The 72,089-nt window shown below is 33.8% G+C and overlaps 1 protein-coding gene across 1 annotated transcript; it reads right to left on the reverse strand.

Annotated features, from left to right (window-relative positions):
• Nucleotides 1-2,422: 2,422 nt before the first annotated feature.
• LOC134848375 (uncharacterized) lies at nt 2,423-59,211 on the reverse strand. The gene is made up of 2 exons (XM_063865786.1): nt 59,030-59,211; nt 2,423-3,460 (listed from the first exon to the last, which is right to left on the reverse strand). The coding sequence occupies exons 1-2, from the start codon at nt 59,079-59,081 to the stop codon at nt 2,601-2,603; spliced, it is 912 nt and encodes a 303-aa protein (XP_063721856.1). The 5' UTR covers nt 59,082-59,211; the 3' UTR covers nt 2,423-2,600.
• Nucleotides 59,212-72,089: the final 12,878 nt, after the last annotated feature.

Genomic DNA, 72,089 nt, shown 5'->3' on the forward strand with positions numbered 1-72,089 from the left:
TATCGAAACATGTCGATTGAATTATCATATTGAAGTCCTTTCAGTCGGGATTCAAACAACATTAAATCATTTCCCGAAGTTTTTCCCAATGTTGAGAAAAATTGATTCAAAGTTTTTTTCAGCTTTAGTCCAATTTCGAACAAGTAAAGCGATCGATTAACATTCGCTTTAGATAAGTCTTAGACATTTAGGCTAAAAAGTTCTTGATTTTACTAAGAAAACACCAACTTTGAAACTTTGGTATGCGCTTTTTTGGCTATAACAATAACAATTTTCAGACAAATTTAAAATTTTCAGTGCAAAATTAGGAAAAACTTTAGTAAATATAGTTTTTTATGCCTGCTTTTATGCCTATAAGAAACTTCTCTAGTTTGAAGAATATTAAAAAATTGTCGTTTTTCACGAATGTGATCCAAAAGTTCTGTGCTACTTCCACAGCATCCAGATATCCTTGTTGTTCCGGCTTTCGATACGAAAGTAACAGAATATTTTTGATCGGGGTGGGGTTTTTTTTTTCTTCAGACAAACTTCGACCTTTTAACTAGCCATTTTTTACAAATTTTTTTAATATCATTCGAAAGCTATTGTTGTCTTGAGTTTAAATTTGAAAAAATATTTTACCTGTGATTATCTTTCGTAAAGTTATGAAGGTTTAAAGATTGCCATTTTGGCCATTTTGACCAATTTGGGACAATTAACGCGCGATATAATTCGCGCTATTAACGCGTAAGCGGAAAGTTTATCCGTCTTAGAAATCGTTCCAAATTGGTTGAAAGAAGCTTATTTGCCATAATTGATCTGTTACCAGGAGCGAAATTTATTGTTTTGTACTTTATATGGCGTGTGGGGGTTGATTTTCATAGAAAAGTTTTCAAATTTCGGAAAAGTTTTTCGTTCTATTTTTATTTCATTCAATTTTTTATGTTGTTTATGTTATTATTGCTCCATAAACGTTAAAAGGCAGTCGGAACTTTCAGTGCTTTGCCCTGATACGAGCAGTCTTGTTTTGATTAATCACGTGGAGATATGTTATTCTAACAACCGCCAAAAATGCCGCAATGGAAAATTGTCCGGCGAATATAGCTCCTGCTTCAATTAGGGCATTCTGTTAGTGGATTCATAGTGTTGCAGGAGCGGGCATTATCTTTTTCTTTTTCCCAACCAACGTTTGTCATTAGAAAATCAGCAACAGTAATAACTATATAACTCATGGAGAACACTTCTTTATTAGTTAAGTGCCATTTTGAATTAACCTCCCAATAAATGAGCGACATCCTTTCTTGTACATTGTGCTGCAAACTACAAATCGGCTTTACAGAGATTACATGCTTTCCGAGATTTTACGAGATTTGTAGATTGTTTTTATTGTTTTGCGTACAACTTTATTGTTTTTATTGTTTTGCGTACGTACGAGATTTGTAGATTTTTGACGGAATTTTCTTATATCATTCGAATTGTGTTGTTGTCCTGAGCTCAAAATTGAAAAGATATTTCACCTGTGATCATTTTTTGTAAAGTTACGGGGGTTTACAGATTGGCATTTTGGCCAATTTGGGACAAATAACGCGCGATATATTTCGCGCTATTAACTGTATTAGAGATCGCGCGAGTTAATCCGTGTTAGAAATTGTTCCAAATTCATTGAAAATAGCTTATTTGCCATAATTGATTTGCTACAAGGAGCGAGATCTATCCTTTTGTACTTTATATGGCGTGTGGGGGGATGATTTTAATTTAAAAAATTCAAATTTTAGGAAAATATATTTTTTTTCTTTTTGTTTTATTTCTAATAATTTTTCCATGTTATTACTGCTCCATAGACCTTAAGAGGCAGTCGGAACATTCAGGGCCTCGCCCTGATACGAGCAGTCTTGTTTTACTTTATGCTTTGGAGAGCGCTGACAAATTACGGTGTGTATCTTGAAGAGCATGGTTTGACAATTTTTATATTACCCGCTTACAATAAACGGTCTGTTTTATGGACGTATCTGTAAGCTTGTCTGTCGCTTTTGGCTATATCAACTTTTGAAAAGAAGCTGATCAAAATTTTGCAGATAGTTGCATGCTCCAAACAAATTCCCATTTAAAAAGAAACCAATTTGACCAAATTTTTCAATGCGTTCCAGATTTTAGCTTTCCGCTCGTTCAGCAAGACTTATCGGACGGGAAAAATCGCAAAAGTCTAACACGATTTTGCAAGTTTTGATTTTTAAAATTAGTCAAACGCTTTTGTCAAGAAAATTTTCGAAAAGTTTTGTTAAAGTTTAAGGTAGGTATCTAGATGTATCAGCACTTTAACTTAGATTGAGATCTCAAAAAAAAAATGTTGGTTATTCTGTTCGCAATTGATTCTATCCAAAATTTTTGCAGAGTTAACGTTGAATTTTCTATATTTTTTGAATGGTGATTAAATTTACCACAAATTAGTCAGTAATGCTCTTTATATATTAAAATTTCAGTAGGTGCTTGTTGTGTTAAATATTATTAAAATAATCAATCACAGAAATGTAATGATGCTTCGGTTCTGCCCTCTTGGCAGTCTGGAAGGGTGTTTCAGCTGTCTCAAGAAAGCTGAAACATCGGTTGCTTTTTTATCGGTTTCAGCAGCTCTCCAGATCCTGCCCGGGAGGAATGTCTAGCAGTTTCTCACGCAACAAAGCCTCGTTCAGCTCGTAAAATTCGCCCTGGAATCTTCGCATGTCTAGATTTAATTTCTGGTTGTCCATAAGAATCATTATTTCGGCCATCATTTGCAAGGTTTGATTCTCGAGTGCGCAACTTTCTCCGGACAATCCAAAGCAATCGAAGAGGCTCTTTTCTTTAGCACTTTTCAAATTTATGTCTGCATAAGCTTTGAACTGTTCGTCGCACATAATCTGCACACGAAGCTTAGGATTGGTTTCGATCATTAGTTCTCCTCGAGTCAGTTTTGCTATTTTATCGATTTCTAGCATCTGGAAAATATGTTTCTCGTAATTCTGCATACGTAAACTCCTTTCTTCAATTGTTTCATGTGTTGGTGCTGTTTTTTTCTGTAGGAAATCCTCGACGGCCAATTTGAAGTCCAAAATCATCAATTCTTTTAGATATTCCGGACGCACAACAATTTTCTTGGTCATGAACTCAAACCAATGACATCCTATATTTTGAAGGAAATCCACCAATTTCTCTTTTTTAAGAAATGGTTCCGTCGGAATGTCATAAAGACCTTCTCTAGAGAGAAGTTTAAAATGGGATTTCTCCTTGAACTTTGGAAACAATATAGACTTGACTTTGAAGTATTCGAAATGGATATCAGTTCCTGCTGTATAAGCATCGTCTTTGAATTTATAATTTAGTGTTTGGGGCTCCTCGTAAAGATCCGGTTGTGAAGCTAGTTGCACTGCCGATGCCTGTTCGTTGTGTTTTATTAAAAATGAGAACTCATAGCTCCGATGCTTCATTATCAGGTGTCCAGGCTCTGAAAAATTGTTCGAGAATTTATTGTTTTGAACTGATGAAATGGGTGGATTTGAACTAAGATAAGAGCTTCTCCCGTGAAACTTTTTAAGATGGGCGAGGGGAGGAAACTCGGTTCATAGTGGTGCCATTTTTCAGCTAATCAAAATCTGGTATATAACACGCAATGCAAAGGAAATCGAATATTAAAAATAAAAGGTGTGCAAAATTTTCTGAAGTTTGAAATAAGTTTTGTTGTTCTGTTAAGTGATCTTTAACTTTTTTCTCCTCCCCCTCCTCCACATGATATTAATTATATGATGTAACGAACAATTTTCCAACGTTAACTAAGAAAATTAAACACTTTCATAGCTTATTAAAAATGTTTGCAATTTTTTAACGGTTGTTTAACTGTAAGTAAACATCCTCAAAGTCAAAGTAAGAAATGAGCAAAAAGGAAATCCACCTGATCCTGGTGTGCGATACGTAACTAAACCATTATATTTACAGAAACCAAAGCAAAATTACTGAAGCCAGTCTTGGAATAAGGGCGGATTTGAATTATAAGCAAGTAGCAGGCTAATTTGTCGGCGCTCCAACAGAGGGGGGGGGGGGGGGGGGGTACCTACACAGGGCTGCTCCAGAGCCTAATCCCAAAACCACATAGCCGCTCCAGACACAATTTATCGGTGCTCCAGGCCCTAATTACAAAACCACATAGGGGCTCCAAACAAATTTTCAAACCACAGGGGCACTCCAAATAGGAAAATACAACCACATGTATCATATCCTAAGTGTTAAGAAAAGATTATTCTATAAAAAAAACAATGCTGTTGTGATATAAAGTAAAAAGGTAGTAGTAGAAATTTCAATTGGCATATAAATGTTAGAGTGAATATCCTCTGATTGTTTTTAAATCACGTTAGTATAAACATTTCAGCGTAGCTGTTAAAGAAAGAAGTTAACCACATAAGCGATTTTTGCAGTAAAAACAATTTTATAAAATGCAAACAGCTTAATTTAAAAGTAGCCAAACAGTTTAGCATTGGTAATCAGGCTTTTTATTTGAAAGTTTTCTTCGTTTGCACACTATTTCCGGGGACGAATTCATATCACTAGAGTCACTTTCTTCAACTGTTATACTTTCAGTAGCTTCAGATATTATAAAAGGGTTCTTTGCGCGCTGTCCTCGAAAATCATTTGACGTACATGCCTCAATTCTTCGGAACTGTACTGAGGCTGGTTAAAGCCTTGATCCGGTATTACAAAATCGAGCATGCTTTTTTCAATTGACGAAAAGGAAGATTGAGTGCTTATTTCACTTTCAGTTTACTTTAAAAAGTTATCTATAACCTCAAAGAATCATTTATCTTCGGAAATCTTGAATTGACCAAAAGGAAGAGTTGAGACTGCATCGAAGAGCAGAAAGCGATTCCCATCGAAAGGTGAGAGTGCAATTGTGTTAGTTATAACAGTCTGTGTCTCATGTTTTTTCGCTTTTATCGTATAATTGTTCAAACGCAGCGTCTTTTTATCAAACAGGCCTTCATTGATTCGGGCATGATATAGTTTTCTTTGCGAGAACTTTGTAATTCCTTTTGCTGAAACTTTTTGATTCAGATCTAAACAAGACAGCTATTATTAATAGTGGTTACTCAAATCATTCTGGTGTTTTTTTGCGGGAGCTTTATAAACAAATCTTTCAAAGCGGGAACTAGACAAGAAACAAAAACAAAAAACAATCAACTCAACCTTGTCCAGTATTGAGTATTGAAATATTATATTGGCTAACCAAAGTATTCGGGTGTTTTTTGGAGAGCTTAAAAAAATAAATCTTTTTTATTAAAAAAAAACGAGAACTAGACAAGAAAACTCTATACTTAACAAGCAATCCACTCACTCTTGTCCAGTATGGCGTAGAATTTTAGCTTCAGGGCGACAATTTCCTGCACAATTTTCCCTACCATCTCGTCTTTCATTTTCAAAAAGAATTTTTTGTTTTCCTCACAAAAGAGCGGGTAGTAGTTCCTGCTGTATAAGCATCGTCTTTGAATTTATAATTTAGTGTTTGGGGCTCCTCGTAAAGATCCGGTTGTGAAGCTAGTTGCACTGCCGATGCCTGTTTGTTGTGTTTTATTAAAAATGAGAACTCAAAGCTCCGATGCTTCATTATCAGGTGTCCAGGCTCTGAAAAATTGTTCGAGAATTTATTGTTTTGAACTGATGAAATGGGTGGATTTGAACTAAGATAAGAGCTTCTCCCGTGAAACTTTTTAAGATGGGCGAGGGGAGGAAACTCGGTTCATAGTGGTGCCATTTTTCAGCTAATCAAAATCTGGTATATAACACGCAATGCAAAGGAAATCGAATATTAAAAATAAAAGGTGTGCAAAATTTTCTGAAGTTTGAAATAAGTTTTGTTGTTCTGTTAAGTGATCTTTAACTTTTTTCTCCTCCCCCTCCTCCACATGATATTAATTATATGATGTAACGAACAATTTTACAACGTTAACTAAGAAATTTAAACACTTTCATAGCTTATTAAAACTGTTTGCAATTTTTTAACGGTTGTTTAACTGTAAGTAAACATCCTCAAAGTCAAAGTAAGAAATGAGCAAAAAGGAAATCCACCTGATCCTGGTGTGCGATACGTAACTAAACCATGATATTTACAGAAACCAAAGCAAAATTACTGAAGCCAGTCTTGGAATAAGGGCGGATTTGAATTATAAGCAAGTAGCAGGCTAATTTGTCGGCGCTCCAACAGAGAGGGGGGGGGGGGTACCTACACAGGGCTGCTCCAGAGCCTAATCCCAAAACCACATAGCCGCTCCAGACACAATTTATCGGTGCTCCAGGCCCTAATTACAAAACCACATAGGGGCTCCAAACAAATTTTCAAACCACAGGGGCACTCCAAATAGGAAAATACAACCACATGTATCATATCCTAAGTGTTAAGAAAAGATTATTCTATAAAAAAAACAATGCTGTTGTGATATAAAGTAAAAAGGTAGTAGTAGAAATTTCAATTGGCATATAAATGTTAGAGTGAATATCCTCTGATTGTTTTTAAATCACGTTAGTATAAACATTTCAGCGTAGCTGTTAAAGAAAGAAGTTAACCACATAAGCGATTTTTGCAGTAAAAACAATTTTATAAAATGCAAAACAGCTTAATTTAAAAGTAGCCAAACAGTTTAGCATTGGTAATCAGGCTTTTTATTTGAAAGTTTTCTTCGTTTGCACACTATTTCCGGGGACGAATTCATATCACTAGAGTCACTTTCTTCAACTGTTATACTTTCAGTAGCTTCAGATATTATAAAAGGGTTCTTTGCGCGCTGTCCTCGAAAATCATTTGACGTACATGCCTCAATTCTTCGGAATTGTACTGAGGCTGGTTAAAGCCTTGATCCGGTATTACAAAATCGAGCATGCTTTTTTCAATTGACGAAAAGGAAGATTGAGTGCTTATTTCACTTTCAGTTTACTTTAAAAAGTTATCTATAACCTCAAAGAATCATTTATCTTCGGAAATCTTGAATTGACCAAAAGGAAGAGTTGAGACTGCATCGAAGAGCAGAAAGCGATTCCCATCGAAAGGTGAGAGTGCAATTGTGTTAGTTATAACAGTCTGTGTCTCATGTTTTTTCGCTTTTATCGTATAATTGTTCAAACGCAGCGTCTTTTTATCAAACAGGCCTTCATTGATTCGGGCATGATATAGTTTTCTTTGCGAGAACTTTGTAATTCCTTTTGCTGAAACTTTTTGATTCAGATCTAAACAAGACAGCTATTATTAATAGTGGTTACTCAAATCATTCTGGTGTTTTTTTGCGGGAGCTTTATAAACAAATCTTTCAAAGCGGGAACTAGACAAGAAACAAAAACAAAAAACAATCAACTCAACCTTGTCCAGTATTGAGTATTGAAATATTATATTGGCTAACCAAAGTATTCGGGTGTTTTTTGGAGAGCTTAAAAAAATAAATCTTTTTTATTAAAAAAAAACGAGAACTAGACAAGAAAATTTTATACTTAACAAGCAATCGACTCACTCTTGTCCAGTATGGCGTAGAATTTTAGCTCCAGGGCGACAATTTCCTCCACAATTTTCCCTACCATCTCGTCTTTCATTTTCAAAACGACTTTTTTGTTTTTCTCACAAAAGAGCGGGTAGTAGAGGGGTAGTAGGAAAAATCGAAGTCTGGTTGAGAAAATTTGAAATCTTCATATATGTCGTCGGTTTTCACGGCATATAAAAAATATCGGTGTCGCTGTATAGTAATTCTACTTCGAGGTTTGGTTTCGTTTTTGTGAATGAAACTCGAGCATATACTTCTTTGTGAGGTCCAAAATTACTGCGCCCACCATGCTTGGCTTAGTCCATTTCACGCTTGAAACTGATATCGTTTGTGGCAATTATATCATAGATTATTTGGATCAAATTAGCACGAATTCATATTGCAACGATTTCAATTTGCGCTTAGATGTTTTTTCTGGAAGCTCCTTTGAGGTTGTTACACTTTTAATTTTCTTACTTTTTAGCATGGATACCATATTTTTCCGAATGAGTTCACTTGGTTTTTGTGAAAGTCCTGCTGGAACTTGTTTACTGGATTTTTCTGAGTTCGGTATTGAGCTGAAGAAAAGAAGCCGACCATTTTGCTTGCTTAAATTGTGGCACTAGATGAATTTGTTTGACTTCTATGCCAAGCTGAACATATAGAATGAGGGTCAAGTAGTGGAGAACAAAGTTGTGCTTCGGGTTAAGGGTCTGCATCAGCTTTGATATTTTGGGAAGTGTTTTAACGTTCAGTCGGGCAAGCATTTCGATTTGATTCGTGCTGAGCATATCCATTGTAACTACTTCCTTCGTAGGAGCGATGGAAAAATCTCCGGCTAGTCATCAGTAATTATAGCAAAAGGTTTTCAACTATCACAAAACTTTTAGTGGAACGGGATAATTCTCCATAATTCCCCCGTAAAGGTTATTCGCATCAATGTTAATTATGAAGCTTGATGTTCGCTTTCCAATTTTTCTTGTTATATGCAGATGACATGCTACCACGAATCAACTTTTCTGTTATATCCAAGTGCTCGCGCTCTGTTATTAGTCTCAAACCCGACCTACACACTTTTAAGAACGCGTCGCCAGCAAGATTACTCGCGGTTAGTGAAAGGAGCAGTCCAGTCCATACGTTTCCTGATAAACGGTTCTGAACTGTTCAAACACACATGCTAAAAAGAGAACATCTGAGGCTAAATATATGTCATGGTATTCTCCTACGTTTTTCCATCTTATCTGATGAAAAACTTTCATCGCATGGTTGTATTCCATTTTGCCAACGCTGACTTCTTGCCCTTGTAAACTGTTTATCCGCAATCTTCTTGCTGGCAATTTTGTTTCTTTAAATTTCTCAAAGCTGCTCACGTATGAATACGGGTCTTAGCACTTTTTTTTAAGGAGATCTGTTTGCTTTTGTGGGTAACCCCTTGATGCAAATTGTGTTGTCATCAGCTGAAATCCGTCTGTTGGTAGATTTTAAATTAGCTGACTCAATGAAAAAAGCATAATTTTTTATGAATCAATGAACCAAAAAATCTCATAGAGTTATCTTTTTTCCTGTGTTTCTCCTCAATGTCTTCTATTCAAACCGACATAGTCATCGAAATATATTTTTTATTAGTGTGAACTACTGAAAGCTGGTTTTTCATGTTCGTATTGTGAAGGGCTTTTAAAACAACATGCATTTCGTAGCTAGACAAACTGTGAGCTACTACCGGAGTGAAGTTAGGCGTTCTGCCTGCTAGATTACGGTCCTGATGCGCCCAACCTAGAAAGTTGTCAGTAACGTGGCAGTGGTCGACTACCATCATGGATTCTTCAGCGAACTGTGCCTCAGAAATCCAACAAGTGTGTGCCGCTTCTCTCGGAGGTTAGGGTTGTCCTACAAAGGTGAATGATTTACGTTTGTCATTGTAGATCTCCCTCGCTAATGATTCCAATGGTTTTATCAACTTCTTCATAGAGTCTGGTCCTCTACACATTTTGTACTTGATTGGAGTTTAGGTGCCATGCTCAACTACAACTAGTCCATAGCTGCCTGGTTTATGGAACTCCACTGTTGTGGTATGTGAAAGAGCTGAATTACAAGCAGGTTCCGGAACAGGGCAAATATTGATTCCAGATCGAAGTAGATTAAACTCGGGGCAAACCATCTTGCCATCAAACTCTTAAAAGTTTCTTGGATTTTTGGATTTTGGCATCTTTTTAGTTAGTGTTTCCGTAATATAACACATTTCTTGATGATTTTTGATGATTTCGTTTGACGTGCAAATATGAATATCTTTTCTTCATATTTCTTTTCGTTCGCTGAATGACTGTTTTTGCACAAATATCACCATCTTACAGAGGTCTTCGATGAGGACATAATGGTAGTTGTCGTCACTGTTTACCAGCAACAGAAGTTCTACCGCAAAGTTACAGTCGAAATTTTTAGACACGTGAACGGGTGCTAGCTTGTTGTCCTCGTATCTAAACCAAAAAAAATGACGTTCTCCGAAAGCTAATTATTTCACCGGATTCTACTTGGCCTCGTATAAAGCATTGTGGACAACGTATATGAGTTTTTCTATTTGAAGATTTTTTTGAATTATCTTAATGGAAAACGTTGATTTGTTTATTGTTGACCCGCTTAAACCGCTCATTATCAAACAAGCTTATAGGCATCTCTTAGACATCGTTGATCTGCACCAGATTTGGTTGTAGTTTTTGATCGTATTGCTGATCTGTGCCTTTTCCGTCATCTTTGTTCCGTCTCGTAAAATGGCGTCTTTTTGGGTTGCGCGCCTTATGCTTCGTAGTAACAATACAGGAATCAGTTATGATCTGATGTGTTGTGGACATTTACCACATTTCTCTGTTGCTTCATCAAATTCGGCGGCAGTGGTATATACGAGCCTGCTCTGATTGGGAAAGTTTTCATCTATCACCCTTCCACTTCCCTGAGAAACAAACATTGTAATTGTGTTAACCACTTGGTCAACCATTTCGCTAACAGTATTGTCGGCTACCCCTCCGAAGTACAAATTCTACATGGCCGTGTTGACAAATATTGTAGTCTTATGAGACTGGTTGTCTTCCTCCACAAACATCACAAGCCCAATTTCGCCTTGTATCTGAAATTGGTGAGGTCCGTTCTGAACATGATCAGAAATCAGCTGGTTAATTACTTCTTTCTTATTCATAATTAGGCTAAGCATGTCTAATTCTTCTTTTTCAATTACAAGTTCAAACTTTTTCAGCTTTCAGTCAAAAGCACTCTGTTGAAGTGTAGCAGAGATTTCGCCTTCGATATTATTTCTACGCTTAGGCTCGCACGCTTTGTAGACCATGCTCCTGTTGCATATTTGTTTGGTAAACATGGTAGGAAAAGAAAAGAGTGTTATAGATCTCGATTATATGTTCCCTGCCAATGTGTTATCGCGTATGCACCTGTGTTTCGAATGAACCTCGACATTCGCTGCAATTAGTGCGACGCATTTCTTTTGTTGCCCCAATTCCATGCACTCTAAGCATATATTTTCTCTAGTTTTTTTTACTCGTCATCTGCACACCATATTCATCGCATATTACTGTTTTCTCCCGTTTTGTCGCTTTCTCTGATATCATGTTCGGGTATAACCACTCCAGAACGTCCGTGAATGTATCAACTTCACTGGCTTTGCAATCGTTCTCCAGCCACGCGATCACCATTGGGTGTACTTTTGCTGTTTTTTTAATAATCAGATAAGTTTCTGTTCGGTTTTCAAAAAATTCAAATATGCTACAGAGATCCTGAAAGTCTTCAATGTAAAAACATTTTAATCGAGCGAATCGCTTGTTTATACGTATTGTCATATCTCCTCTGAACAACAAATACAACCGTTTGCGGAGCAAAATGAGTTCAAAAGTGATTTGCGAAAATTTATGTTTCTGAATTATTATTTTCCGAAGTTTATATTTAAACAAACTCAATAAATTTGTAACGATGGTTTCTGGGCTTGTTTATCTGAAATGTGATAAAACCCATCAACCAATTTAACTACCTCTTTGAACATGTTGTATTTATCAGCTATCTCGATTATATGTTCTGTGGCAATGTGTTCTCGCGCATGTACTTGTGTTTTGAATGACCCTCGACATTCGCTGCAATTAGTGCGAGGCATTTCTTTTGTTGCCCGAATTCCATGCACTCTGAGCATATATTTTCTCTAGTTTTTTTTACTCGTTAAATGCACACCACATTCATCGCAGATTACTTTTTTTCCCGTTTTGTTGCTTTCTCTGACATCAAGTTTGGTTATCACCAGTCCAGAACGTCCGTGAATGTATCAACTTCACTGATTTTGCAATCGTTATTCAGCCACGCGATAACCATTGGGTGTACTTTTGCTGTTTTCTTAAAAACCAGGGAAGTTTCTGTTCGGTTGTCAAAAAATTCAAATTTGCTACAGAGATCCTGAAAGTCTTCAGTGTAAAAATATTTTATTCGAGCGAATTGCTTGTTTATACGTATTGTCATATCTCCTGTGAACAACAAATACGAGCAGTTTGAGGAGCAAAATGAGGTCAAAAGTGATTTCCGAAGTTTGATGTCTCTGATTTCTTTGTCCGAAATTAATATTTAAGAAAACTCAATAAATTTGTAACGATGGTTTATGGGCTTGTTTATCTGAAAGGTGATAAAATCCATCAACCAGTTTAACTACCTCTTGAAACGTGTTGTATTTATCAGCTATCTCGACTATGTGTTCTGTGGCATGGTGTTCTCGCGCATATACCAGTGTTTCGAATGACTCTCGACATTCGCTGCAAAAAGTGCGAGGCATTCCATTTGTTTATCTGAAATGTGATCAAATCCATCAACCAGTTTAACTACCTCTTTGAACGATACACAAAGATTTATATACAAAGATAAAGTAGACTTAGAGCCCAATTCATGAGTGTTATTTACATTCTCCTATTGCTGGGCAAGCCATTAGCCTAGCTTATTTTTTATTTTTCATTTATTTTTTAAACTGAGGTGTAAAAAATCTTCAAAAATTGATATGAAAACCTGAAAAAACCAAAAAAAAGTGGAAAAAACTCTATTTCTTTTTCCTCAAACGGTTTAATAAAGTTTCCAATCGATCAGACGAGAGTAATAACCCATTGAGATATACCTTTGAGAAGCTCCAAAGATGTTTTTTTTGAAAAAAATTTTCCCTTTGGTGTCTAAATCGTGAATCGACATGAAAATTGAAATTTTGTATTATCCAGCAACCTACCGGAACCAGAATGAAGGGATTTTTATGGCTTAACAACCTTACGGATCATTTCGTAGCATAGTACCAGTGCATTTTGTGCTTAGGAACAACTCCTTCAACTTAAACTTTTGATTTTTCGATTTTTGGTTTATATATATATATATATATATGTATAATATAATAAAAATAATATGTATAATATAAATGAATCAAAATTTTTTTATAACTTAACTGAAGCAAAACGAATGATTTGGATAGAACAATAGGATTGCAGCGTCAAGGTTTTTAGTTTCGAAAAAACATTTTGCTCTCTTTTTTTGAAGAAAAAAAATGTTTTTTTTGAAACTTTCATATTTTCCAAAAATAAGATTTTGACTAATTCAAGGTTCTGAACCAGAAAGTTTTTGATCTGATAAAGGTAGACGCTTGCTTAGTAATGTGGACTACTTCTGTTCTCTTATGATAGGGCAAGCCATTAGATTATTATTTTTTCACCTGGATTATTGGTAGAATGAGAAATGACTTGTGAATTTGGGTTAAAAAGAAAAATCACAAAACTTACAAAATTGAAATTACCCTAAATTTTTGTTTCCAATGCTTAGCTATGAATTGGTGTTTTGTCATTCTAGTAAGCAAAGGGGTCCTTGGAACTAATCTAGACAATTCATTCTAACTAGATTAGAGAAGAGGAGATTATATACAAACAGAAACCAAACTGATTTGATAAGAAAAAGAAAGGAACACATCAAATTAAAATAAGCTCCGTATCTTCAATAAATCAAAACATGAGTTTTTAAAAATTTTCTTGAAATTTATTGAACAAAACTTTACGCTCCTTGGGCGCATAGCAAACTGCTATTAGCGGCGTATCTGGAATGCTTTCGCGAGCAGCTGTTTCAGCATCAACGTAGGAGGGCTGTGACGCAGATCTGATCGGTGTTGTTATTGTTGTCACGTCCGCAGTTGACTCTGGAGGAAATGAGTTTGACATAGTTGACTCGGTGTCCCAGTAGCATGCACGCTCTGCCAAGCCACTGAAGTACTCTTCCTGGTTTTTATGAAAGAGAATCGTCTCGCAATCATAGCGAAAAAGAATTTTTCGAGGTGATTGCTTGAGATATCCGGGGTCGTTGATGTCAGTCTTGTCCAAAGCAGGATTGGATTCGGTCTCTGTGGTGCTTTAAAAATTTTTTTTTCCTGCTCTGACGCAGAGTGATGATCTGGTCGAGTAAATAATTGGGAAGCATCATGTGGCTTTTAGTAGTCCAATCGCGATACTCCTGGTCTGAGGGTCGACAAGCCAAATCGTTGAATGGAGAGGGCATTATCTCCCGTTCTTGCTGCACAATGACGATCGTTTCTCTCATGTAGGTTTGGTAGGTTATTGTTTGCTCAGTTTCCGATGTCTAAATTACTTGCAGAGGATTCATCATGATTACAATTTGAATTTTGTCATTCTTTTGGAGCGGAGTATCAACTGAGTTGTTTGAAAGAGATTGAGAAAAGGAAAATTAGTAGCATATAAATTTGAAAAAGGTATAGGGGTATTTGAGTGGTAGTTGTGGTTGTGGGTGGTCTAAAGGTGAGCCCTAAAGCTTTTAATCTGTTTTGTAGTGGTGGTAGGAAGATGTTGACAAGGTGGATATACTTAAGATCGATATATTTTTAAATATATCCCCAGGATAAAATGACAATAAAATCTGGACTTCAAACACAAAGTTGGTGTACCTACAAGCAAACCAAAATCATGAGTTATGTGTTAATTAGGTTTTGTCAAACAAAAAAGAATCAATGTAATAAAACTTTTATCGTCTCATAAACTTCTAACCGCAGAACTAGTGAATTGTTCCTTATTAGACCCGGAGGTTTTTGTTATCGATAAACGTAACTTAAGCTAGATCAAAGCAAGCTATTTCTATCTCTACTTCAAATAGAGTGCATGACGCCTTTTGTTTAATATGTCCCCGGACAAGGTGCTATAAAGGCATCTAATTCAAGTGAGTACAAGTATGCCGACATGTATTAATAACTGAGATTAATGGCCCATCCAGGGCTTGTCAGACAGAAATGAGAAATGCAGAAAACATTTTGCTATCCCATAAAACTCCAGCCGCAAGAATTAATTAAATTCTCTCGCTCTAGGCTGAAGTGGTGCCATAAAAAAAATCCACAGAGATTTTTTAATCTTCTATCCATTTCATTTTTCAATTTACTCTCTCATAAAACAGTTTAACCAATATGTCACTACCGTGACCAACACCACTATGTACTCGTCGCTCGAAAATATTACAGACTTCTACGATGATGTTCAAGATCTATATTCGGGGAAAAACGCATTGTACGAGTTGGAACGAAAATTTTTGACAAAACGGGTACATATATCAGAATGAAATTGTAAAAAAAGAATATGATGTGTTTAAGTGTTATCAAGCAGTGACCTTGTCGACAAAAAAATTGATTGTTTGGCAGGCAATTAATCGAAAAGAGAAAACAGGTTAAGAAACAAACAGGTGAAAAGACTTCATCTTCTTCCTACTCCTCCTAATTCTCAACTGCAAATGGTAAACATTATAATATACGACACAGGTCAAAACGATCAGTCCTCCCGAAAAAAATTTGCTGAAAATGGTGATGAAAACAATGCGGATGATAAATACTCGATCAAAAAAAAGTATAGAGTTGCCTGAAACAGAAAAGAAACTTTTGAATAATTTGTTTTAACCACCAGAATGGTTGAAGCAATGTATGAGCAGTCGCCTGAATTTAAAAAATCAAAAAAAATTTAGGTTTTTTATTCTGATCAATTAACCCGACGTCTCACATCTCCCACTAAACACAAATTTTGCAATTACAACCCACTCAACCCAAAACGAGTCATGCACACAATTGCTCGACGATGACCATCCCCACATCCATGTTCTCATCGAATAAACAACAGGTTGTGTCGACGTGGTGAACATGATGACCTCAACCACTATCGTTGTACCTTGTCTGCACTCATCTTTCAAACTTCCAATTTTGTGTTGCAGTAACATTCCGCTATCGGGATTAAAAGTTACTGAAAACTACAAACATTCTATTAACAACTCAACTGACATTGGCGGTGCTCCATTTGGGAGAAAAATGCCAGAAGTTTCTGTGCTTCACAAACTTGATCCATTCAAATTTAAACTGATTTGATCACCAATGTAATAATTAAACGCTTCATAAATAGTTTGAATGGTGATAATGCCGCCGAGTTTTCTAAAATAAATGATATTGTTTTGAGTGAGTATGATCGTTTAGATATTGATTCAAATACTTTGAACCAATTTTGAACTGATACTGAAAAAAAAATTTAAATTTTGAAAACGATTTTTAGAGCCTGCTATAACACCAAAGGCAAGTGTTCTGGCAAAAAAATAGATTGGAAAAAAATCCAATCATTTTAGAAAATCATCAGTATCTCCAATTTATAACATCATATGTTTAGCAAAGCGCATCATGTCATGGTCGTTTAGTTTGAAACCTATAGAGAATTTGAATGAATTATATCATGAGCAACATGAAAACAATTAAGTCCACCCAAGACCGAGTTATCTTATTTGACTGGCCTGTTCATCAGTATTTGGTTTCCTTCATGAATAGAATATCTCATGTATTTGTAAACATGTGGATAATTGTGTAGTCCTTATTCAAGTAGATCCGCAAAAAAAGTTTGACCACCAGCTTGAGCGAACAGTAGCCAGTGAGTTGGATGCATTCACTGTCATAAAAGTATTGTTGCATTTCAAAATTGTACTAAATTCTAAGTTAGCTGGAAAAATGCCTCTAAATCGATGTTTCAAATGCTTGCACCGGTTAATTAGCTCAGTAATCTGTTGATTGTCCGTTTTCTTTTCCGATTCAATTCATTAGTGTGTTTTTAGCTATTTTTCTATTGGAACGCAAGTAAACTGTTGATGCACGCTCTCCCATGACAAGTAACTCTACATTTTCCCGAAGCGTTGCATCAAAACTTCAGTTCTACTGAAATGGTGCAATTGATTAATTCAGGGACATAGTGCGTTCGGAAGATAATGATGAAAGTGGATTATTAACCGAATATGTACTGTATCGTTGCCCCACTTCTGTAGCACGAGTTTGCAATACACTATCAATATTTTGCACAATGCGTGCTACAATCTCCAAGCGAGTTCGTTGAAGATCGATAAAGTTGTTTCTATCTTCTAAAACTTCAAATTCGAGCCTGGAATCACCAGTTGATTAAGATGGACAAATTTTTGAGTGAATGCGTTTTCAAATGTAACGAGTAGAGGAGGCTTTTCAAATAAGTCTAATGAGCTGTCAGTTGCGTCAGTTGGTAATAAATAAGAAATCATTACGTACTTTGGTGAAAAAATTGGAGCGACTTCTCAGTGGAGTTCGTTTCTTTGTTTTCTTTTTGTTGTTATTGTTGACTTCCTCATAAAGGACTTGCTACGTCCAGCTCCAACTTGTTTTTTGATTGTGATTTTTACTGTTTTTCAAGGATTGTTTCGGCGATTTATTTCTGGTTGCTATATTCATTAACTTGGCTGCTGCTTGAACAAGTATTTCTTTTCCAATACGTTTTTCTGCTGGTAAAATGAATTTCTTATTTAACGGAAGTGCTAGTCGTCCAATACCCATAGCCAAGCACCAAAACCACTATACCGCTGTCTGTAATGTCCTGTAAAAAGAGGCATGGTCGCTTGATTTAGATAGTACGCCTCCATAATCTTAATCGGAAAACCTTTGAAATTTTAAAGTCAAAACAACTTTTCCTTCTACTGCAATTGGTTAAAGTCTACCTTTCTCTGTTTGTAGGTTTACCGCAATTCTCTGGATGTTATTCACGAGGGGATTTTTGTAATCTAAGTTGCTGAAAACTTTGCGACGATTTGGTTCAATGCTGCAAGCGTAACCGTTTTTCACACATCGATTAGTAACAATGACTCTAAGCAACGGTGCTTTGCTGTCACCCACAATCTGATGATGAGTTATGTCCAAGTAGATAAACATCGATTGGGTTCCAGCAGAGATATTAACAGGGTAGTCAGAGATAAGGTTTTGTGATGTGCGAGTGCTATGGATATGACTGGATACTTTATAGCCGTTATGGTAGCCCGTTGCATCTATTATACCTTTCAAATTTAAAATACTAGAAATTTGTTTGCTCTCAAAGGTAATGCCGTCCCAATAATGCATCTAAATTGAAAAATACTTGGTAAGGGGGTCGATGCTAAAACTAAAACTATCGAGATCATTTTTCCGCTTGATTTCGTTGAATAATTTCTCGATATTGCCATATTCACCCTTTGTTATTTCAATTTTCATCATGTCCATTTCATCATGTCCACCCTTTGTGATTTCGCCTGTCTCTCCACTATATGGTTTTGGATATTTCATTTTTTGACACTCTTAGGCTGGCTATAACATTGTCTTTTTTTAGTACACCTTTTTAGTATCAATTACATTACTAAAATGAGTGGGAAACGTTATTTCTATCAATGTAACTTTCCATTTGCCTTTGAGGTCGATATATTCCGTCAGCAGATTTTTAAAACTCGCTAGCGAGTTGTCAATGAAGATAATCATTGAGGCTGATGACACCAATGTAATAGAAAAGGAATCTTTGTCGCCTCCAAAGTTGCTAGACATTGTTCAGTTAGGCCCATTTTTTCCAATACTCTGATTAGTTCGGGCTCGTAAAATTTGGGATGTCATTTTTTGATATTCTAACAAAGCGAACTGTTCGATATTTCGTACATGCAGTCTCTGTACGTGAAATTGTTTCACTTTATTTCGTGAAATTTTTGATTCCTCTTTTAAATTCTGTACACGGCCAAACAAGACTGGATCTTTACTTGTAAATTTAATTTTAAATTTTTTTTCTTCAGCCGGTGTAAATTTGCCATTTTTTTGTTTTTGTCTTCGTCTTTTCTGTCGTTGCAGAATCTGAATGGTTATCGAGTGCTCTGTACGATTCAGAGTCTTCTTCTTCTGCTACTTCTTCTCGTTTGGTTTTTGCGCTGCCCGTTTTATTTCAATGTATGCCACAATTCTTCTGATTCTGCGTCTCTTAAGACTTTTTGAGCTGGAACTTCGGACAATTTCTCGGGAGAAAGGAGGGATGTAGATGTTGAAGGAGAATTTGTGAAATCTCTGCTTCTATGCTTTTGTTGAGCTAGTTCTGTATTCGTTGACTGAACCGCGACTTTGGCATACTGGTTCATAACCAACTGTTCGCCAAGTTTGAGTGACTTCAAAATCAGCAAAAAAGCAGGATTGTAAATTTTTTAGTTTGTTGATGTATATCATAGAAAAAAACTGATGCCTTAAGACCGGTTGGAACTTTATCAACGAAAAGCTCTTCATTCTCTTTGTTTACTATAACTCGCTCTGACTTTTTAACAATTTCCAGAGCTTTTTTCGCTTGCTTAAGTTTGTTTTCGTCTTAAGTTTGTTTTGAGTTGTAATCAAAACCTAATACATTCAGTGAATGTAGCGTCATTAAGCTCAGCCTCTGTTTCCAGTTCAATTCCCTCATATTCAGTGGAAAGAATAGCTTCTTCTTGTTTATTAATTTCTGCTGTAGCACTGATAAAAGTTTCGGGGGTTGGTATGACTGGAGGATTAGTTGTTCTTGCATTCAGGGGTCTAAGCTTTTCGAGTATGATAGTTGCTGTTTTTCATGTTTGATGGAGTTGTCAAGCAAAACTTTTGTTGCATTGGGTTGTTCTCTAATGTAAGATTGTTTCGCAATCAGAACAAAAATTTGTGCTGTCATTTTTATGCTGTCAAATACTTGAAGCAAAAACAAAATATATTTCCGTTTAGATAAAGTCCTTGTTTACTCAATATAGCCGCTGATTTTTTTTCCAGACCCATTTTTGGATTGATTAGAACCTTATGTGTTTCTTCAAAATTTTTAAGATTTGGAATACTAACAGGCAGATTGCCGTTGACTACCTTGAGCATGCATTCGCAAACGACTGATATGACTTGAGTATTTGATGATTTTCTAACAGGGCTCCGTGTTTGAATTGGATTCAATTGGACCATGGGATTTTTTCGCGTTCTATTCTGTTTTATTCGCGTTCTATTCTGATGTCACTTCTGCCTTATCTAATGGTAAACAAAAAATTGACGGACCAGGTTTTAAGTTTGAACAGCATCTGAGACAGTCTGATTTTCGGGGATCTAAATTTATTATTAGATGTCCAAAGATATCCTTTGCAGCCAGTTCATACGATTGTCGTTAAATTTTGGGTGCATTAGGTCGCCTTCCGTGATGATCAAGTTGCTGAATATCACGAGGTCGTTTGAATAAAATGTTTTTTAAATGTGTTTAAATCAATAATTTGTGACCGTCGGCTTTGTTAGAATGAATTTTGTTAAACAAAAATAACTTCTAACCCTTTGTGTCTTCTTTCTGTTGTTAGTTTAACGAATTCCTTATCATTATTTTTTTCTTCGCATGAGTCATCAAACACTAACAAAATGTTTTCAATGTTTCTCAAACGATCGAATCCATCAAATTTAACAAATTTTTTTTGATTTTTGCGAGAGTTCAACTCGTCCCTATCTATAGGTTGAATATCTTTGTAAAAAAAACGCTTCCAAATCTGGGATAAAAAGTTCTCACTTCCAATACTTTGAAAAATAATTCTGTTCTACTGGATCCCGAAGATCCTACAAGTGCCATAAGCAGTCTTGTCGACAAATCAAAAAAATTTCGTATCCTTGGGTTTGGTCTCACGTAGCAAACTAAACCAGACAATATGGAATACCAAATTAATGTTTCTTCACGGCTTAGTTGGGTCAAAAAACAATTGTAGACACAAAAGCTTAGTAAAATTAAATTCATTTGAGACATAAAAACTACTTCTGATCTGGGAACAAGGTCATCAGAACAAAATCTCAAAGGTTTCTGTTCGGTGTTACTTCGATCAATAGCAAAGTCAGTGGCTATAGTTGCATCAGGCTCATCATCTGCTATTTGAGACATTCATGTCTTCAATTATTTTTTTTTCTCTCTCTCTCTCTGACTATCTATCTATATCAACCGTTTCTTAATGAGAAAGAAAAATGTGTGATTATAAATTTTGTTTTTTTTCTTCTCAACTGTAAAAAATCTCGTATCGAGCGTAACCAGTGTAGACAATAGTAGTATCGTTTTCCTTGTCATAAATTTGCACTACAAAACTAGCATGGACATTTTCAGTTTTCACATGATATTTGACTTCTTTCACTGTGTTTTTTTTTAGTAATTTCTGAACTTTTTCAAGCCAGTCACTTCTGTTGAGATCCATTTGAACTCCGAGCTGATGTTTCGGTACTAAGATCAGTTTGAGAAGATAAACTCTTCATTTGCTGGCTAACATTTTGAATAAACTTGAATCGTTGAAAGTATATGAGATGGTCAGTCACCGGGAAAAACCTTCCCAAGGAGTTAATTCTTCTTCAGATAAAGCGATTTGTTCTTTTCGCTGCACAAATTGAACTCGGTAATCATTTAATTCTAATCTTGTTAATGAAATTTTTATGTCACTCTCTGGAGTCATCCAAGCACACAACACTGAATTTGGAGATAGGTACGTCTCCAATTTCGCTATTCTCTCGCTGTTGCTCATTCTTCAGCCAATCAAAAAACGCCTTGCTTTTCTTCAGGGCATAGTAATTCCTGGAGTGGTTATCATGAAAATGTCTATTGCAAGCTGAATAAATTTTGAAACGTAAAATTTAACTTCTCGGGCAACCCAATTCATCAAGGTTCTCAACTTTTCGATCCAAATACGTTGCCAAAAGACCACTTTTCTTTTCTTTTAGCGTAAAATACGGCATATGATGAACAAAGCTTTGAATAATCTGATTGAGGTTTAAAGATAATAAATCACCGCTTTCCCTGTGAATTCTGTGCAAGTTATTTGTCAACCAGTTTTGAGCTTGTTGTTCAGATTTAGGAAGTAAATTGAATCTAGTTGGAGGTACAAAAAGAAGTGAGTCACTGAAATCAGATGTTGTAATGGCTAGTTCTCCAACTTTGAAATGGTTTTCCTTCGACGGAATCCTTCCAAGTCTAGCACGATTGATCTTTCCTTCAACTTTCTAACAACTGATAGAGACCTGGTTTTGTCAGTTTAACATATAAACAGAAAGTAACATAAGTCAGACACTCAAGTCACTCAAGTGACCATTCAAGTTGTTGTTACACTTCCGGGGTAGCATGTAACAGAGGGTGGGACCAGTGTTATGAACTCCGTGAAAAAACCCCGTGGCATCGTGTAAAAAAACATGCAGTCGTAATATTTTTGTATCATTCAAGTATTTGTCCAATGAGGAATTATCTATGCCAATAAGACCACCATATGATCTTAAAAATATGGCAATTTGATAGTTTATATCAATTTTGCAAGAAAAAAAAACAGAGAACATGTAGCTAGAAAATAATTTCGGCGGTCAGATTTTTCCGGATAGTTTTTTTTCACGGTCAAATAAATCTTATGAATATTTTCCAAGTCCATTGAAGTCACTCTACGTTTTTCCAATATCGTTTTTTTTCAACACCTTGCGGGCCTGACAAATTTCAAATCAGTGGAAACGAAAGTAACCTTGCAGATACCACTTGCTCAGTCCTAAGTCTCGGTGGTAGATATTTAGATAGATCACTGGAAGTTTTTGATATTTTGAAAATTTATCAAAACAAAGTCGAATCATTCGCTCCACCCCTTTCTCAATCAAAAATGTGGCAAATCGAACAAAAACTCAAATAGATTTTCATAAGTTGCAATTGATAGATCAGTAGCCTTCCCATATTTTTGTTTCGCATAAATGCACAAGGTAATTTATAAAAGTTCGTTCAAGTAAAACTATTCTTTACAACTCTGCCCATATTTTTTTGATTCTTTTTCTGCTATTTTTTCCACCGTGATATGAAAACTATACGAAAATTATCAGTACAACTGTTTTTCGATCGGGAACCAATTGATCGGTTATCTTCAGTATGCCAATCTCCAAGTAAAATCATTTTGCTTATTTCATTACTCCATAATTTTACCATTACTTTTATTATTCAACTACGTCATGACACCGGACTGTCAGCCGCTCTTCAAGTTTTGTGAGTGATTCAGATTGCTAAGCGTTGTTTCAACAATAAAAAATGCATACAAAAAGGAAACGGTTTTCAGCTACCAACGGTTTAAATATAATGGCTATAAATTTTACTTTAGTTCCACTCAAACATGAACGTTATCGCACGAAAAAGGCAGTCCCCAGGCATACATTTCTATCATATATCACAACAGCAGTGACTTATTATAATATAGTCACTTCATAGAACTTAGAATAAAATACATGTGTTTTTTTTCCTCTTTGGAGTGCCCCTGTGGTTTGAAATTTTGTTTGGACCCCAATAACGAGTTCTACATAGGCGCTCCAGACACCAATTCTTGGTGCTCCAGACCATAGTCCCAAAATCCCCCTATGTGGTTTTGGGATTAGGTTCTGGAGCACCAAGAAATGGTGTCTGGAGCGCCCATGTAGAACTCGTTATCGATTCCTAAGACTTGCATAGATCAAAAATCATCTATGCTAAAAACTAAAACCTTTTATTCAAAGTAAATTTAGTTAAGCGAACAGTTACCAGAGGTTGGGTTCACAATTTTTATGTGCGATAAAAAAATTTTAAAACGAATATTTGGATTTTTTAAATAAACTTTCCGAAACATCATTGACTCGTTCTTCTGCCGAGCGAAAACACACTAAGCACTCACTATCAAAGTTTTCTGAACAAGGCCGGTAATCCTAAAAACCCAAACAAAAACGAGAAAGGGTGCTAACAAATACAAGAAAACGACAACGAAAGAACTATGGATATGCGAAAACTTTGATATCCAGGAAAAATTCTTGAACTGCTGCAGTTGTTATTTCTGTTCAACCATTGCACGACGTAGTTCAACATTTAAAACACTTTTATCCAACTGAAAACAATGATTTGTTACAAGAATTTCTAACGTGGAGTAGTGCAGCGAGTAATCGCTGGAAGCTATAATACGGTTTGACACGAAAAATTAAGATTTGTAAAGTCTGATCGGGACGGAAACTGATTTAAGGTGGGCCGAGTCTGGTTTTTTTGCCGTTACAAGAAAAACAACGAATCAGTTTTTGATGATGATGAGATCAAGTTACTAAAATAGATAGTTGTTTAAAACGCCAAAGCGTTAGGCCTTTATGTATTTGGTAGAGCAAAACCTACAGATCCATTAGCAGTCAGCAAACCGAATTCTACAGGAAAACTGAGAGTCAACCTTTTTTGATAAAGCAATTTAGGTTGTGTGACTAGACTTATGTTTCAAAACTGCACTTTGTGAAAAATTCCTTTTGACAGCTACACCACGGTTTTTTACTAACAAGTCAAGATAGGAATTTTCATCCCTGATGCGTGATGTTAATCGCCTTGCACTGTGTGTAACTTCTTAAGTTGCTATCAACATGCTCAATATTGTCTGCCTACTGAGATTTTAATTTGATGAGAAACAATTCATGGAAAAGTTTCAAACACAATAGTGAAAACTCAAAATTTTTAGCTTTAGTTTAATCACAAAAAACACAGCACAATTTCTTCAGTAGGAAGAACAACGCCAACTATTTCTCGAGTCGCAAGATATAAAAAAAGTTATGAAAAATTAGAAAAATAATTTTATGTTTTGTAAAACATAAATTTTATTAGTTATTAACTAATCTTTTGAGAACAAGTTGCCTAATACATTATTAAATTTTTTTTCTTTTGGTATTCTGTTGTTGAGATGTTGGATATTGGGTGCTTTTTTGAAAAACCCTAAAACAATTGTGTGCGTTCGACTCGAGATTTGAAAATGAATAATCCAAAATTATCGAAAGGCGAGTTTGTAGGTTTGCTTATGTTGAAAGAAGACGAGTTTTATGAGATCGCATTAGGCGTTAATAACGTTCCAGAGCACTTGAAAGAAAATTCTGAAAGGTTACTGCCAACACTCAAAAAGACGATTCTAGATCGAATTGTTCCTAACGGTCATAGAACTAAATTTACTATATCATAGGGAGTCATGTCTAACAGTTGGTGCTCTTCCTTAGCTAGGTACTTTGGTGAAATAAAATCTACCCGCTTTAAGCAATGGTGTCTGAGTCTCGTTCTCGTTTTGAGTAACTTTGATATTTTCAAAAATTTTAATCCCGCAAATCCAATCAAAGCTTTTAAAAAATTTCTAAGTCGTGATCGAAGATTTCGTGATATAGATATAGCCATGGTCGTTTTTTGACAAGTATTGAAACGAGTAGAAAACAATGCTAATGGATATTACTTTTTCAACAGAAGAAACTTTTACAATAAGTTTATGTAGGCAAAGCAACTGCATCAAGAAATGTTATTTCAGCACGATTTAAGACCTACGATGCCTTTGACAGCCAGGTTTTCGAAAGAAAAAGATGTCGAAGAAAACAATGTGTCGTGATGAGCCCTTATTTGTTGGATTTGTAACCTAAAACAATGCGAAAAAGCGAATGTTGGAGTTCACTTGCAATTTTGTCAGGCAATTTCTACGCCCGCTAACCTTGCTCACTGAAATGGTTGCAGACTCAATGTATTTAGCGTTAACATGATCAACAATTTAGGCGAGTAGAACAGCTGAAGCAAAATAAAGCTGTTTTAAAAATGAATTGCAAACAAAGTGTATTATTATGGATTATTTACCAAATAATGAGTGCAATTTCTTACCACGTGTTTGTTGCGTCATAGATACAACGTTTGATAACACAACACCTGCATCCTTTAATGAAGATTGGACCGGACCAAAAACGGTTTGCTTGAAAAAAAAATTCATTGTGAGGACAGCAAAAACAATAATGAAATCAAAATGGTTATGGAAGGTTCGATCAGAAACGTTAACAACTCTCTCGAAAAAGACCAGAGCAGACTACAAACAGAAAAAAGTATCAGGGTGTTATTCGAAGTTTTGCACAAGGTGATTTATAAATGTTTGTTCAAGTAAACCTATTCTTTACAACTCTGCCCATATTTTTTGGTTCTTTTTCTGCTATTTTTTTCCACCGTGATATGAAAACTATTCAACAATTGTCAGTAACACTGTTTTTTTGATCGGAAACAAATTGATCGGTTATCTTCAGTATGCCAATCTTCAATTAAAATCATTTTGCTCATTTCATTATTCCATAATTTTACCATTATTTTTATTAATCAACTATGTCATGACACCGGATTTTCAGCCGCTCTTCAAATTTTGTGAGTGATTCAGATTGCTAAGCGTTGTTTCAACAATAAAAAAAGCATACAGAAAGGAAATGGTTTACAGCTACCAACGGTTTAAATATAATGGCTATAAATTTTACTTAAGTTCCACTCAAACATGAACGTTATAGTCTTGATCGAACGTTAACGCACGAAAAGGCAGTCCCCAGGCATACCTTTCTATCATATATCACAAAAGCAGTGCCTTATTATAATATAATCATTTCATAGCACTAAGAATAAAATACATGTGGTTTTTTTCCTCTTTGGAGTGCCCATGTGGTTTAAAAATTTGTTTGGACTCCCAATGTGGTTTGGAATTAGGGTCTGGAGCACCGAAAAAATGTGTCTGGAGCGCCTATGTAGAACTCGTTATCGATTCCTAAGACTTGCACAGATTAAAAATCATCTATACTAAGAACTAAAACCTTTTTATTCAAAAGTAAATTTAGTTAAGCGAACAGTTACCAGAGGTTGGGTTCACAATTTTTATGTGCAATAAAAAGTTTTTAAAACGATTATTTGGACTTTTTCAAATAACATTTCCGAAACATCATTGACTCGTTCTTCTGCCGAGCGAAAACACACTAAGCACTCAGTATCAAAGTTTTCTGAACAAGGCCGGTAATCCTAAAAACCCAAACAAAAACGAAAAAGGGCGCTAACAAATACAAGATAACGAAAACGAAAGACCTATGGATATGCTAAAACTTTGATATCCAGGAAAAATTCTTGAACTGCTGCAGTTGTCATTTCTGTTCAACCATTGCACGACTTGGTTCAACATTTAAAACACTTTCATGTAACTGAAAACAATGATTTGTTACAAGAATTTCTAATGTCGAGTAGTGCAGCGAGTAATCGCTGGAAGCTATAATACGGTTTGACACGAAAAATGATGATTTGTAAAGTCTGATCAGGACGGAAACTGATTTTAGGTGGGCCGAGTCTGTTTTTTGCCGTTACGAGAAAAACAACGAATCAGTTTTGATGATGATGAGAACAAGTTACTAAATTAGATAGTTGTTTAAAACGCCAAAGCGTTAGGCCTTTATGTATTTGGTAGAGCAAAACCTACAGGTCCATTAGCAGTCAGCAAACCGAATTCTACAGGAAAACTGAGAGTCAACCTTTTTTGAAGGTGTAATTTAGGTTGCGTGACTAGAATTATGTTTCAAAACTGCACTTTGTGAAAAATTCCTTTTGACAGTTACACCACGGTTTTTTACTCACACGTCAAGATAAGAATTTTCATCCCTGATGCGTGATGTTAATCGCCTTGCACTGTGTGTAACTTCTTAAGTTGCTATCAACATGCTCAATATTGTCTGCCTACTGAGATTTTAATTTGATGAGAAACAATTCATGGAAAAGTTTCAAACACTATAGTGAAAACTCAAAATTTTTAGCTTTAGTTTAATCACAAAAAACACCAGCACAATTTCTTCAGTAGGAAGAACAACGCCAATTATTTCTCGAGTCGCAAGATATAAAAAAACTTATGAAAAATTAGAAAAGTCATTTTGTGTTTTTTAAAACATAAATTTTATTAGTTACTAACTAATCGTTCGAGAACAAGTTGCCTAATACATAATTAAATTTTTTTTCACTTGGTTTTCTGTTGTTGAGATGTTGGATATTGGGTGCTTTTTTGAAAAACCCTAAAACAATTGTGTGCGTTCGACTCGAGATTTGAAAATGAATAATCCAAAGTAATCGAAAGGCGAGTTTGTAGGTTTGATTATGTTGAAAGAAGACGAGTATTATGATATCGCATTAGGCGTCAATAATGTTCCAGAGCACTTGAAAGAAAATTCTGAAAGGTTACTGCCAATACTCAAAAAGACGATTCTAGATCGAATTGTTCCTAACGGTCAAAGAACTCAACTTACTATATCAAAGGTAGTCATGTCTAACAGTTGGTGCTCTTCCTTAGCTAGGTACTTTGGTGAAATAAAATCTACCCCTTTAAACATTGGTGTCTGAGTTTCGTTCTCGTTTTGAGTAATTTTGATATTTTCATAAAATTTAATCCCGCAAATCCTATCAAAGCTTTTAAAAAATTTTTAAGTCTTAATCGAAGATTTTGTGATATAGATATGGCCATGGTCGTTTTTTGACAAGTATTAAAACGAGTAGAAAACAATGCTAGTGGATATCACTTTTTCAACAAAAGAAACTTTTACAATAAGTTTATGTAGGCAAAGCAACTGCATCAAAAAAGTTTTTTTTCAGCACGATTCAAGACCTACGATGCCTTTGACAGCCAGGTTTTCGAAAGAAAAGGATGTCGAAGAAAACAATGTGTCGTGATGAGCCCTTATTAGTTGGATTTGTAACCTAAAACAATGCAAAAAAGCGAATGTTGGAGTTCACTTACAATTTTGTCAGGCAATTTCTACGCCCGCTAACCTTGCTCACTGAAATGGTTGCAGACTCAATGTATTTAGCGTTAACATGATCAACAATTTAGGTGAGTAGGACAGCTGAAGCAAAATGAAGCTTTTTTAAAAACGAATTGCAAACAAAGGGTATTATTATGGATTATTTACCAAAAATTGAGTGCAATTTCTTACCACGTGTTTGTTGCATTATAGATAAAACGTTTGATAACACAACACCTGCATCCTTTAATGAAGATTGGACCGGACCAAAAATGGTTTGCTTGAAAAGAAAAATTCATTGCGAGGACAGCAAAAACAATAATGAAATCAAAATGGTTATGGAAGGTTCGATCAGAAACCTTAACAACTCTCTCGAAAAAAACCAGAACAGACTGCAAACAGAAAAAAGTATCAGGATGTTATTCGAAGTTTTCTACTCATAAAAATTCAAATCAAGATTTATGAACAAATTTATATATTTTTAAATTGTTTCTGTTGTAAGCATCGAGTGTTAGGTAATCGTATTTGATAGATGATTGAAAACTATTGAACTTGTAAAACATATTGAACTTGTAAAATTGAAATCATGAGACCTTGATTGCATGCTTCCAAATGCTCTGGGTGAAATAATTCACCTCCAAACAAGCCAGTCTTTAAAAAACTGTTTTTTTTATTTTTATAATCGAATTGGTTGATTTCTATAAACTTATGATGTTAATGCATTTTTTGTCCTTTGACGTCAATTTTTTAATACCTTAAAATTTAAGTTTCAACTTATTTACTCAATTGTATGCTGAATTTTGAAAGACAAGTATTTACATTTGAATTCAATTGTTTCTTTGTAACTGTTCAAAACTATTTTCTAGACAAAAATTTTTCATATTTTTTCCATTTTTGTTTGAGGTGTTTATTTTTCTTTAGGTTGATATTGATTTTGGCATAAATTTTTGCTGAATGAATTCTTCGGCAACAAAAGAAAATTTGTTCTAAAAAACAGAAAATTTTCGAAATATTATTTTGATTTAAATAATTTGCAAACACAATTATCTTAAATAAACTGTTCACCAAAAAACCACTGCAAATTTAATCCCATAAATGCTGTTGGTATTCGAGAAACATCTCGACATCTTGATAGTCTGACAAGAAGCCTGAAATGTTTGATGTTTTTTAATGAGTTGAAGCATGAGTGAAGAGTTTAAAGCTTCGGTAAAAATTAGGGTGTCAGGATCCATACAATCGTTAAAAATATGATTCCGACAACTCGCTTTTAGTAAACTGTCTTCATTCATGACCAAAAATTTATAATTTTCGAGTAGAGCTAAAAATAATTGTACAATCTTTTTAAGTTAATGTCGGCCAATTAAATGCTAAAGAATGAGAGAAACAATGACAAGGCTCAATGTTTCAATTAAGGTTGTTTTAGAGTTTTCTAAGCAAATCAAGTGAATAATTAATGTTCAGAATTTTTTGCGACAATTAATTTTTTTCAAGTTGTAAACTACCTTCTCAAATAATATGGCATAAATCAATACTGGAAAGAGAACAGCTGGTGCTCTTCCTTAGCTAGGTACTTTGGTGAAATAAAATCTACCCCTTTAAACATTGGTGTCTGAGTTTCGTTCTCGTTTTGAGTAATTTTGATATTTTCATAAAATTTAATCCCGCAAATCCTATCAAAGCTTTTAAAAATTTTTTAAGTCTTAATCGAAGATTTTGTGATATAGATATGGCCATGGTCGTTTTTTGACAAGTATTAAAACGAGTAGAAAACAATGCTAGTGGATATCACTTTTTCAACAAAAGAAACTTTTACAATAAGTTTATGTAGGCAAAGCAACTGCATCAAAAAAGTTTTTTTTCAGCACGATTTAAGACCTACGATGCCTTTGACAGCCAGGTTTTCGAAAGAAAAGGATGTCGAAGAATACAATGTGTCGTGATGAGCCCTTATTAGTTGGATTTGTAACCTAAAACAATGCAAAAAAGCGAATGTTGGAGTTCACTTACAATTTTGTCAGGCAATTTCTACGCCCGCTAACCTTGCTCACTGAAATGGTTGCAGACTCAATGTATTTAGCGTTAACATGATCAACAATTTAGGTGAGTAGGACAGCTGAAGCAAAATGAAGCTTTTTTAAAAACGAATTGCAAACAAAGGGTATTATTATGGATTATTTACCAAAAATTGAGTGCAATTTCTTACCACGTGTTTGTTGCATTATAGATAAAACGTTTGATAACACAACACCTGCATCCTTTAATGAAGATTGGACCGGACCAAAAATGGTTTGCTTGAAAAGAAAAATTCATTGCGAGGACAGCAAAAACAATAATGAAATCAAAATGGTTATGGAAGGTTCGATCAGAAACCTTAACAACTCTCTCGAAAAAAACCAGAACAGACTGCAAACAGAAAAAAGTATCAGGATGTTATTCGAAGTTTTCTACTCATAAAAATTCAAATCAAAATTTATGAACAAATTTATATATTTTTAAATTGTTTCTGTTGTAAGCATCGAGTGTTAGGTAATCGTATTTGATAGATGATTGAAAACTATTGAACTTGTAAAACATATTGAATTTGTAAAATTGAAATCATGAGACCTTGATTGCATGCTTCCAAATGCTCTTGGTGAAATAATTCACCTCCAAACAAGCCAGTCTTTAAAAAACTGTTTTTTTTATTTTTATAATCGAATTGGTTGATTTCTATAAACTTATTATGTTAATGCATTTTTTGTCCTTTGACGTCAATTTTTTAATACCTTAAAATTTAAGTTTCAACTTATTTACTCAATTGTATGCTGAATTTTGAAAGACAAGTATTTACATTTGAATTCAATTGTTTCTTTGTAACTGTTCAAAACTATTTTCTAGACAAAAATTTTTCATATTTTTTCCATTTTTGTTTGAGGTGTTTATTTTTCTTTAGGTTGATATTGATTTTGGCATAAATTTTTGCTGAATGAATTCTTCGGCAACAAAAGAAAATTTGTTCTAAAAAACAGAAAATTTTCGAAGTATTATTTTGATTTAAATAATTTGCAAACACAATATATCTTAAATAAACTGTTCACCAAAAAACCACTGCAAATTTAATCCCATAAATGCTGTTGGTATTCGAGAAACATCTCGACATCTTGATAGTCTGACAAGAAGCCTGAAATGTTTGATGTTTTTTTAATGAGTTGAAGCATGAGTGAAGAGTTTAAAGCTTCGGTAAAAATTAGGGTGTCAGGATCCATACAATCGTTAAAAATATGATTCCGACAACTCGCTTTTAGTAAACTGTCTTCATTCATGACCAAAAATTTATAATTTTCGAGTAGAGCTAAAAATAATTGTACAATCTTTTTAAGTTAATGTCGGCCAATTAAATGCTAAAGAATGAGAGAAACAATGACAAGGCTCAATGTTTCAATTAAGGTTGTTTTAGAGTTTTCTAAGCAAATCAAGTGAATAATTAATGTTCAGAATTTTTTGCGACAATTAATTTTTTTCAAGTTGTAAACTACCTTCTCAAATAATATGGCATAAATCAATACTGGAAAGGGAAAGTGAACAGTGATCAGGTATCTTTGAATGAAAATTCTGGAACAAATGAAATCAATTAATTACCCGTTTGAAGGTACAACATTTTGCTCGTGCTATTACCGCGCTCAAGCTCACCCTACCACCCGAAGGGTTACGCTTGTTTTACCACCCACTACTTTTTTTGGAGCAGTTTTGAGTCGATTATCTCGAAGTCGTTTTTCATACTGTGCCCCAGATATTCATAGCGGAAAATTTTGTACAGTAGAACCTTGGCGTCGAATAAACGATCTCAATTTGGGAAGCAACTATTATAAAGCCTATTTAATTTGTAATTTAGGGTAGTCACAGAGAGGTCACAGCAAATAAATGAGCTTCGAAGCCAGGTTTCAAAAATTAATCATTCTCATAATTCCGGAAAGCTTACTAAAAAGCCTTAAAGCTCAGAAAATAAACGCTTTAGCAAAATAGGCTTGGTTGGTACTGATCCTGATAAAAAAAAAGCAGACATTGGCAGGTACAAAAGACACCCACTGAAAGGAAAACAAACAGACTCCCTGTGTTTAATATAAAGGGGCACTGCAAAAACATTTTCATCAACAGGTTGATAATTGTTCCTGCAAAAAATTGAAGCATAACTAAGCAACCAATTAATTGATAATTCATGTCCACATCGTTCTGCTACTGTATTTTTATAGGTTGTGTCTTTTCAAGGTGAATTATTAGCTTTCGTAATGTACTCAATCAGACATGAGGGCTTAATTGACATGAAGAAAAACAGATCACCAGTAAGATGAACCGAGAATAGACCTTAAAATCAGGAAAGCTTTTGGGTGAGGTTTTGACAATGGTCACAACAAAAACAATTGTAATGAATTTGAAGATTTGGTAAAACGAGAAAGGAAAAGCTAAATGCGAAACCACGCTCACAAGGAGCAACAAAACAGGCTGAGAGCATCCAACAGCTAACGGAGTTGCCTGCACAAATTCTTGGAATGCAAATGAGATGTCACCTCTGAACCAAATGAAGCACCAAAGCGAAGCGCGATCAAGAATACAGTTCTGATGACCGATTCAATTTCACCTAGTCAATTAAAGATGGATTTGATCATTTCCGGTCGAAGATATCCGAATGCAGAGAGCGTGTGGGGCCAAGGAGTCAAAGAACCAGGAAATGACGGGGAAAGAACAAGGTCCAAGGAGGAGCATTATTTTCTTTCTCGGAGCCGCTAGGATCGGATAACTAAAACTTTGAAGGATCGGTTTTCCGTATCCAAGCCACAAGGACAATGCTGACGAAGACGCCCCCTTGTAGTCAACTGGAAGTAAGATCCATTGGAATGAAAACGATGACATCGAGTGCAGAGACATTGTTTGATATGGCCAAGATAACATGTACTCTTGGGGATGGAGGCCTACAGAACGGACTGCAAGCAGCATGCGTATGACGGAGGAAATGAAATAACTGAAAGCTCTAATTATTCTGTAGATAGCGGGATAGACAAAAAGTCACTCATTGGAAAACCTTGTTCAAAATTGACAATAAATGCTCGGGAAAAAAAGGACACCATATGAGAATCAGGTCAATTTTGGACAAATCAGAGGTGAAGTACTCTTAAGGCGAATTGCCCCATGCGAAGAAGCAGATAAAAGAGGATTAGAAAAAAACTGGGTGCAAAGAGCCGAGGTTGAGGAGAGAAACCTCACTGAACTAAAAAAGGAATCAAAGAAAACTACACAAACAGTTCAGAGAGAGCTAAGCATACTCTTGGGCAGGTCTGATGAAAAGCCTACAGAAAGAGGCGACGGTAGAAAATTAATCAGAAGAAAAACGGCATGCCTGAGCTGAAGTTTCATGCCTCAGGAGAAAAGTCACAGAGCTCTGATGGAGATAACGAGAACCCGCAATGAGTTGGATCCCGTCTTGGAAGTCTGAGCAGGACTTTCACAGTACAAGAGATAGCAGCCGACATTTACAGTAGTTTATGATAACGTCTGAAACCATGTGCTAGACCAGGGTGATCACTCGGTCGTTAATCAGCGACACGTCGCTAATAGTCGCTAAAAGGTTGCCACTTCCGTGGAAGTTGCTGTTTTTGTTGCGTACTTTTTGTTAGCATTTGCTTTGTCTGTTGTTTGGGTTTTTGTTGTGTACTACTTGTTTGCTTAATTACTAAGTTATACATTACCAAATTTTCCAGATACCATGGGCAACAATAAACTGACCCAGAAAATTTTGAGCTTTGAAAAATTGGAAACTTTGAAAAATTTAAGGAAATCTTGAAAAATTGAGATTACGTAAGTCGCCAAAACTTTTCTATGAGGTCGCTTTTTTCTGTCATAAGAGTGGCCACCCTCTGCTAGACCGTACTTTGAAATCATTTATGACTTATAGGCCAAGTTCGACATGAGGTTGCCAGTACAAAGGACAAAGAAAGCCCACATATTTCGAGGAGGACGCAGATTAATATTTAGACATTTATACAAAGGTGACGAATACCAAATTGTCAATGGTGAATCTAACCGGTAGTAACGCGTGTAGAGCTATCCTGTTTTTTGTAGGGTTATCCTTTGTTCAGAATTGCATGTAAGCAAAAACAGCAGAGTACTGCGGCAATCTAGGCCAAATAGCTGAATATTTTAGGCCCCGACCTACCATTGAGCGGTGAGATTTTTAAAAAGCAAAAGCAACAAAAATAAGAGACATCTGACTAGATTTTAGACAACTTCGAGCACCTCTGGAGATGCAGCGAAGTAGTATATGTTGGATGAATTCAGCCGGGAGGGGGGGGGGTGTGAGGACCTCCATGTATTAACATAGGCTATAGAGTATCCGGTTCTCACCCTACATAACATGAGGAGTAGATTTCCCATTGTATTTAGATAGGGAGTACCACTGGTAAGGTTTCATGGTTTGGGTGATTGTAAGAGAATGTTAAGAAAAACGTGGAAATGTTCAGTTTTTTTCGCAAAAATTTTGGCGCGCGTTAACTAATGGGTAAATACTTTTGGTGTATTACGTGAGACTATATATTCCAGTGTGTTTTTTTTTTGTCAAACTTTTTGTCAAATTTTCATAAAAGTCAAAGAACTAGACTATTTATTCAAAAATCAGCATTTTTTCGTTGATTACATACAAAAAACTCAATTAACTTGATGAAAAAATTTGCAGAGATGTAATTTTTATTAACTTTCCTTCTTTTGTTACTTATATCAGCAATATTTCTTATTTTTAGTGCAAACAATGTTTGGTCATTTATTTTTGCGATTGCTTTGGTATATTTTTTTTTATTTGGAAGATTTAAGTTCTTAAAAGGTTCCTCTGATTGGATACGACAACCAAAACAAAAATGAACATTTTTGTGATTGGAAACGACAATGCCTAAAATGGAACTTTGTTTCTTATTGGACACGAATAATATTTAAAAATTCCATAAAAGAAAGCTGGAATCTGATTACACACGATTACAATCCAAATAAGGAAAATCAATTCTGATTGGTTAAACCTACACATTACAGTTGAAGGTACCCCTCACTCCTAACTAAAAATCATTTTGTTTTCAACTAAACCACCGTCAACTACATCCTTTCTCAGCTCTAAAAACCCTAATTTCAACTTATCTTTCGTCATCTACCCCCTCTCTCAGCTCTTTTTTGTTTTTACTCTTTCACTCAATTAATTGCTCAAAATGATCTTCTCAGTGCAAAACAGCAACCTGATGTACTCTGTAGAAATTTCGCCTGATCTAGTACAAATTCAAGTTCGAGAAACAGTCTCTGATGTTTTTCTGGCCCGAATGCACATCCCAATCCAAGTCTGGCACATAATGGAGGTGATGCGCTGGGATTTCAACGAACATCATATAACGCAAGTACCCATGAGAGAGAACCAACTTGTAGAAATGCAAATGATGGAGGAAGTGTCTGAGCATGTAGGAATGAACTACCCCGAAACTCTTGACTCTAGATATGTGGCTCAACAATTTGACGATTTCCTTTTTCCCTGGGTAGAGGGGTCTGTGGACAATCCAATTATCATCGAAGAGGATGAGGGTTTCTCAGAAACAATGACATCTCCAACTCCACAACAACCAGCAGCAATGGAACCTCGTCCAGCTCTGCGTTCTATAAAGATCTCTTCTGCTGCTGGACAGCTCTTTGCTTAAAAAAATTTTGTGAATAAAAATTGTTTGGTTTTAACTTTGTTCTTTGTAATTAAGTAATTTCTTCAATTTCTTTCTAATTATGGGAATAGATGAGAGGTTCAGTGTAAGCTACTGAAAAACAATTAGAATACAACCTTAATTAGCGCTCCGAATTCACACAGATGTTAAAAATCCTGATTAATTTTTGCAACCATATTAGAAAAACACTAGAAAAATTACACACAAGTAAAGAATACCTGATGGTTCGTTGCATGTTGTCAAAATGACTCAAACATTTTTCGCAATTTTCGCATATTGTCAAAAAAATTGAAACAATTTTTGCATTTTGTTGAAAAATATGTAACTTTTTGCATTTTTATAAAGAAAGTGAAACACTTTTTGCTTTTGTAGGAAAAAAAAGAAACACTTTTTGCACTTTGACGAAAGAACTGAAACACTTTTCGCATTTTGTCAAAAAAAGTGAAACACTTTTTGCATTTTGTCAAAAAAACTGAAAAACTTTTCGCATCTTGTCAAAAGAAGTGGAATAATTTCCGCATTTTCTAGAAAAAAAGTGAAACACTTTTTGCATTTGTAGGAAAAAAGCAATAATTTTCACATGCGCTTGAATAAATTTAAACCTTTTTCACATTTTGCTGAAAAAAAATGAAACACTTGTATTCTGTTCAAACAAAGAAACAATTTCCCATTTTTTCGAAAAAAATGAAACACTTTTCGAGTTTTGTACAAAAATTGAGGAACACTTGAACATTGTATCCTGTTCAAACAAATGAAACAATTTTCCATTTTGTCGAAAAAAATTAACCGCTTTTCGAGTTTTGTAGCAAAAATTGAGGAACATTTTTAGCATCTTGCCCAAATAAACCCTTAATTGCACAGTTAATTGTTAGTCGTACTGAAATTCTTGTTAAAAATTTAACCCATTAGAAAACTAATTTTTGCATGTCTGTTGATCAGAAACAATAGAAAGACAAAGTATTAACTTAGAAATAGCGCTAAGAGTCGTCAACATAGAAATTTTCCAAGTAATAAGTCAACACGTTTTGACATTAAAATTTTGATTTTTTCGTTTAATCATTTGAGAAATTAAATTGAAATTTTGCATAATTTTTGAAAAAACCAACAAAAAACATGCACTTTAAAAAAAAATCTCAGGTAGTTTAGCTCACTTGTTGAAAACTAAAAACGACTTTTTCCAATTCGACAAAACATTTCGAATTTTTTTACGCATCTTGCAAAACTTCTTGAGAGAATTTTTGGCACTCTGAATAATATAGTTAATAAAACCTTTTTATAGATAAAACAATTAATTTTGACAAGACTCTTATAGCAATTTTTCAATTATCATTAAAAAAATTATTTAAAAAAAGACAATCCGAGGCTCTTACATGATTCTCGACAGAATTAAGAACGTGTCTTTTGATTATTTAGTCAATAAAAAAGTAATTCCGCCTGAAAAAATGACGTCATTACTTTTTAATTTTCATAGAACAGTAAAAGTTGTAGAATAATTTCACCAAAGCAATCGATGTCAATATTTAAAAACTTCCAGAATCTTCTAATTTTAGAATCTACGGAATCAGTCCTCAAATTTTATAAGAAGTCATTAGACATTAAATTCTAAATTTTTCTGAATCTTCTAAATTCTAGAATTATCTAATAAAAAAAACCAATGAGAATTCCAGAACTAACTCTAAGGTTATGAGATTGATGAAAAAGTGTGTGGAATTTATTTAATTTGGTGTTCTTAAATCTTAATAAAGATACTCAACCAAGGTTGTAAATAAAAGGAATAGTTTTCAAGGAAATTTTTTCCTCTTGAAAAACCTTAGTCAACAAAAATTTCTTAATCTACAAAATTTGCTTATAAGTAATTTGAATCAACCTGTTGAAAAACTTGTGTTAAAAATTTTTTGAATAAGTTCAGATAATTTTATGAGAGTTTCAACAAAATCTACAGGTGGAAATATTATATTTCTTTTCTTCGAAATTTTTCTACTGTTTAGTTCATTCTATCAACATGAGTAGAATATAAAATATAAAAAAAACGGAAACCAATCTCAAACTTTGAAACCAATCGTAATAGAACGGGCGAGTCACCTTCGAGAAAAGAAGTACGGGTTTTCAATTGATTCGAATGAGAACAATGTTGATGAAATTGTGGATCTGGGATACGGAAATAATTTTCATTTGCTTGCAAGTGAACATTTACTACAAATGACTATTTGTAATTTTGAAGAAATGGTTGAATTTGACATATTTTACAGAGATTCATAGAAGTGTTTCAGTCTCTTAAGACTTTTTCTACATGATTGGCGAAAAGATGAAACAATTCGTGAAAGAAAGTACAAGAAGGAAAAATTATGGTTTCAACAGGATAATTTAGCTCTGTTGAGAAGAAAACACAAGGTGGCCTATGAAGAAGAAAGTGACAAGCAACTCGAAAATTAATTTTTTTATTTTATTTTTCCCGATAAATTGTAAATTTTTCTTTGTTTTTAATTGAATTAAGTGTTCCTGAACCAAAGCTTAGTTTTTAAAGATTTATTAGTGTAGATTGTTAAGAGCCCATTTCAAGACAATTGATTATTTTATCACAAAGCTTACATACTCACTACGCACAGAACCATGACAATCAATAAAGGAATAAATAGTCTTGAACAAATCAGATTCATATTTTGAGTTTTGAACTTTTCGATTTCTATCCAGAAACGCTGAAACAAGAGTGTGTGTGGAAGCCAGTTTCTGGTTGGAACATAAATAATTCCTCTTAAATTTTGTTCAGAATTAGTCGTTTCTTTGCAATACTAGGCATCTTTTTGGCTCTTTTCTATCGTAAGTTATGTTGAACTGCTCGAGTAAACTGATTGAAGGTGTTCTCCACTTGACGCAACGAAACTTGAATAGAATCTGTGTTTGAACAAAGTGTAAAGACAGTCAGTTTCTTGATATATGTATACATATTTATCTATTTTCCGCAAAATTTGGCTATGAGATGTTCCTATTAAAACCATATGGATCTTACGATTCTCCAAAGAACATCAGGAATTGTGAGTGGAGACGCAATAATCATGTGTTACTATGAATTTTTCGTATAAATCACTGGAAACGGAAATAAATAGCGATTTTTCACAGTAATCTGAATAAAAGCTGGGAAGAGCTTGACACATAGCAGCAGCCATCTGGAACAATGATTTTTGCTCAGAATTGCGGATTTAAATAGTAGAGATAACGCCTGAGCGATTTCGACACATGGAAATTTCATACAAAACTATCCATATTTGGTACTTCTTTCATATATGGAAATCATGATGAGTCATATTGTTTACTTCCCTTTTCATTTAATCTCAAAATCAATTTTCTCACTTCTCTTCATCTGATCAATTTGCTCTTCAAAAACGCACTCAAGGAAAGACACTAGTCCCAATTATATTGAGTTCTCAAAAAATCAAACAAGAATTGCGAGATTTGCTTGGTCTCAGAAATCCTACAAGGGGAAAACATACTTTGAACCCTGCTTTCAACTTTTAAAAATTAATGATTTGGGACAACTTGAAAAGTCCCAACAAGTCTAATAATCACGATGCTGACAACCCTATACTCGTTCTTATATTGGAACTCACTTCTGATAAGGAGTCAACTATGGATCAGGAGCTTGCTAACTGCAACAAAGTGTATGACATAGCAACTTACAATGAAAAACAAGTTTGCGTAACGATCAAGAATTACAATGTTAACAAACCTCCCTACATTCAGATTCGATTCTTTGCTGCAAAAGAGAATGAAGCAATGAAAGAAGTTGCCTATGTCAACTATATTTTGAACGAATTCAAAGAACTGTTCCAATTTTTGGGATACTTTAAGTTTGTTGATAATTGTAAACCTCAGTAAGCCTTTGTGATGTTTTGTATTTTTGGTTTTTTTGTCACTGATGTGCAAATTTAAGGCTAGGATATCTGAGATATCTGACAAAACACACAATTTAATCAAAATTGACATACAACATTAACCAATCGTCAATTGATTTTCCAGTAAATGTGTAAGAAACTACAGAAAAACTTATTCAACTACTAATTTTATCTAAACTCAAGTAATTTTTGTCTTTGTTGAACAAAACTATAAACAAGAATGTAGTTAAAAACCTTTTCAAAAATTTTCGAATTTCTGTATTTCATTGGTTGTTTTCAACTTTTGGTCTAAATTTAAGATTTTGATTGATTACATGAACTTCCTAAAAGCTAATTAGACTCTGAATACGGGGAAACATTTTATGGTGATAACAAAGTCAATTAAAATTGATGCAACAATTCAAGTTTCTTTGTTAATTTCAGTAGAAAAATGATTAAAATTTTTTTTTACAATCTGTGAATACTTCACTCTGATTGGTTATTACCACAAATATTGCCTGTGAAGGAATGCTCGATTGGTTATTATCAAAACTATTGAAAGATCCATGAGAAGTAGAACTCAAATCTGATTGGCTGAATTTGATTTTGTTGATTGTTCCATGACCATTGAAGCTCGATTGGTTGATATCAAAAAGAGAAAAACATTTCTAATAAGTAAAGCTCGATTCTGATTAGTTGATACTTTTCAAACTCCATGGTTGGATTGAATCAGTTTTTTAGCTAAGCTAAATAGAAGATCCTTTCTGATTTTGTTTCAAAATAAAAACAATTGGTTAATAAATGTGCTGTTTGTAATCATTTTTGTTCGTTTTTTGAGGCTATTCAACTCTTTATATCTAAATACTTGGGACATTCTAATTTCTCCCATTTATTCACAAGATCTTTTTTGAGATGCCGTCACTGATTAGAAATGAAAGAGTTGCATGTCATGAATGTGGCAGAGATTACACTCGCTCACACGCATCAAGACATTGAAAGCATTGTGGTGTTTTAAAGTGTTCCAATTGCAACTTTTATACTTATAGCAACGAGAAACTCATTTATCATTTCCAGACGAATCATTCTTTTTTCGTACATATTGTTAAATTATGTGCTCAGCAGGCTCCAAACACACTTCAAGAGAAGGTAAAATTAAAATTTTTCAGTTAAAATCTAAAAATTACCATGAGAATTATTATGTTTTTAAAAATCTGAAATACATTTGTTATGAATTTGAAAAAATTTAGTAAGTTGACAGTTTTTTCATCACAATTCTTGATTTGTCATTTTTGATTCAAAAGTTCTCATTGATGATAAAACCAGCACGTGAAACTTTTAATGGAAATAAATCCGAAAATCTGTAATCTACAGTAAAAATATTGGTTGCAAGTTTAGGTAGATTTTGTTGCGATAAATAGTCCTTTTTCCCCTGTGTGCGTTCTTTGCCCATCGGCAAAACCCTCAAAACAGCAGCTCCACTGGGCAAAAAACTCAATTAGGGGTTAAATTAGTTCATGATAGGTTTCGTGAAATGCGTGTTAAAACTAGTCTCATCAAAACATTACCTTTTTCTCTATAAGACGAGAACGAGATATGAAGTGTATTTTTTTTTAATAGATGAAACAGAAAAATATACCATCTCGATAGAAATAAAATACAGTGTATGTTTTCATTGCATGTCTCTTTGCCATATAATTTGCTCCCACAATTTGTGGTGTAAAAATGTGAAAACCTGTTAGGCAGTAGCTACACCAGCAGGAATCGTTCCTGAGGAGCGCAGCGACGAGCACCATTGGGTTATTTATTGCCCGCTAAATCAAACAGCCATGCCTCAGTGCTTTGTAGAACTGAAATGATTAGTCTCTTGGGTCACTGATTGCAGTCTTGACGCGAATCAAGAAAGTGGTTTATATAGTTTCTGGAACACTGATTGGTTTCAAACGCACATCCGCAAGTATATAAGTGCATTTCCGACGAAGCATTGATCGTCTGATTTATCAAAATGAGTCAAGTCAAAAGTGTATTGCGGAGTTTCAAGTAATAATATTCCAGACGATTCTGCAAACTAGGGCATCAACACAAGTTCTATGCTTCGCTTAAGAGAGTTGCATGAATAATTTAGTCGATGTATTTCAAACAGGTTTTTAAACAAATAGTCGATTTTGTTGCGATAAATAGTCCTTTTTCCCCTGTGTGCGTTCTTTGCCCATCGGCAAAACCCTCAAAACAGCAGCTCCACTGGGCAAAAAACTCAATTAGGTGTTAAATTAGTTCATGATAGGTTTCGTGAAATGCGTGTTAAAACTAGTATCATCAAAACATTACCTTTTTCTCTATAAGACGAGAACGAGATATGAAGTGTAATTTTTTTTTAATAGATGAAACAGAAAAATATACCATCTCGATAGAAATAAAATACAGTGTATGTTTTCATTGCATGTCTCTTTGCCATATAATTTGCTCCCACAATTTGTGGTGTAAAAATGTGAAAACCTGTTAGGCAGTAGCTACACCAGCAGGAATTGTTCCTGAGGAGCGGAGCGACGAGCACCATTGGGTTATTTATTGCCCGCTAAATCAAACAGCCATGCCTCAGTGCTTTGTAGAACTGAAATGATTAGTCTCTTGGGTCACTGATTGCAGTCTTGACGCGAATCAAGAAAGTGGTTTATATAGTTTCTGGAACACTGATTGGTTTCAAACGCACATCCGCAAGTATATAAGTGCATTTCTGACGAAGCATTGATCGTCTGATTTATCAAAATGAGTCAAGTCAAAAGTGTATTGCGGAGTTTCAAGTAATAATATTCCAGACGATTCTGCAAACTAGGGCATCAACACAAGTTCTATGCTTCGCTTAAGAGAGTTGCATGAATAATTTAGTCGATGTATTTCAAACAGGTTTTTAAACAAATAGTCAAAAAGTTAAAAGTTTTTCGAAAAATTTTCCAGTGACTAGCTCAACTTCTTCAGTAGAAAAGCTTATTTTCGTTTGACCAGCTTGCTTCATTTTGGTGCGAATCCGCGTTTCACTCAAAAACTCTGTTGAAAGGCGGATTCGCACCAAAATGAAGGAAGCTGGTCAAATGAAAGTAAGCTTTTATACTGAAGAAGTTGAGCTAGTCAATGGAAACTTTTTCAAAAAAGTTTTAACATCACTAACTTTTAGACTATTTGTTCAAAAATCAGTTTGAAATACATCGACTAAATTATTTATGTCAAGTTTTACATCTGGCAAACGTCTAGTAATGCTGCAAAAACATTCAAATATTATCTAGACCCAATTAAAACAGAAACGATGTAAGCATATAAAATAACAAAGACTGAGACGTCACATGAAACATAGACACAAACGCTAAAAACTGAATCATAAAACAAAAACTTAATAAAATGCAAACCCAGACACTCAATTTTTTTTCATGATTTGATACAGGTTTTTGTGCATTGAAGATGATCGTGAGTCGATCAGTAAAAAACAAAACAACGGAAGAGCCTATGATTCAAAAATTCGAGACAAGGAACATTTATTCGATTACTGTTTTGAATTTGATACAAATACAAAGTCTAGATTTGTCAGATTATCTTTTAAGGGATTATCCAAGTTTAATAGGTTTCCGGTTGCTCAAATTACAATATCCCAAAAATGAAAAAAAAACATGTATTTTTTGGTAACTTCTTTTTTTACTGGTTAGAAATAGAAAAAATCGAAAAAATTTTGAGCGAAATTTCAAAGTTTGAATTGAGTATTGAGAAATAATATAAACCAGACAAAAAATCTCGCTTTGGTGTCGAACGTATATGTTGGTTATAATAGAAAAACTCGTTAAAACCGATTGTTTTGGAAGTTTCGTAAACATAGTTTAGTTCTGATTTACAAAGAGTTTTTACAATCTGAGAATACTTCACTCTGATTGCTTATTACACAAATATTACCTGTGAAGGAATGCTCGATTGGTTGATATCAGAACTATTGAAAAATTCATGAGAAGTAGAACTCAATTCTGATTGATTGACTTGAAATTTGTTGAACGTTCCATGATCCTTGAAGCTCAATCCTGATTGGTTGATACTTTTGAAACTCCATGCTTAGATTGAATGATTTTTTTCAACAAGGCTAAATAGACAATTCACTCTGATTTTGTTTCTTGTTAAAACCAATTGGTTAATAAATTTGCTGTTTTTCTCACTTTTATTCGTTTTTTGAGGCTAATTACATAATTATTTAGGTAGACAAACACAGAAACAACAAGCTTACATACAAATAGACAAATAAATACACAACTTTTCAGGCACTGAAATACATTTAATCATAGATAGCAACCTAAAACCATACACCTACAACCGGTATGTTTTGTGTACTTAAATAGCAATTAGAAAAATAACCATGCATCTTCTTGACAAATGAATCTGAAAAATTAGATTGAGTGTTTATGGCCATGTCCATAGTTTCAGCAAATATCTCAAATTGGCTCATCAATAAATTGTAATCATATTGTTGATTTACTTCTAAGGGAAAAACATACATAAGTTACATTCGTACACACAAAACACGCACACAAACGAAAACTGTGTACTTTTAGTGTCTGATGATAAAACTTGGAAAACTTCAGAAAATGAGACGCTTAAAACACATTGAGCTTCAGTTCAAGTTGAAATTCCAGTTAGATTTGCACATTGTTAATTTCTTCGAAACGCTCAATTTATACTCGGGCGTTCAAAAAGATTCAAAGATGAAAACGTACATAAAAAAATTAAAAACTATAAAAAGTAACAAACATGAGCTAAAAGACACAAGCAATTAAGCCACTTTAAAATCAGATACACATGAATGTAGAATTTTAGACTAAAACACACTTTACATACCTTATACATCTATATAGACGGTCAGAAAAGTTAATGAAACATACGTACATACATGCAGATATACATACATCAGTACAAACAGGCTTGTTTGTTTCACATAAGTATATACTAATAACAAACAAAGCTACGCACATTAGATACATGCAAGCATACTAAAGTCCAAGCGAACATACCGATATGCAAACTTTCATAAATCGATACTCAACAACATTTTACATGTGTTAGAGAAAAAAAATAAACAAAATAAAATAACAAAAGAAGGAAAGTTAGCACAAGTAAAACTTCCAAAGTTTTTCTTAAAAATAAGTGAATTTTTGTGTGTGTAATTAAAAGAAATGGTCAATTTTTGAGTAGATTTTCAATTTGTTTGATTTTGATGTAAAATTGAGAAGACAGCTCAAAGTTGATAATTTTTTCAAAGCAAAGAAATCTTACTCCAAATGGATGCAGGATCATGCAGGTTTTTGAACTTAAGAAATCTTGAAGGAATTGAACAAATAGAGAATTTAGACAAATTTGGGTATCGAATAGGGGCTAGAAAGAGTCTTTGATATTTTAGCAAAATACTTTTTGATTAATTAAAACTTCGAGATTGAATATTTTTTTCCCTTTCAGGTATCATTCAGTACTAAGCTTAAAGTTTGATACGCACTACGTGGATCAAAAGTAAGTTCATTTATTGAGTAAATTTCTCTGAAAAAAAAACATTTTTTTGTCGGAAAACTCCATTTTGTAGTAAAAAATTGTCAAAAAAAAGATGAAGAAAGTAAGAGTCAACCACTATTTTGTCAAAAGGAAAATCTATTGAAAATTTTTTTCTTGTAAGTTCATTGAGGAAATTCAAGTCTATTCTGACATAAGACTTCTAAAAAATTAATAGTAAACAATTTTTAACAAACTCTTTTCAAAAATGCTCAGTTCTGATAGGTTAACTTCGATTAGGCTTGGTTATTTTTTTTAACCAGCAGCAAATAAGATTAAATGATTCTGAGTTTCTTACGCCAAAAAAATTGTTCTATACTTTGCATAACAACTTGAAAAAAGATCAAAGTAAATAGAAACTTCCGAAAAAAATATATGGGAAACTTAACATCTCCCACTTTGATGTATACCTTGATGTATCAATTATTTTTTTTAGTACTTGCAAATTGTCGCATATTTTTAGATGCCGTAGCTGAAAAGTAACAAAAAAGTCATGTATGGAGACTGTGGAGATTATGTAATTGAAAACATTTTGCATAATCCAGGCATTACTATTTTTAATCAAGTATCATCTATGTTTTTTTTAAACCACTTGCTATTCCTGTAGAACAAAAAACTAATACGATCCTCGCCAAGGTCATCACTGTACCGTTTTGTTTTTTTTTGAAGAAAAATCCCTTTAGAAAAAAACATACCTATTTCAAACCTTGAGAATGTTTTTGAAAGAGAAAATTTTCTAGCTAAACTACACACTTTTATGATAGCCAGCGACAAAGAGTTGTATTAAAATTTTTTTTCCAAAATGCAATTATTTTGCTCACATGTTTATTGTTAAGAATTACTAAAAAAATATATTTTTCCAGTACTTAGCATCTGATTTAACTCTAGGGAGTTCATGTAAGCAATCAAAATCTCAAATTAGGGAAAATTTTTTTGAAAACAACCAATGAAATACAATAATTTGATAATTTATAAGAGTTTCTGATAAAATCCCAATTCTGTTTGTAATATTCTTCATATAAAACAAAATTTTATTTCAATTTAGAATGAAACAGCAACTGAGCATTCATACATTCATACGTTTTTGTAGACAATTATGGAAAACTAACTGATTTTGCATTTCGTTTTAAGAAACTTTTGATTCGTTTGTTTGTTTCGTCAGAGATTTTCTCAAATCTTCAACGTTTTAACTCTAAATGTACAGTTCAGTCAGAAAAAAAGTTTTGTATCAATTATTTTTCAATTAACAAACATACATATCATAACAACTAATTACTGTGTCTTACGGTTATCAACAAACTTAAAGTCTCCCGAAGTTTGGTAAATATCTTTGAATTCGTCAAAGTATAGTTTTCATAGTCAGCTTGTTTCGAAACTTCATTTTCCGTTGCTGTGAAGACTCGAATCTGAATGTAGGGTGGCTTGTTCGCATTTGACTTCTTGATTTCCACTCACACTCTCCTAATGTTGTTTGTTGCTTTTTTGTATACTCTATTACAGATGTCGAGCACCTGATCCATAGTTGACGCCTTGCCAGACTGGCTTCATATATAGATTCGCGTCCAATGATTTCAGCATCATCAATAACAGTTTTCCGTTTTGCTGACATTCTTTTACCCATGATAGACTTACTGGAGCTTTTTGATGCGTCCCAACTCATTTTTTTCCGTTTGTAGGATTTTTGGAACCAAGCAAATCTCCCCATTCTTGGATGATTTTTCGAAATTCTAGTGTAATCTGGTGTAATCTGGAGTACATTATGATAAGCAAACTGATGAGGAGAAATGAGAAAAAATACTGTGAGTTTACACGAAAAAGGAAGCCATTATTATTAATCATCATGTTATCCATATATGGAAGTAGTACCGAATATGGAATGATTTGTATGAGACTTCCATGTATGGAAACTGCGTATGCGTTACTTCTACTAAATAAATCCACATTGCTCTGCAAACATCATGCTTCCAGATGGCCACTGCTCTGTGCCAAGCTCTCCCCAGCTTTTATTCAGGTTATGATAAAAATTCACTATTTATTTCTGTTTCTTACAAGTTTTTTTTGAAAAATACAATTTAACAACAAGTTTAACCCAATATTTTTGTGTGCCTACTTATAATTCTTGATGAGCTTTGGCAAATTTTAATCCCTATTGGGTTTTAGTAGGAACATCTTTCGGTCAAATCCAACAGACATTGGATAATTATATTTAGTTGTATCAAGAAATCTACTGTCTTTACACTTTTTTCTAATACAGATTATTCTAATCAAGCCTAGTTACATCAAGCGAAAAAGTGTTCAATCAGTTAAGTCGAGCAGTTGAACATAATTTACTATGGAAAAGAGACTAAAAGAAGTGTATCATTGCAAAAATAAACGGCTCATTATGAAAAAAATTGAAAGACATTATCTAAGCTCTAATCAAAGTTTCGCTTGTACAAAAACTCTTTGTTCAACGTTTCTGGAAAGAATTCGAAAAATCAAAAATTGAACTCGGTTTTTTGAATTTTATTAACTGTTTTATTTATTGTCAAGGTTCTGTCGATAGTGATAATTTAAGGTTTGTGAAAAAAAAAATCAACTCTCTAAATGTTTTTTTTAGTAGTTTGCACTGATAAGTCCTTAAAAACTAAACTTTGGTGCAGGATCATTCTACGCAAATGAGATGTACAAACCAATTGGAAATTTATTTAAACGTGTAAAAAGACAAAAAAAATTAATTGGAACCAAAAAATTTAGTTACTTGTCGAGTTCGTTATCACTTTTTTTTTCATGTGCAACATCATGTTTTCTTCTCTGCAGAGATAAATTATTCTGTTGTTTTTTTTGTTTTTTTTATTCTTGTATATTCTTTCACGAACTGTTTCAATTTTCCGCCAACCATGAAGGGGAAATCTTAGGGTAGTGAAACACTTCTTCGGATCTCTGTAGCAGATGTCAATTTCAATTTTTTTTTCAAAAACTGTCATTTCTAGTAGTTTTTTACTTGTAGGCAATTGAAAACTGTTTACGTATCCCCGATCCGCAAGTTCACCAAAAACCATTTCATTTGTTAGGATCATAAAAACCCGTAATTTTTTCGATGTCCTCTATGACATAGCCAAACTTTTTTTATAGAAGTTTAGAAGTTAAAGTGTAGATTCTATCAACTAGTATATTCTAGAAGTTAATGAGTAGTTTTTTTCTGGAAGAACTATCTTACAACTTTCGCTCTTCTATGAAAGTTCATGTGTATGACATAATTTTCTTTGTTGATATGATTTTTATTACTTCCTAAAAGTTCGAAAGATAACTTCTTAGCTCTATTGAGAATCAAGCCAGACTCTCGAATCAGCTTTTTTCAGCCAATTTTTCTTTTAGTAATTTAGATTTAAATATATATAAAATATAATAATCTAAAAAATAATAATTAATAAAAAATTATGTAATTTTTAACACGTGTGCAAAAATCCTCTCTGAAATGATCTCAAGTTGCACAGTATGAACCGATTTGTTCGACAAGTTTGCCAAGTTTCATTTAACTTTTTTACGAATTGCAAAAAGCTATTTTAGTTTTTTGACAAAAATGCAAACAATTTTCAAAATTTTTGCAAAATGTGAAAAAATTGTTCTAAATTTTTCACAAATGTGCAAAACTATTTATGAGTTTTTAAAAGATTCATGTTGTTAAATTGTTTCTCCTAAAATTATGCGTGGTTTTACTTTAGGGAACATGCGAAAAACGCAAAATTTTAATGTAAGAACCATGTTGACCAATAGCTTAAAAAAGTCTTTTTTGATGTCTTGGACCGCTATTCCCTATGTTAATACATTTTTTTCCAACAAACAAGCGACAATTATTTTTCTAATTAACTAAATTTGTACAAAAAAATTCTAAAAAATTTTAATTAATAGTGCAAGAACAACTGTATAATTTTTAAAAAAAGATGCTATAAGTTTTTCACTTTTTTTCAAAATGCGAAAAGTGTTCCAATTTTTTTGATAAAATTTTAAATGTGTTTCAACTTTTTCCTAGAAAATGCGAAAGATGTAAAATGGTTTTTTCCTGAGAAACGCTAAAAGTGTTTCACTTTTTCTCTAAAAAATGCAAAAAACGTTTCAATTTCTTTAACAAGATGCAAATAGTTTTTCTTTTCTCTCTACAAATTGCAAAAAATTATAAAATTTTAGAATTGTTTCATTTTTTTTCAACAAGGTGCAGAGCGTGTTCCAAATTTTTTGGCAAGATGCAATAACTTTTTTGACACAATATTAACAGTGTTTCACTTTTTTCGATGAAACGCTAAGAGTGTTCCACTTTTTTCTACAAAATGCAAGCAGCATTTCTTAAATTTAACGAGATGTCAAAAGTGTTTCACTTGTTTCTACTGGATGCGAAGTTTTTTCCCTTTTTCTACAATATGCGAAAAGTGTTTCTGTTTTTTGACAAGATAGAAAAAAATTTATCAAGTTATTTCACTGGTGAGCAAATTTTCTAGTGTTTTTTCTGTGATGTGTGCAAAAAGTGATCAAATTTTTAAAAATAAGTACAAATATTCAGCGCTAATGTTAGCTGTATTCTAATTATTTTTTCAATCAATTGGTGCGTTGTTAACTTCTCACGTTTTCTCATAGTTGGAATGAAACTGAATGAAATAGTTAATTACAAAGGACAAAATAAATAACAAACAAAAAAAATTACAGAAAAGAAGAATCGCAAAGCTGTCGAGCAGCCGAAGAGTTCTGAAGGTTCTCTACAGAATGCAGAGCTGGGCGAGGTTCCATCGCTAGTGGTTATTGTGGTGGGGTGTTTTGATGCGTAAAGATTTCTGAGAAGTCTTTATCTTTGTCATTTGAGATTATTTTTCAGCTGATCCTACTTTCTCCTAAAGGAAAAGGAATCCGTCGACTAGTTTAGTTTTATATTGAGAGTCGAGAACCTCAAAGTAATTCATTCTAACAAGCTGAGACACTTCCTCCATCATTTGCATTGATGCAAGTTGGTTCTCTGTGATGATTACTTGCATCAAACGATGCTCATTGAAATCCCTTCCCATCACTTTTTTGCACTTAGAGAAGAGCTAGATCAGGCAAAAATTCTACCGAGAACGAAACAATGAGTAAGAACAAAAAGTATGACTGATTAAATGGTTAGAGAGGAGGTAGTTGACGGTAGTTAAACTGAATTTAAATGAGTTTTAGTTAAGAGTACCTTCAACTCAATTGTGTAGGTTCAACCAATCAGAGTTGATTTTCCTGATTTGAATCATAGTCATGTCCAGTCATATTTCAGCTTCCTTTTACGTAATTTTTATATATTATTCGTGTCCAATAGGAAACAAAGTTTCATTTTAGGAATATTTTTTATAGCGTCGTTTCCAATCACAAAAAAATTCAATTATGTCAATTTTATGTATCCAATAAAAGGACCCTTTTAAGGACTTAAATCTTCCAAAAGATTAAAAATTTATGCAGAAACATTTGCAAAAAGTAAGGACCATAAGTTGGTTGCTATAAAAATAAGAAATATACCCTATGTAATTAACAAAAGTAGGAAGGTTAACACATGTAGTACTTCCATACTTTTTTTCATCAGTTTTATTGAATTCTTTTCTGCGTAATTAAAAAAAATTCTGATTTTTGAGTAGATAGTCAAGTTGTTAGATTTTGATGTAAATTTAAGAAGATCTCAAATTGATAATTTTTCAAAGCAAATCTCTAGAAATGTTATTCCAAATGGATGCAGGATCATGCAGGTTTTTGATGCAGGATCATGCAGATTTTTGAACATCAAAATCTCTAAAGATTTGAAGCAGCAACGAGTTTTGCTGCTGAGTTTTGACAAGTCGGGTATCGAAAAATGGATAAATTAATTCTCTGATATATTATCAAACGACATTTTGCTTAATTTCAAAATTTAGATCAAAACAAATTCAAAGTAATCTGAGACTTCCGAAAAAAAAATTATGAGAAAAATAACATCTCCCACTTTGATGTTTACTTTGATGTATAAATTGTTTTTTTTGGTACTGACTAATTATCGCAATTTTTTAGATGCTGTTGCTGAAAAGTAACGAGAAAGTCAAATGTGGAGACTGTGGAAAAATTCATGCTAGGGCGCATACAGCTTGACATAAAAAAGTGTTATAGGGGTTCTGTCCTGTCTGTCCTGATTTTAAATATTTCACATGCAATAAGCAAGAAAAAAACTATCACGTGGAAACCTTCTGAACTATCAGCAGCGAGTCAAGACTTGCTGCTGAATGTGGAAATAGAAAAAGGGAGTTAGAAGGTTTCAACTTTCAAATACCAATTTTATAAGAATCTTGACGAAAACCTCAATAAGCTTGGTTCAGCCGCAAAAATTAACCTTGCTTTTAGATTTAAGGTGTAATGTCAAACGGGATAAAATCAATACTACTACGCTCACGAAAACAAAACGTTATTTGAAAAATTCTACTGTGTTTATAAGCCGATTTGATTAAAATCCAGGGAAAAGTCGAAAATTTTTACATCATGAAGCAATGCATTCAAGAACGTCAGAACACAAAGCGGAGGTTCGAGTTGATAACAAATGTCACTATTTTTGCTTCACTACTAAAAATGTCCCAATGGGATGTCGAGACTCTGATTTATCCGAGCCTTTACTGAAAAATCTTTCAGTAAGTTTTCTTTTATCGGATAAAAAGAAACAACCACACAAAAATCATCTCTGTCTTTTCCGTGGAGAGTCAATTTATCCGTGGAGAGTCAAGAAGCATGCTCCATCAATATGCAAGCAACCAACGGTTTGCTCTTTGTGTTAGAAGGAGTTTCCGAGCTACTACTCTCTCCAACAACATAGGTGGAAAGAACCTGCAACTAAGCAACGCAAACCCAGTGATACGGTGACTGACTTGAAAAACGTTGTGGAGGAGGGAGGAGAAGATGGAAAGAAAGTCAAAAAGGAGTTGAGAGCATGTCAAGACTTGCTGCTGAATGTGGAAATAGAAAAAGGGAGACAGAAGGTTTCAACTTTCAAATACCAATTTTATAAGAAGCTTGAAGAAATCTTCAATAAGCTTGGTTCAGCCACAAAAATTAACCTTACTTTTGGATTTGTTCTTAGTGAAGTCGAACGGGAGAAAATCAATACTCTTACGCTCACGAAAACAAAACATTATTTGAAAAATTCTATTGTGTTTAAAAGCCGATTTGATTAAAATCCAGGGAAAAGTTGAAAACTTTTACATCATGAAGCAATGCATTCAAGAACGTCAGAACACAAAGCGGAGGTTCAAGTTGATAACAAATGTCACTATTTTTGCTTCACTACTAAAAATGTCCCAATGGGATGTCTAGACTCTGATTTATCCGAGCCTTTACTGAAAAATCTTTCAGTAAGTTTTCTTTTATCGGATAAAAAGAAACAACCACACAAAAATCATCTCTGTCTTTTCCGTGGAGAGTCAATTTATCCGTGGAGAAACAAGAAGCATGCTCCACCAACATGCAAGCAACCAACGGTTTGCTCTTTGTGTTAGAAGGAGTTTCCGAGTTACTACTCTCTCCAACAACATAGGTGGAAAGAACCTGCAGCTAAGCAACGGAAACCCAGTGATACGGTGACTGACTTGAAAAACGTTGTGGAGGAGGGAGGAGAAGATGGAAAGAAACTCAAAGAGGAGTTGAGAGCATGTCAAGACTTGCTGCTGAATTTGGAAATAGAAAAAGGGAGACAGAAGGTTTCAACTTTCAAATACCAATTTTATAAGAAGCTTGAAGAAATCTTCAATAAGCTTGGTTCAGCCGCAAAAATTAACCTTGCTTTTGGATTTGTTTTTAGTAATGTCGAACGGGAGAAAGTCAATACTACTACGCTCACGAAAACAAAACATTATTTGAAAAATTCTACTCTGTTTAAAAGCCGATTTGATTATAATCCAGGGAATAGTCGAAAATTCTTTCATCATGAAGCAATGCATTCAAGAACGTCAGAACACAAAGCGGAAGTTCAAGTTGATAACAAATGCCGCTATTTTTTCTTCACTACTAAAACTGTCCCAATGTGATGTCCAGACTCTGATTTATCCGAGCCTTTACTGAAAAATCTTTCAGTAAGTTTTCTTTTATCGGATAAAAAGAAACAACCACACAAAAATCATCTCTATCTTTTCCGTGCGCTAACAACATACCTACACGGTCATCGTAAGTTTGATGGTCATACATCCTACTTACTTACAAGAGTTTATATCAAAGTCTGGGTACCATCCAAAGAACTTTCGTGGAGAGTCAATTGATGATTTACCTCTGGTTGAGGAAATAGTTGATCGCACCATGTTCATACATAATTTTTTTTTTCAGAAAAGAGAATATGTTGGAGAGCTAGCTAGGTGAAGTGTCGGAAAGTTTAAAAAAACCGTGAAATTTCTAAGGTGCATCAAACATCACATTCATTCGAACGACATTGATTCTTTTTTCAAGTGCTTTCCATGAGCCAGCTGCGACTGTTTCTTCAAAAGATCAGACTATTTAACGGACATCTCTTAACTTGTAAAACATGTTTCTATTCTCGTCTCAATATTTTTAGTTCGGCAAGATTATACACTTTTTTTGATGAGAAAAAGATCCTGAACTAATAATAATTGCGTTTGTTTCCAGCTTAGAACTTCTAGCTGAGAAAGCAAATCACAAATATGAACTAAATTTCAAGAAATCGAAATCAGTGTAATTTTTCGAGTCAAAAAAGTTTTTGATAAACCTAATGCTAGAACTTTATCTAAAAGACTAGATTTCTTTGATTATGAAGATGAATGTGCTGATGATGGCGAGGAAGATTTAGAGCGCTTTAAACATACTTTGCCTTGTTTTGGAGTCAATAGTGGGAGAGACGATCTAAACTTTATCAAATCTTATTTGTTTTTATACCATATTTGTGATAAAGATATCGAACCAACAGGTATTGAAACGGCGAATGTTTTCTTATCCTTCAGATTTGGAGACGTATATTTTCTCGACATAATGAAATTTCTCGGGAGAATAACCAAACTTGGATATATTTCTACAAGCCTATAAGACAAGTGAAACAAAAGTATTGTTCCTCTATGAGTGGTCTGATAGTCCAGAGAAGCTTGACTCTATGGAATTGCCACCAATAAAAGACTTTTTCAGTAAGTTAAGAAACAACGACAATCTAGAAAAAGATTTCATTGATTACCAAAAATTAGTTAATGGCGGAGTTAATTAACAGAGTGTTTTGAAAAAGCTACGTATTCACTCAATTCCGCAAACAATATTCCAAAAATTACTCTTGTTCGAAACTCATCTGGCAACACCACAACATGACAACTTTCAAAGAATTTTTATAATGGTGTAACGACAAAGATCTTAAGTTGATAAATATTTGTGTGAGAAAATCAGAAAAGACATGAGTGTTGGTCCATCCTTAGTTCTTACCCGGAAAGCAGTTGTTGACCAAACTTATACTCGTAACTCGTCAAATGTATGCAAAACAATAGTTGGAATTGATGGAATTGATTACAGCCAGTTATGTCAATTCTCAATGTGTGAGGAGATGCCGACCGAACTTTACACTGGGTGGCAGTTTGATTCTAATACTGAACCATTCAAGAATAGAAAAAGCAGAACAAAAGTTTTCGAGAGCATCGTTTTGTCCTTCTTTCACAAATTGAGACCAGAGTGTAAAACCGGAAAGCAGAAGAATATTGACTGTTTCAATAATGATGGCTACTGTGATCACTTTAAAACAGTATTTAAAGCTATAGACTGCTACTATCACTTTTGCTCCTACCAGAAAACCCTTCCATCTTTGTCGGATCAAGATACTGAAAAGAGAAATAATAAGCGAGAAATGGATGACTTGAAACGAGAGTATGTAAGAGAAAAAGTGTACAATAATCAAGAAAGTTCGGAGTGTGAGTGATGGAAATTAAAACAAATCTTTCGGTCAAGAATAATGTTAAGACCAGATTTCCTTACCAAAGACCTCTGTCTACTGATTTTTTAGTTGAAAATAAAGAATGGATCTTTTCATGGCTATGTCCAATGCAACTCAATAGTTCTCGACAATTTCAAATCCAAGTTTTTACATTTTTCTCCAATTTTTAAAAACATTGACGTCTGCCGAAACGATATTGAAGAAAACATGAAAAAATATGCAAAAAAAATGAATTGTTGAAAAATCCGCAACAAATGCTGATTTCTAGCTCAAAATTGGAAATTGGAACAATCATTTTTCCCCTCCTTAACTTTTACATTGAACTTGGATTTCAATGTACAATAAGGTATCGTTCTGTTGAGTACACGCCTGCGAAATGCTTCAATATTTTCGTTCATTCTGTTGTTGATGATCGACAAGAAGGAGACGAGAATCCACACTCTGGAGTCGTGGCTGAGACGATGAAACTTCTGGGTAACAGCTCGTAGGGCTATCAAAAACGGACAGATCCAGAATCACATTAATTAAATATCTAGGCAATAAAAAGACACTCAAATCAATAAATAATAATTTTTTCAAGAATTTTAATGTTTTTAAAAAAGACCTAAATGAAGTACAACAATTCAAATCAACAATTGAACTTAGATAGCAAATAATTGTAGGCTTTTTCATTCTTCACTATGCCAAGTTGCTGGCATAATGCTGGAGTTATACTTCAACTTCTTCCGTGATTATTATGATGAGAACAAATTCGAGGAACTGGAGATGGATACGGACTCTTCGTAATTAGCATTCGCCGGTGAGATTCTATACGGTTGTGTATTACCTGGGAAAGCTCAAGAGAAACAAATTCTTCGAAATGACTGTTGAGAAGACTTTGTAACCGATGCAAAGGATAATTTTATCCCATGTACATGCTGCGCTGTTCAAAAACGCAAAATAAACGAGAGCCGGACTAGTTGAAGAAGAATTTTGCTGTGCTGAAATGTTGTGCCTAGTGTTTTTATTTGCTAGTTTTTATTGGTCGCTGATTTCTGTGCATCAGATTTAAGTTCGGTGCATCAAATGGCATAAAATTTTATTACCGAAACGGTGCTTTTAGAAGTTTGATTCATCAAATCTCTGAAGTTGTTACAGTACACAAAGAGACGAATTATGATGAGCTAGTTCATGTTTTGTTATCGAACAAGAAGAAATATTCGGACAAAATTTTTCTTGAAGTTCAAGTTTTCTCGTTAAATGTCTTTGGCCTCGCATTTTACCCCTCCACATAATTTTAAAAATACTTCCCATCATTGTGTTTTTTTCACATTTATGGCCACTTTGTTTTTTGAGGGCGGAAGGATATTTAATGGAAAAAGCCAATTTTATTTTTTGCAAAATTTCTCTTATAAAAAATTCTCATCGAGCAAAAAACGAGAAGGTTGTGAACCTGGCAACACCATGAAATCCAATTTTGATTTCTCGCTGTCAATGTAGTCTCTTTTCGAACTCTTACAAAAAAATTTGAGCCTCGTACTGTTTCTCATCCATCTTTGATATTTATGAAAAAAAATAGTTTTTTATCACGTGGTCCAACTGTCAAAAAATTTGGCATGAAAGTTGACAAAAAGCACCTTTCATTACTATAGACTACCTTACAAAATCAATGAGGATTTGGAGATGGATACGGACTCTTCGTATCTAGCATTCGCCGGTGAGATTTTATACGGTTGTGTATTACCTGGGAAAGCTCAAGAGAAACAAATTCTTCGAATTGACTGTAGAGAAGACTTTGTAGCCGATGCAAAGGATAATTTTTCCCATGTACATGATGCGCTGTTCAAAAACGCATAGTAAACGAGAGCCGGACTATTTGAAGAAGAATTCTGCTGTGCTGAATTGTTGTGCCTATGCAGCAAAACTCTCGAAGACTCTGCAGACAGTCCAATGTCCCGAGACGAGTTCATGATGAAGCTGATTTCATGATAAAACTTTCAACCGATTAGTCGGAACGTCCTAATTTAACAGCTTACATTAATTTATTCTTTTTTTTCTGAAAAACTTTAGATAATCTTCTAAGTTTTAGTTTCAATATAAACTCAACTGGATTAGAACAACATTTTTTGAAACTTGCCATCTTATCATCTCAAACCTCCTATCTTAACAAATGACAAAACCTAAAACCTATCTTAATACACGGGAAATCTATTCCCTATCCTAATACACAGGTGAGTGACCGGTTGCTCTATTCCCTATCTATTCCCCCTCCACTGATCGCCTCACACATATACTACTGATACTAATTTCACGTTTTTTCAAAAATATGGAGCCGTTTTTAAAAGTAGAGAGCCTCAAACCCCCCCCCCCCCCCCCCCTACCCCCTAAGGATCCCAGGTGGATTGGTATACAACTTTTCCAAATTGTCAGCGACTGATATCAGAACATTGGTAGATATTACTCATTAACACGGCAAGTAACCATGAGCTACGTCGACATTGTAGTCTTTTTCAGGTCAACCTCATCAAATCAAATCGAGATACAAGAAGACGAACTTTTTGTGTGCATGCACTCTTTGCTAGTTTTTATTGGTCGCTGAGTTCTGTGCATCAGATTTAAGTTCGGTGCATCAAATGGCATAAAATTTTATTACCGAAACGGTGCTTTTAGAAGTTTGATTCATCAAATCTCTGAAGTTGTTACAGTACACAAAAAGACGAATTATGATGAGCTAGTTCATGTTTTGTTATCGAACAAGAAGAAATCTTCGGACAAAATTTTTCTTGAAGTTCAAGTTTTCTCGTTAAATGTCTTTGGCCTCGCATTTTACCCCTCCACATAATTTTAAAAATACTTCCCATCATTGTGTTTTTTTCACATTTATGGCCACTTTGTTTTTTGAGGGCGGAAGGATATTTAATGGAAAAGGTCAATTTTATTTTTTGCAAAATTTCTCTGATAAAAAATTCTCATCGAGCAAAAAACGAGAAGGTTGTGAACCTGGCAACACCATGAAATCCAATTTTGATTTCTCGCTGTCAATGTAGTCTCTTTTCGAACTCTTACAATAAAATTTGAGCCTCGTATTGTTTCCCATCCATCTGTGATATTTATGAAAAAAATTAGTTTTTTATCACGTGGTCCAACTGTCAAAAAGTTTGGCATGAAAGTTGACAAAAAGCACCTTTCGTTACTAAAGACTACCTTACAAAATCAATAAAGTCACTGCTAAGTTTGAAGTTGTTGTGTATATCTGACGGGGAAGGGCAACACGCATTTATGAGAAAAGTCTGAATTCGCGTTGAAATTTCACAAGTGGTGAAAATCTTATTTATTTTCAGAATTAAATCGTTATTAAGCTTTATTATAAGATTGATTAAAGAGAAATAACCTTAAAGTTATGAGCAAGTGAACTCTCCACATTTGAGTTTTAAGTTTTGAAAAAATTTTATGTTGTTTTAATGGTCATAATATTCTGTAAAATAATTAGAAGTTAAAAGAGTTTGGCATATGAAGGAAAAAAGAAAAAAGACATATATTCAATCATTAGATTAGATTTTGTTCTTGTTCGAGCGCTGAATTCTCACCTATCACTTTAATTGGCACTTTAAGGATTTCTTGTTCTGTTGAGTGTCTCATCACTGGCTGGTAGAAGTAGTTTGGTTTCCAACGGTAAAAGTCGTGCTCTATCCAGTCTCTAAATTTACGGCATTCCAATCTCAAGCTGAATGTATCCTGAGCACCATGCTGGGGTTCGTTTTGCCTCAGCATAAAATACACCATATTCGAGTCAAATAGCAGCTTTCTTTCAATCTGCAATGAGCTGATGAGCTAAAATGGCTTGTATTAACTCAAAAAAACTTTCTCGTACTTCATGAAAGCGTTCGTTGCATATCAAAAAAGACTGCTATTTCCAATATTGATTTTTGCGTATTGGAACCTGATCTAAACTACATTTTATGATTGGATAATTTAGATATTTTACCAATGTAAAGTATTTAATATTAACCAATCATGATCCATCTAACTAACAACCCACTTATTTGTAAGTGCTGAAGTTACTTGTAATTTCAGCACCAGAGAGATTTGAATTTAACTTAGAAATTAGTTGGACTCTCCCGAGCACTTCAGCAGCCGCAATAAACCAGTATACCCTAGATCTATTGAGCCTAGCAGAGACTAGTTAAACAACCTGAGACTAGATAGTATAAGAGTAAGATTAGGATCGGTATTAGACTAAGAAGTTGCACGAATCTATCCGGCCGAAAATAAGATAGCGTGACGAGCAGACGGTGTACCCTATCCGAAATTACTCTATGAGTTAACCAACTCGGTCCTAACTCATCTGGTGCGACCATAAGTCTCGAACAAGACCTTAATAGCTTAGAATTAACCAAAATAGATTAGAAATTAGACAAAAACATTTACAAAATGTTATACGACAATAATTTAATCGAAATGTCTCTACGACTCAATAGATCAGAGCCAATATTCCGAACCATAACAGAACTACCCGGAATTGGAAGAAGACCTCGAACCAGAGACGACATACGACAAAGTAGAAACTTGCCATATAGCTATATGATAGTTCGGCAAAAGCCAGAACAAACTTTTATATTTAGAATACTACTAGCAATGAATTTAGATTTTCATTTGCAAACATAAAACCTTGAAGTTAATCTTCAAAATCATTTCAGGCGCTAAACAAAATTATTAATATACAATAACGATTGATAAAAAGATCTAAGATCGTTTTCCTAAAACTCTGCAGTAATATACAAAACATGTTTGAAAAATATTTATTGAAAAAAACAAAATAAAAATTAGTAGCATGACAATAAATGGTTAGTGATCATAAATCATCCTGTTGTTCCAGCTCCATCACCTAAAACATAACAATAACAGCAATCATAAACCCACTAATATCATCAAAACACTAAATCTTTCCTTTACACACATTTAAAATTTTATTAAAACTTAAATTCACTTAATTTTAAAACCAGATCATCAAGGCTTATCCTTGGATCTTAAATCATTTTCTACTTAATTAAATTTCAAATTTGATCATCAAGGCTTATCCTTGGATCAAACAGAACAACTTTGTTCTCCCCCACCCACTTAATTAGTGTCTAACGACCTCAAACGTCGATTCACTACCCAACCCTTTCTAAAGACCTAAGACTAATAGAAATTTTTAAACAAAACTAATCATTCAAATTAGGATAAACAGTGAAGAACTTCGGTTATTCATCCTTCACTTGACCCCCCCTCTTACCAGACCCAGGATAAATCTTAGACTTAGTAAGTTTAAAATAGTATCTAACGAACTACTCGCGTTCTAATTATACCTGAACCTTGTGGATCGATTTACTATTCTCCAACCCTTGAACACAATCACTACCCCTAAGTAAGATTAAGTAAGTTAACACCTTAACTTATACTAGCCACGAGAAAGTAAAAAATCATTCTTCGGAATCGATATACTTTTCTCTCCAACCCTGAACAAATAGACCCAGGTTAAGCTAACCAAAAAATCGTAAGAACTAACAGTTTAAGAAAATAGAAACCATTTAACAACCTTTTGCATCCGTCATCCTAAACCTTATGTCATTTAAAAACCTAGGAAATAAACAAACAATCGTTTTACACAATTGTGAAATAGATAACAAAAAATACGACCTTGTAATCACACCTCATACACAAACAGTTGGATACATTCGAACAAAACGACAAACATTAAAGAGAAAAATAATAACGAAACAAAGACAAATAACACGAAAAAGATTTTCAAAAAATCGAAACGCATTTTCAGAATCAGAAATCAACAGTTTAGACGAACTTTACAAACTAAAAGAATCAATAGATAAAAATTGCCCACTTCACGATCAATTATATTTTTCTGACTCAGAAACAACTTCAAATTCATCAAAAAGAGGAAAAAGAAGAATAAAAAAGCAGTATAAACACAAACCAGTACATTTATACAATTGGAATCAACCAATTAGACACATTGATAATTACATATTAATAGTCATCGAACGAAAAAATGAGCTCAACGCACACCCCAGGTGACGAAACTCCAGATGATGATGAAATCTTTCCTTTTATAGTAGATGCAGATACCGATAGAGGACAGCATATATTTTGCAAAAATTTACTATTAAATTTATTTGAACCCGGAATCAGTCCATGTAAAACAGAGTTCCCAGATGTAAAAATCAAAAGACAAATCATAGACCACTACTTAAAAGATATATGCAACATAACACAACAGTATGGAATCTACTCCATAGAATTCACCTCACCAAACCATAATAATAGAAAATATACAATTCAAACAGACGATCTTGATTTAGAATTTTCAAAAGTTTTTTCAGAATATATAAAAAGCATCCAATATCATAACTCACAAAGAGCAAACTCCATATTCACCAATGAAGTTTTCGCAATAATATATAGTTATATTTCGATATTAGAAAACGAAATCCCAATAACAAATGTCTCACCGACAGAAACATCCAAACATTTAAGAGTACGACATGAAATCACACTACTCTCTAGTTATTTAAACATCATTAAAGAAAATTTCACGAAAGACGACGTTTCACAACATACAAAACACGATCTACAAAAAATTTTGGCATGGTTCATAATAGATTATTTCACACACAATATTGATTTAATTGCACAAGCAAGAAAAAATTTTAGACCCCAAAACTCGAACGATGATACCGCTATCACAGAACAATCAGATTATGTTTGGGACCCCGAATGGTCTCATCCCGCATTTATAAGCTTCCCACAATCAATCTCAAGTCAAGCAATAAGTACGATATCTTACATAAGAGATTATGTAAGAGTAATACCATTAACCATTGATGCAACACCATTAAACTATAATACATTTTTGCCCGATACACAAAATAATAGTTTAAACTCTACAGTTATACACAATGAAAACCTCAATGGAACTAGGAATCTTACTCAACAAGATATCCAGACACCATCACACTTCATAAATGAAGAAATTGTACACACAACAACTACACAACAAAGTATTTCACCAATACGCCCAAATTTAACAACACCAAGAAACACAAATCCTTCACAAACACAGGTAACCTTACAATCAACCGTTAAACCTTCGGTTGTCCCTAAATATTCACATATGGATTACCAAACATACAGACCCATGACAATACCATCAAAAACACGCAAAACATTCACTAGAAACAACTTTACAGACCATAATTATAATTATATACATCCATCAAAAACATATAATCAACCACAAAGAAATTTTAACCAATATACAAGATCTCGAAATTGGGATAACCCAATGACCCAACCTAATTCAATAAATTTCCAAACAAATCCTTCACAGGATCACAGTGAAAATTACCCATTTTTTCAACAAAATAAAAATAAAAAACCGACATCTTATCAAATGGATTATTTATCCTCAGATGATGATTTCTTACAAACAGATATATTTGCACCAAATACTCAAGAATATCGTAGACAAGGAATACAGAGAACACGTACAAATCATCGAAATTTTTCTCCACAACCAATAGATGCACAACATCAACAACCAATTCAACAACAAAATCTAATTAATACACAATCTTTTCAACCAATTCAACAACAAAATCCAATGACTGCACACTCGTATCAACCATCACAAATGCAAAATGAAATACCACTCCCATATTATCTCCAGCAACATGAAATAACAAGAAATCAACTTTCAAATTTTTCTCAAATGCCAAATGCAGCAGAATCATTACAAATGACAATGAATCCATACCTTATGGGTGGATCATCAATAACATCAAACAAACCTTTAATGGTTTTCACAGGAACAGACCCTGAATACTCTGTAGAAGATTATTTAAATGCAGTAACAGCAAACCTGATTTTAAATATTGGACCTGAACCAATTAATACGCCACTACATCAAAACTGGATACATCGACGCACAGCGTTAATACAAACAACCTTAGATGGCGCAGCCCAAAAATGGTTTTCAGTACTACCTCTAGAAATAAAATCAAACTGGAAAAGATTTACACAAGAATTTTCAAAAATGTTTGACTCCGAAAGAAACAAACAACAACAAAGAGTTTTATGTAATGAAATTCGCAGATTACCAAACGAAACCATCAAGCAAATAGCAGTACGAATCGAAACACTAGTTCGAAAAGCATATTCACTAAATACGCACGACTATAAAAACACAAAGATGACAGAAATCTTAATGATGACCTTAACACCACAATTAAGGAAAATAGCAATAAAAAAGAGAGCATCCCATCCTTCTTCAATTCGAGAACCCGATTTAGATTTTCGAAAACTAGTAGACAAATTAGAACAAGCAGAAATCACGATGAAACTAGAAGAAACGGAAAATCTGAAATTACAATACGTTAACAGAATTGAAACGACTCCCACTAATATTAATAATATACAGGAATCAGAGACAGACCTCGTTGAAAAAATCACTGAAATACTCAATATTTACGAAAAGAACCCAAACTTCAAACGCAAACCATCTTTCAAAAAATGGTGTAATTATTGCCGACGATACGGACATAGTATTTCCGAATGTAGACAAAAACAGCAAGACAATCAAAATAAACCTCAAAAATATAAAGAACCAAATAAATCATTCTATCAATACATGAAAAAAGATCAAAATTTACCGAACAAAACAGTCCACAGCAACAACAGTTCAGGAAAACCACTCCCGAACAATACAAATTATACAAGAAATCAATCACCATATAACTCAAGTTATAGAGGAAGATCACCAGAACGAAGAAACACGTATAATTCATCACAAAATCACTACAATAGACCAAATAGTCGAAATAACTACTCCAGATCAAATTCAAATACACAACGATTTGTTTCTAGATCTAATTCCCAATCAAGAAATAACTACTATCCAATCAACCAATCACGAAATTCATCATACAATAGGAATAGAAACTACTCCTATAATCGAAATAGAAGTTATTCAAACAACCGAAACCAGAATTACCCGAACAATCGATCAAGGAATAACTCATATAATAGATCGAACTATAACAGACCAAACAATAATTACCAAAACAGATCGCGAAATAATTCACAAAATCGACACTCAAGTTATAATAATCGTTATAGAAATTATTCCCAATCACCACACCGGAATAATAATAACTATAATAATTCTAATAATCGCCACAGAAGTAGTACACCTAAACATCAAAGACAAATCAATCAAGTACAGTCTAATCCAGAAACAACATCAGACCCTCCAGGTATTGATGACACAGTAACTGATACGTTACAACTCAATCAAATAAACTGTACATCATCAGATTCAGAAAGTGATACAGAAAACACTCTTTCTATCAATATGATAAAAGTCGAAAATGACTATGAATCTGTCATATATGAAGAACCTTTTTCATCACACATATATGAAAATCAATCAGAATTTCTTCAAAATTATTACACTATACCCATAAATTCCACACCAACGACGCAAGAAACAAATGAGATTAACACTACAAATCAAACCAATAAAAATACCAAAACAAAATGCTTGAATACAAACCACATTTATCAAAATATACAAAAAGAACAACCCAAAGAAAAAATTTGGACAATACCATTTCTCTTAGAAAGCCCAAAAAATAAAGAATTTCAACCACCAGACCTTGAAATAGATTTTTTAATTGATTCAGGAGCAGAATCAAACATAATAAACATCCCCACATGGAACGAAATAAAAACTTTACACCCAAAGCTAACACCTCTTGAAACCTCCAGCAAACTAGCAACAGCACAAGGATCAACATTGATAAACTACGGAAAAATCCAATTATTTCTCCTCCCCACCAGAACAATGGAACAAAGTAAAATTTTAAATAAGCCATTTAAACAAATATTCCATATCACTGACATTAAATATAATATCATTGGAATACCATTTATTTCGAAGTATATACCAACAATTAACATACTAAATAGTAAAATATTAATCAAAGATAAATATACAAAAACAAAAGAAACATCCTTAACATTTTTTCAAAGATTAAATAAACAACCACCATTCTTTTCAAAATTCTACCCGATATTTAACCAACAAAGAAAACACTTGAAACCACTATCAGGAAATATCTATAATTTTTCAATCAAACAAGTTCACCAATATGATAAAGAACAAAACAAACAAAAATTTTATATGTCAGAATTTGAATTCAAACCCATTCACAAATTTTTCAAAATCACAATCTCATCCATAAAATATTTGAAAAATTCGAATTCAGATATCATTTCCTTACACGTCTATAACAACACACCTTACCAAGTAACATTACCTTTAGGACTTTTAGGATATTGTGAAACCAACGCTACAATATCACCAATACACGAAAAAGCCTATCGCGTAAATAATATACTCCAATTACTAGATATTTGCCAATCTACAATTCTTAATGAAGAATTATCTATAAATAATATAATAAGTAACGAAAACAGAAATACGGATTATTTTACAAAAACTCCATATTTCAAACCTACATTCAACATAAGTAACTACACAGAGGACCAACAGAAATTTTTAACAATGTTTAATTTCCAACATTCACAAATAACACAAGACGATTTCGAAAAGTTAGCCAAACAGCTAATTAAATATTCATCAGTCTATGCAACATCAAAATTCGATGTTGGAAAAATCAGTTCATCACTACATCTCCCGTTAAAACCAGACGCAGTTTTCAAAAAACAGAGAGCAAGTAAAGTACCAATTCACTTACATGATAAAGTGAACAGATTACTCGACATTTTAGAACAATACAACATTATATCACCAGTAAACAAAGAAGAACAACCAAAAGGCAACACATTTATCAACCCCGTTATTATTCTAGCTAAAGGAGAATCATTAAAAATCGTTCTCGATGCTAGATACCTCAATTCACTTATAGATGAATCAAAATGTAATTGGCCCATTGAACCAATACAAGTTATTTTAACAAAAATAAACGGCAAATACTTTACAACCGCCGATATGAATAGTGCATACAATCAAATGCCACTAGATGAACAATCACGACGTTTAACACAATTTGTTATCGGAAACCAACAATATGAATTCAACCGCTTATTCTATGGAATATCCATAGGACCAGCAGCATTTTCAGCTTTTATGAGCAAAATTTTTAGACCACTAATACTCAAGAAAAACGCAATCACCTATTTAGACGATGTTTTTATGCAATCACAAACAAAAGACGAGATGTTCAATGTTTTAGAAAAATATCACCAAATACTTCAAAACGAAAATCTGAAGGCCGCCCCCGATAAATCACACTTCTTTTTGACAAGAGTTAAATTCTTAGGACATAATATAGAAAGAAAAACAATCACTCCATTGAAATCACGCATTGACGCTATTCAAAAACTTCAACCACCAACAAATAAAAAGAAAATCCAAGAATTTCTTGGAATGTTAAACTTTTTAAGTAAATATGTTTATAAAATGCAATTATATCTACGACCATTTTATAACATCCTTAGACAACAAAATAATTTTGAATGGAACACAGAACATCAAACACGATTTGAAGAAATAAAGAAACTTTTATCTGAACAAATTTCAAACACAATTCCAAATTCAAATCAACCATTTTATGCAATGTGCGATGCTTCGAACTTTGGCATCGGTGCAGCACTATTACAATCACATAATGGTACAAATAAAATGAACCTCATATCAGCAAATTCTCGATTATTCACTCAAGCAGAGCTACGACTCTCAACTCTAATGAGAGAATGTACAGCCATAATATATACACTGACAGAATATGAATTTCTGATACTTGGATCAAAACATCCAACAGTTCTATTCACAGACCATAAACCAATCATCTTTCTCTTTACACAAAAATCTAACCCAAACCACCGAGTTTACAGATTTCAACTAATTCTAATGAAATTTCCAAACTTACATATAGTTTGGACTGCAGGAAAAAATCTTGCATTACCAGACACCTTAAGTCGAAATACACCACCTGAATTACTTACACGAAAAACAACAGTTGAAATACCCAAAAACATAAAATTCTACCTTGCAGAAAACGAAACATCACCCCGATTGGAATGCAAATATGCAGTAAAAACTGATATTGAACAATCACAAATAAATAATTTACACATTTCCCACTTTATTTAGATTGTCAAAATAATCATTATGAAGTTGATCTACTTGGAACATCAACTTTCAAACCAATCCCATATTCTCAATGGATAAAAAATAACACCCAACAAAAACGAACAAAACAACATCCGCCTAAGAAAGACCATTTTCCACTAATTGAAAAAGAAGATTTAACTGATAAAATAAATTTATCAGGACCACAAACAAATGATTCAAAATACACAATAAATCAAGTTTTTGACCTTCACGACCCACTTGATACAATACCCTTATCTAAATTAGAAATCGAAAACATTTTTCTCCCTCCAACAGAAACGATTACAATTTCAACACTGAAACAATATCAAAATCTTGACCCGATAATTAGACAACTAAAATCATGGCACAAATATAAAACTAAACCTGTCAAGGCAGATTCAACCATTCTAGGAAACAAAACACTCCTCCGATACTTTCGCAAATTTAACAACACAACAATTAACGAAAATACAGACCTTTTAGAGTATAACCTGAATGAATCTACAGTTCCATGTCTCCCTTTAAGTATGATTCTTATAGCTTTTAATATTTCACATACACAAAATATTAAAGGACACTCTGGATCAGAAAAAACATATTCAAATTTTATACAAAATTTTTACTTCCCAAATGCACCAATTTGGATAAAAGTACTATGCAATGACTGTATAGTATGTCAACTAAATAAACCTTACCCAAATCAAAAACAAATAGCACAAAAACAAGATTTTAAAGGACAAAGCTTGTACTTTAACCATCGTATCTCATTTGATACCAAAGGACCAATTTCACCCTCATCCGAAGGAAACTCCTACATTATGGTAATTGTTGACGCATTTACACATTATGTAGCAATTAACCCAGTACCACATTGTAACGCTTATTACGCTTACACAACACTCTATGAACACTGGATAGCAAAATTCGGACTACCAGAAATTTTAGTTACAGACAACGGTACAGAATTCATAAATAATGAAATTATCACACTATGTCATTTATATAACATTAAACACAAACCACGTACATCTCATGCACCTTGGACAAACGGCTTAGTCGAAGGTATGAACCGTTCATTACAAGAATATCTTAGATGTATCATCAACGGAAATGATACAAAATATACCGAATGGTCAGCAGATGTAAAATTATTTCCCTTAGCATATAATTCACAAATTACGACAACTTTAGGAATGTCACCATACGAAATGGTTTTTAACCAAAAGCCACGCAAACCAATAATGTTTACAGCAAATTCTCATAAAAACGCACAAGGTTATTGTCAACCAAATAAAGACTCAATTTGTTATAACCTACCTTTACATACACACGATGAAGATCATTTTCATCACCCACAAATTCTTAAACTAGCCTCCGGTACACACACCGAATGGATTCTAAATAGAGATAAAAAACACAATGAAATTTATCAAAAAATAACAAAAAAGTTATTACAAAGACAAAACATTAATGAACAAATCAATTCACGTTTTACACCAGCCTCCGATTTAAAAATTGGAACATTTGTTTTAATACCTAATTTTAATACGCAAAAAGGAATTTCTAAAAAATTACAACCCCTTCGAAAAGGACCATACCAAATAATTGCAAAACCCACTGATGTCACATATAAAATTACCGACTCAAACAAAAAAGAAATCGTTCAACATCGAAACAACCTATTACCTTATTACCCAAAAGAATACGCACTCCGCGAATTAACTCAATTATATTCTTTCACAGGATTAAAAATCATTCAAAATGAACCACATCTGAAAAACACAGAACAAAATGATAACCCCACCGAAAATCAAAACACAAAACCAACCGCCACCAAAAACAATACACAAAACCATAAAGAATCCCCAAAACAAAGAAAAAATAGAAAAATGACCGAACAAATCATACCCCAAGAACAAATCGACAAATCAGAAAATAGAAAAACAACAAGACTCCGAAATCAACCACGTAAAAACTATAAAATATTCATCCCCCAATCTAAAATTTTAAAGAAAGTGGAATTTCAAAAGTAATTCTAACATTATACTTCACTATCTTGAAACCTTCAAATCATTTTTCATTTACATTTTTCAAAATAACATGCTGACAAGTACGCAATAACTCTAGTTCAAAATAGACCAATAGGATTCATCCAATCCGTCACTTTCTCTAACTCAAACTAAGACCAATTAGACGAATCATATAGAACTCCAGGCACATCTATAACTATAACTTTACGACCTCCAGGTCAAAAATAAGCAAACCACTCCAACTTGACAACTAAAATAAATATCACCATAATACCATACCCCTCCCTTATCTAATAACCCAAAGATCAACAATATTTCCCCAACTCAGACCACGAATACCCCCAAAGCAAATTTGTTAACTTAGCCTAAAGTAACAAAATGAACATTTTAATTAGCCTAAAGTATAAAAATCTCACCATACCCCGGATCATTTGACAAACAAAAATAAAGAAAAAGACGACCTCCCAGTCACCATGAAAATTGCCCCCAACAATTTTTTACAAAACTCAACCCACTTGTCAAAAAACTAATAAATAACCCGACCACACTTGAAAATCGCCTCAAACAGAAAAAAATATTCGACCAAGAGATCATTTCTTAAATGCTCTTCTCTCAATCAGTTACTCAAATACTCATAAATCTTAAACATTTTTTTACAATATTCGAAACCTTTATAATATTTCTTTTTGATATACTTGAATCTTTTCTAATAATCCTAATCATTTTTTGTAACATTTTTTTAATTTTCTACACCATACTCGAACTATTCCTCCAACTTTCCAAAACCCTTGATTATATCCACAGGTACGATTCATATAACTTGTCTAAATGATACGAACAATTTTCAGTAGAACTGATATTTTTTTATTGTTTGTAATTTTCATAGCATTCTTATCATCCCTCATTTTGACCATCTGTAAATGTATAAAGAAAGCAATCCTCACATTTGCCCTAGCAACAATCCTTCTAATTATTTTTTTGGAAGAATATTATAATAAACATAAACCTTCCCACTAAAGTAACAATTCAAAAATCCATCAAAAATTGCTACCCAACAGTCACAGAATCAGTCCTCACCGACATCATCCCAAGATAACCAAACACCACCTTCAATTACTCAAAATCCTCAAACATCTACACGAATTTCTTTTCAAGACAATCCATACACTTTTGAAGAACGACACGCTCGTTTATCAGAACCACTAGAACCAGTTCAACGACAAGCACCTTTAAGCGAACCAACATATAACCTATACCCAACACTACCACAAGAACTAAGTAGACTAAGAAATCCTAGTCAAAACCAAAATACAGTCGAAATAAATAGACAAATTATACATCCTCGACGAAACAGAAATTTTCAAACTCCCCGAGTTCATTTTGATATACCTCAATCCCCATCACAAACCACTCCAGAAAACCCCATTGGTATATTACCAGAAACCCCTACGCTTCTTTCACAACGTAGCACCTCAAGCCTACCATCAGATTACTTAGGTTCAACACCAACATCTGAACAAATACGTGAAAATCCCTTTAACCCCCCAAACCAAGCATCACGACTACCATATTGGACAACACATTCATTTACACAAGGTGAACCAAATTTAGTCAATGACCCCATAGATATTTCTACGGATACAACAACATCCTCATCACTACCAGAAACATTATCACTACCATCAACACCATCAATAAGCCAGATTTCACCACCACCTTTTAACTTAAATTTTCCAAATAATCTCGACGCCAGATATCGAGAACAATCATCAACAAATATTCCTTTAAGACTAGATTGGAATACGTTTACAGCACCTCCACCATTATTTGGACAACATCAAGAAAGTAACCGCCTTCATAACTGGGCACTTAATAGATTACAATATCGCCAAGATATTCACAACGATATCCGTGATCACAATATTCAAATACTCCAACAAAACAGTTTACAATTAAAGTTTGAAATCACAGTTAAGCTAAATAATATTACCCAACATCCCTACCCATTAAATCCACCTAACATAACAGCTCAATCACTACCACCACCGTTTATAACTACTGAAGTAATATACAAATACGACAGATATACCAAAAACACAATTGGCTACATTACATTTTACAATCCATACTCAGGATTATCATACACATGTATATTCTAAAATTACTAATTTTTCTCCAACTCCTTTTTCTAGTAATCTCCAATCAAAACATAAACCCTTCCCCTCGTACAGGACCACAAGATTTATTAGTAACACATTACGATTGTGAAGAAAATGAACAAAAAACACTACACAAATATGCAATAAATCAAGTATCACAATGTGAAACAGAACCACAAGCTATAGAAACCACAGATGTAATAGCAACACTCTATTCAAAAGC

Source organism: Symsagittifera roscoffensis, chromosome 6 (assembly GCF_963678635.1).
Source record: "Symsagittifera roscoffensis chromosome 6, txSymRosc1.1, whole genome shotgun sequence".
Taxonomy (NCBI): domain Eukaryota; kingdom Metazoa; phylum Xenacoelomorpha; order Acoela; family Convolutidae; genus Symsagittifera; species Symsagittifera roscoffensis.

What these genes read in the sequence shown, in the direction of transcription:
- LOC134848375 (XM_063865786.1), bottom strand. Translation starts at nt 59,081, where the DNA reads ATGAGACACTCAACAGAACAAGAAATCCTTAAAGTGCCAATTAAAGTG. An exon ending in AGTGCCAATTAAAGTGATAG is followed by an intron (nt 3,461 to 59,029) that starts GTGAGAATTCAG and finishes ACAATTTTTCAG; the next exon opens with AGCCTGGACACCTGATAATG.